Source organism: Lathyrus oleraceus, chromosome 5 (assembly GCF_024323335.1).
Source record: "Lathyrus oleraceus cultivar Zhongwan6 chromosome 5, CAAS_Psat_ZW6_1.0, whole genome shotgun sequence".
Taxonomy (NCBI): Eukaryota; Viridiplantae; Streptophyta; class Magnoliopsida; order Fabales; family Fabaceae; genus Lathyrus; species Lathyrus oleraceus.
In genome coordinates this window covers 31,649,077-31,721,165 of record NC_066583.1, presented here as the reverse complement: position 1 = coordinate 31,721,165, position 72,089 = coordinate 31,649,077, and the positions used below count along the sequence as shown (strand labels likewise).

At 37.7% G+C, this 72,089-nt stretch overlaps 1 protein-coding gene and 1 non-coding gene across 2 annotated transcripts; both read left to right on the top strand.

Moving 5' to 3' along the window:
- Positions 1-47,667: 47,667 nt before the first annotated feature.
- Positions 47,668-47,774, top strand: LOC127088429 (small nucleolar RNA R71). The gene has a single exon (XR_007790265.1). It is a non-coding gene; the product is annotated as a small nucleolar RNA R71 (small nucleolar RNA).
- An 11,104-nt stretch (positions 47,775-58,878) lies between these two features.
- Positions 58,879-62,143, top strand: LOC127084986 (GDSL esterase/lipase EXL3). The gene is made up of 5 exons (XM_051025533.1): positions 58,879-59,218; positions 60,928-61,058; positions 61,131-61,364; positions 61,442-61,697; positions 61,783-62,143. Exons 1-5 carry the CDS (start codon positions 58,927-58,929, stop codon positions 61,974-61,976), a joined length of 1,107 nt encoding a protein of 368 aa, XP_050881490.1. The 5' UTR covers positions 58,879-58,926; the 3' UTR covers positions 61,977-62,143.
- Positions 62,144-72,089: the final 9,946 nt, after the last annotated feature.

Genomic DNA, 72,089 nt, shown 5'->3' with positions numbered 1-72,089 from the left:
TCAAACATCCAAAAATCATCTGAGGAGGACCTAAAAGGTATATCTCGACTCAGGAACTCTGACTCCACAGGGGACAAAAGTCATAATACGGAGCAGAAGGGAAGGAACACCAGGGATACCGGTTACTGGGTATATAATAGGTGACCAACCAAGCGTGAATTGGGGAATATTTCCCAGACACTCATTATCCAAAAGAGGGCTAAAAAAAAGAAAACTCGATTACAGGATGGGCATTCGACTCCGCAAAAGGGGATACAAATCTTACTCGACTGGGGAAGAACAAAAGACTTCGACCAAAGAGCGCATGAGATATATTATCTATTACCGTCAGAACGTAGATAACATACTCGCATGGAAGATTATCCATAATCGGTTACTGGGTTAATAAAGGATAAATCGTCCGAAAGAAAAAAGGGCATCGGGATACCAAATACTAGGTATAAAATGATGACCAATCAAAGGGAGAAACAATCATTGCTAACAAAAGGCAAATGAAAGATGACTCGCTGGGGATACATTGACAAAGGCAATGATCTGGGAGATATATCACCGGTTACTGGGAGATATACTCACAAGTGAAGGAATATCGATACCGAATATTAGATAAATATAACCGTCAAGGAGGGGATTACATCTACCGGATACTAGGTAGAAAACCACAGAAGAGAGTAACCGTCATCGGTTAGGATAAGAAAAATCAAGGGTTAACTCTGCAAGGGGATAAAAATAGGATTTACAACTACCGGTATGAGGGTAGAAAACCACAGACTCCGCCGGGGAAAAAGATGAATAACCACTGGTTACTGAGCAATCATTCATTTAAACCACGGGGAAGCGCAAGGAAAAACGCAAAAAGCCAACCTAGGAACAAACTAGAGGGGCACGATGAAACAAGACTCATCCCTATGAGGATATAACTCAGGGGGGAACTCCATCCCAGTATATGTGTTGGGAGGAAACAGAAACAACCATCATCCACGAGGACATAACTCAGTGGGGAATATGGAAGGAAGGATAAACACTTTCTGCTTATGGGGCTGACTCTACATGGGGAGATCAGATACACATATCTGCTTGGGGAAATATATTACCAACTAGCAGAAGATAATAAACAAAGAATGCAATCATGAATATCTTTAATGTTTAAATCATATGCATATATGTGTAGTTTATGTATGATGAATGCTGACACAACAGACATATCTAACACAAACAGGTCCACTGATCGATGAACAAACATCCGGTATTACATCTCGAGAGAGAAAGGCAGGCCCAATGGAGAACATCCAATTTGATGGGGGCAAGAGATACCAAGAAAAACAGATATCTGCAGGGGAACGAGCATCAGTCGTTCCGGCTGGGGACAGGATCAACACATAGATAAAATATGCGTTGGAAGCAGCTCCACTGGGGAAATTATCAGGGGGGATGATGGAACTCTGTGAGGAACAACCACCAATCAGAAGCTTTCAAGGTCACCAACATATGTTGTACTACCAAAGAGATCACATCTGCAGAGGAGGAAGGATCACTACTCTGCTGAAGGAAAGATAAACTTCTTCATCAACCACTCTGCTTAGGAGGAACCCACAAAGGCTTTGAAGAAAAGGAAACAAGCATGCTGGGAATATGAACAAATGTCTCACCCTGTTGGGAATCATACCATCTTTGGGAGAGCACTGAAGACATACCAATTATCTTTTTGCCATTGTGAATGTTCTCTTTGTTTAAAAAAAAGTTATGAAAAATTTATTTGTTTAAAACAACAATATTTCTCAATTAAAACATGAAAAACATTTGTTGAATAGAAACAAATAAGAGTGCAAATAATTGGATAAAGGCTCAAATTTATTTGATGGAATGATAGTCTGCAAATGGCGAGACTCCATAGATCTTTACAAATTTGAAATTGGTGATATATGTTGGAAAATGGCTACATTGAACATAATGACCATTTCTCCACCAACTCTGAATCTGATGTATTTGAAGCTTCAGTTGACGATGACTGAGCGAGAATCGCTGACAGATGACAATTTGTAGAACATTGTCTTGTCAGGATGCAGTTACTTGCCAAATCCCTAATTTTTGCCTAGATTGCCCCAGGGTGAGGTACTTAATCTAGCGGGATACCTATTCATTTTTTTTTATGTCTCTAACTTTTGCCTGGATCGCCCTTTCGGGTTTTCAATCCACCGAGACGCCCATTTTTGCCTAAGCCGCCCTTTCGGGTTTTCAACTTAGCGAGCTATTCTGTTTTTATTTTTAGGCGAAGTATTTCTTGACTGCATCTGAATTCATGGGACGAGTGAAATCCTCCCCATCCATAGTTGTAAGTATCAAAGCACTGCCTGAAAAGGCTCTCTTAACAACATATGGACCTTCATAGTTTGAAGTCCACTTGCCCCTGGAATCGGGCGCGAAAGACAAGACTTTCTTGAGCACAAGGTCACCTTCTCGGAACACACGAGGCTTGACCTTCTTATCAAAGGCTTTCTTCATCCTTTGCTGATATAACTGACCATGGCACATGGCAGTCAATCTCTTTTCTTCAATCAAATTCAGTTGGTCATAACGACTCTAAACCCATTCAGCATTAGTCAACTTGGCTTCCATCAAGACTCTCATTGATGGGATCTCCACCTCTACTGGGAGCACAACCTCCATGCCGTAAACAAGAGAGAAAGGGGTTGCCCCTGTTGAAGTGCGGACAGATGTACGATACCCATGCAAAGCAAATGGCAGCATCAAATGTCAATCTTTGTACGTAACAACCATCTTCTGGATAATCTTCTTGATATTCTTATTAGCAGCTTCAACAGCCCCATTCATCTTGGGTCTATAAGGAGAAGAATTATGATGTGCTATCTTGAACTCGCTGCACAGCTCTTTCATCATCTTGTTGTTCAAGTTAGATCCATTATCAGTGATGATCTTGTCTGGCACACCATAACGGCATATGAGTTGATTCTTGATAAACTTCAGAACCACCTGCCAGGTTACGTTTGCATATGAGGCCGCTTCAACCCACTTGGTGAAGTAATCAATTGCTACGAGAATAAATATGTGACCATTAGATGCTTTCGGCTCTATCATGCCAATCATGTCAATTCCCCACATGGAGAAAGGCCATGGAGATGAAATCACATTCAGAAGTGTCGGGGGAATATGAATCTTATCCGTATAAATCTGACACTTATGGTATTTCTTCACATATTTGCAGCAGTTAGACTCCATTGTCAGCCAATAGTAGCCTGCTCTCAACATCTTTCTAGCCATGGCATGTGCATTGGAATGAGTACCAAATGAAACCTCATGGACCTCAGTCATTAACAGGTCTGCTTCGTGTCTATCCACGCATCTGAGCAGAACCATGTCAAAATTCCTCTTATAAAGCACATCGCCATAGAGGTAGAAACTGCTTGACAATCTCCTCAAAGTCTTTTTATCTTTCACAGATGCCCCAAGAGGGTAAATCTGGTTCTGAAGAAAGCACTTGATATCATAATACGATGGCTTATCATCTTGCACCTCCTCTACTGCAAATACATGAGCCGGTCTGTCCAGGCGCATCACGGTGATATTGGGAACTTCATTCCAAAGTCTTACCACAATCATTGAAGCAAGTGTAGCAAGAGCATCTGCCATCCGATTCTCATCTCGAGGAATATGATGGAAGTCAACCTCAGTAAAGAATGTTGAAATCCTCCTCGCATAATCTCTATTTGGATGAGGTCAGGCTGATTCATCTCCCATTCACCCTTAATCTGATTAACAACAAGGGCCGAATCACCATAAACATCAAGATGTTTGATCCTAAGATCAATACACTCTTCTAATCCTATAATACAGGCTTGATACTCAGCCATATTATTCGTGCATTTGAAAGTTAGCCTTGCTGTAAAAGGAAAATGTGTGCCCTGAGGAGTAATAATTACTGCCCCAATACCATTTCCATATTGATTACAGCACCATCTGTCGCAACTGGATGCGAGAAAACAACCGGCGAGGAAAAGAAACAGAAGAGTCGCCACCGTTCGTTATTTATCCCAAAAGGTGGGAAAGGAAATGATCGAAGAAAACCTGAAGAAAAGGAAAGGAAAAGACAAGGTCTCGCAACCAAATCTAGGGTTCGGGAGTCGATTATACGAAGGGAAGGTATTAGCACCCCTACGCATCCGTAGTTCTCTACGGGATCCACTCTTGTTGTTCTAGTATAAAGGGTGTAGGTTTATCTAATGTACTATTTACTAAAAGAAAGTCAAAAGAAAATGACTCGCAAGGATATCGCATCCACTGCCTACGTATCTCATCTGAGTATGAGAATCAGAGTCTTCGTAGCTCGTCTACCTATGGGTTAAAGACAAGTGTGCTCGGTAAGACGTCGCGTCTTATGCCTACGTGTCTCATCTGGAATGAGAATCAGAGCAAAAACGTAGTTCAGCTAACTACGGGAACAAGGGTCTCGATTGCAACTAGGGCAAGAGAAAGGGAAGGTCTCAATCACAACGAGGGCGAGAGAAAAGAATCGCAGCAAGGGCGAAAGCAAACAAGGATTAGTTGTTAGTTATCAGTCAAAACTCGGCAAGACATCGCATCTCGTGCCTACGTATCTCATTTGAACATGAGAATCAGAGTTGTCATAGTTCGACTAACTAGGGGTTAAGGATTGCCATCTAAACATGCTCTTACAAAAGAGGACACCAGCTGTGTCAAAGGAAAGTGGGCAATGTGTTCAATGTCCTAGCAGTAGGTGTCGTAGCTCGCTGAATCGAGTCTTAGGCAGTTACCTCTTTGCAATAGAACGGATTGACATGCCACAAGATCAGAGACGCACGGAAGGTCTAAAAATGGGGAAGCTCTGCCTTAGAGTTATCATGCAATGTGGACCTATGTGTTAGGATTTACAGAGGGGAGCATCTACCTAATGTTAGCATGCAAACAATAAGGGAGTTCTACCTATGTTATCATACAAAGGGTTCTACCTAATGGGTGCTACCTAAACGGAACAAGAGTCGACGGATGGAGCAAGGAGAGGAGCCACGGATAAGGGTAGATGGCGATGCCTGAGGCAATCGACTTACAGGTAGATGGCGATGCCTGAAGCAATCGACTTGCAAGAGAAATGGCGATACATGAAGCAATCGACTTACAAAAGGATGGATGAATACGTGCTGGTTCTGTTAAGTTTTGAAAATGATTACTCGACGTTGGATCGAGCTTTTGATCTTGTTTTGAAATGATTATCGGATGTTCGTTTTAATTCTTGTATTAATAGATGAATAAAGATTGAAAGAATAAACATTATACACTTCATGGGAGAGGGGTACATTTGTTATGAATGGGGATGGTTCATAGAAATCAAACAATAAGAATATATGCCTCATACATCATACAAGTAGGCAACAGTTAATTAAACAATGAGAATAGTAAACAAGTGTATAATCCAATCAAAGAATCAAAAAATGAAATAATGGAGCATTTAACAATGCATAGGAGTATGAACATGTTAAACAATCAAGCAACAGTATGCATGGATGAAAGAAACAAGTGTAACAGATAACAGATGAATCAGACGGATGAAAAGATGCACACAAAGGGTCCACTGAATAATTAAATCAGGAAATGAGGTAAGGACCAAAAAAATCAAGATGAAAGGCCTCTAATACATGGCATATGAGATGAACAAGGGAGGATCAAAAGATCTCTTCAATTTCCCGAAGCAATCCCTAAGTCAAACATCAATCATAGAAAAGTCAATTTAAAATTCAAGTCAACTTAAAAAATATCAAATAAATAGCAAATTAATCAAGAAAATTATGAAAAATTAAACTAAATGAGGTGGGGTCAGGACATCATCATCCTCTAAAAATATTTTAAAAATAATGTAAATTAGTATGTGAATTAATTGAAATAAAATAGAGGTCAAACCAAAAGTCAACCAATAAGACTAGGTTAAAAATAAATCCAAAATAAATTTAAAGTGGGAAATAAAATTCCAAGAAAAGGTCAAGTTAACCATGTGACATTGGTCAACCTTCATCCCAAAAATCAAAAGCTAAAAATAATTTTAAGACATAAAAATAAAATCAAGAAAAAAATGTGTGTTACAATGGACCATTTGGAATAAATAATTAAAATAAAATATTAGTATTAAATAAATACAAAAATAAAAATAAAATAAAATTAAATAAGACATTAAGACATATGGAAAAGATTTTAGGATAATTTTATGGACAAATAAAATATTTTAAAATAATTAAAATCAAAACAGAAAAATAGTTGTGAATTAAAAAGAAAATAAAAATGGACATGTGTTAGTGTTGATGGGCCATGAAGTGTGGGGTGCTGAAAGCGAAAAGTGTAAGGCCCATGGTCCACAACCAAATAAGTCAGCGTGTGACAAAATGAAATAACAATTTAAATTAAAAAATCATGTAACATGGCATCAATTGGACAACTTCATTTAAGTGACTAGAAGACAAAAAAGGAATGGACAACCAAGATTAAAACAAAAGCATTGGATCCAAGGGCTATTAAAGTGACATGTCATTGTCTTCTTCATGAAGACAAACCCTAATGCCATGCAACCACGAAAATGCAGCTCATGCAGTGAGTTTTTCCAAACTTCCACTCAAGATTCCAACCACCATAGGGCACCAAATGACACAAAATAAAAACCAAAATTCGAGTACAAAATGTGTAGATTATCATGGTATCCTTGTTTGAGTAAAATGATGGCTTGATCAAGGAGAAAATTTGACGACAAGATGTCAATATGGACACGGGCTAGGGAAAAAAATTCAACATAAACCAATAACAAGAACACAAGCATGATTGGCATGGTAATGATGAAGAAACAAACATGAACATATGATTAGCATGGCAAACAGTGATGAGCATAGATGATGAGCATGGTAATGATGATGATGATGATGAACATGGATATATCCATACATGGCCATGGAAGATGGAGTAAGAGTTTACCTAGAGGAAGTTAGGTCCACTGCCTCTTTGATTGAAGAAGATGATGGAAGAATATGATGCCTCCTTTGTGTTTCAAGAACCCTAACTCAAGAGCTTGATGAGAAGAATGGGATCTGACCTTGCCTTGCTTGCCACGAAATTCCAATGCCTCTTAGGTTTAGGGTTTGCCTCTTTTAAATATGTAGGTCAAATAATCTAATGGGCTTTGAAACAAATGATGTCCATGAAAATAAAAGTGTGGAGTGAGGTGTAGAAAGAGGGCATGTGAAATGTTGTTATTATGGGCCAAACTTAAGTGAATGGATATCCAATGCATGGCCAAAAGAGGTAGCAAAAACGTGGGCTGGTTTGTGCAGCATGGTTTGTTGGTTTGGCTTGGCAAGAAAGCAGTCCAAGGTGATGACTTTATGGCCATGTAACTTAATGAGCAAGCTACCAAATGATGAAATAATGCAAACAGTAGAAAGATCTCATGGAGCATAGCATCTTTCATGTTGAGCACAAGTTGAGATGATGAATGAAAGGAGGTGAAAAATGGCACTCAAGATCAGGTTTCACCATGCAAAACTGATTGGGCCAGTTTGGCCTAAAATCTGCCTAGAAAATCAAGTCATGGTGCCCATTTTAGGTGAATGCATCTCTCAAACCACGGATCCAAATGAGATGATTCCAAAAGAAGGTGAAAGAGGACATGGAAAGGTATAATTGTTGTGAAGAAAACATTTTCAAATGATGCCTTGAAATGCAAGAAAACTGGCCAAGAAGTCTTGACAAACTTTGAAGATTTTGAGACTTAGAAATTTTTCTAAGTGTCCTAAAAATATGTCCCACTTTGACTAAGTATAAATTTCTCAATTTTAATCCAAATGGAGCAAACTTTATATGTCTAGAAAGATTGGAACAGGAGGAACAACTTTTATGTTGGAGAAAGTTTCGAATGGAGCTTTTATCTTGATGAAAAATGGGCTTAAAGTGAGTGCAACAATCATGAAAACTTGCCCTAAATGGAAAGTCAAACATTTCCAAATTAAGTAACTTTTCCAATTCCTGATTAAATGATGAATCCATGATCCAACCTTGATCAAATTTCACATGTAGGATCCCCTAGGCATGGATTTTGAGATTCCACTCTCAAAATGTCAGCAGTTGACTTTTCTGGCCCCATAGTTGACTTTTCCTAAACTGTCTGATTCCCGATTCCAATGATCAATTGAAGCACTTCTGGCTCAAATGAAAAGCTGATTTTTTGTATATAGACCCTCGTGGACATATTGAGGGCCATGGAAAAGAGTTTCACCCAAGGAATCAGAAATAAACTGATTTTATACTAAACCCTAGTTTAAGGCAAAATTGATCAGGAACTGATTGCACTGATTGCCAATGGATCTTTCTGAGATAATTGTGAATCTTCCTAGGCCAAGATGCCTCTCCAATCATGACATGGATAAGCTCATCTACTTCCAACCAAACATTTCCTGTTGCAGGTAGCCATGAAACCCTAATTTCCTGATTAAATCCAGATGAAAACCCTTATAGCTCTGAATCCTTCACTGATGAACTAAGGATCATAATAAGATACCTGGAACCCCCTGAGACACTTGAGACTTGTATTCTTAGAGAATGGAGTCCAATCCTCAATCTTGCTTTGTGTGGGCTCCTACTGTTAAGGAGTGACCAATTAAAACCTGATTGCCATGTCACTAATGCAGTATGCAATGAGTATGACCTAATATGATGCTAATGAAGTGTGAAACATAATCCCATGCTTCCAGGAAAAAATGTAGGGTAAATTTTGGGGTATTACAGCTGCCCCTATTCAATCAACTGGAAACCCGAAAGGAAGATAGCAACGGCTTTCGCACTTTCGAGGTATCAAGGGATTGAATACAATAAAAGCCCGAAAATTTACACTGAAGTGAAAAAATGAAGTAACAATGCCTGTCAGAATCGGCAGAGAGGTGGTCTTGATCTGAGTATCAACAAAGAATCCGTCTGGTACGGTGAGAGTCGGTCTGAACACCGAAAAAGAATGGTAGCCTGAATACCAAAGTAAATGGTAACACAGAAAAAACCATGGCCTGAATGCCGCTTGTCAATCTGAATACTGGAAATGACTTCGATCTGAGTGTCGGAAGATATGAGATTATCGAACATCGGTCTGAACACCGGAAAACTGGCCTGAGCGCCACTTCGGTCTGAATACCGGAAAACTGGCCTGAATGCCACAAGTTGCGTCGACCTGAACGTCGGAAACTTCTTCGATCTGAATATCAGAAAATTGGCCTGAATGCCACCTCGGTCTGAATACTGGAAACTGGCCTGAATGCCACAAGTTGCGTCGACCTGAACGTCGGAAACTTCTTTGATCTAAACATCGGAAAACTGGCCCGAATGCCACTTCGGTCTGAATACCGGAAATTGGCCTGAATTCCACAAGTTGCATCGACCTGAACGTCGGAAACTTCTTCGATCTGAACGTCGGAAACTTCTTCGATCTGAACATCGAAAAACTGGTCTAAATGCCAGTTCGGTCTGAATACCAGAAATTGGCCTGAATGCCACTTCGGTCTGAATATCGGAAAACTGGCCTGAATGCCACAAGTTGCGTCTACCTGAACGTCAGAAAACTTCTTCGATCTGAACATCGGAAAACTGGCTTGAATGCCACTTCGGTCTGAATACCGGAAAACTTTCATGCCTGTCAGTATCGGCTGAAATAGGGAAAATGATAATTGAGGCGGCACGTGGGCCAACGACCCCTGCTGGGAATGATAAGGATAAGTCATGAACAAACTTCAGTCTAAGTAGTAGAAACAAACTTCTGGCTTATCACTTGGGATACCGAGAATGTTTTATGCTTTACATGCGTATGTTTGAATTTTTCAATGGCGTAATGCTCCATGAAAATGAAAATGCAACGCGATTTGGGAGGATGCAATGTGATATGATTCTACATGCAGGGATGCGAAATGCTAGGTTAGAGAGAATGCCAAGCCGAGGCAAGGAATTCTGCTGGGGAAATGATCACAATCTTCTGGACCCTGGCAATGTTGTTGGAGATACACAACACAATGAGCTCTGTGGGGAAATAACCAAACACGCGGTGTTCTAGAAATAACAAAATATCGAGACTCTGACTACGGAGAGAATGGCACTGAAAGTTTGTTGCTGAGGAAAGCGACAGTGGTTTTGGAAACCATAATCCGCGAGAGAGACGACTTAGCAGGGGAAGTAAACACCGATACGGTATCGAGATTCTGCTTCAAGGAAAGCGACCACGGGTCTAGCGTCGAGATCAGCGACCTGGCATCAAACTCTGAGGAGTAACCGCTTCTGCTGGGAAGATGCAGTCTGGCACTGTCAACTCCGTTGGGGATATACAGTCTGAAACAAACGCTTGGGGAAGTATAGTAGTGAGAACCTGCTGGGGATTGAAGAATCCAATGCTTGGACCAACTTTACAGGGATAAGATACCAAATACCAATTGTTGAAGAAAAACATATGCGATCATCTGCTGGGTACCTTAAGGAAATGCCCCGAGTGTACCTGTTCTGAATAGATGATCCAAAGCACTTAAAACTTACAGCAATTTTAAATGTTTATTAAGCATGTACCTGTAAAACTCTTATGTTTCATGATGCAATGTTTATCAAAAATTCGGACGTCATTTTTGCAAACAAAACAGTAAAATGAAAATGAACCCAGAAATATACTGAATAACATGATTTTATTGATTGAATGGCCTCTGAATAGGCATTTACATCAAGAAGCAATCCCTGGAAAGAGGTAATTGCACAAAAGATAAAAATAGAAATTAATCTAATGGCAATGTGGAATGGATTTCAATCGGGTTCCAATTCTGCTATGACTCGCTCGTCTTCAAGATCCTCCAAATGATCAGCTTTCTGAAAAAGGTGATTGGACTGTTTCCTATCCTTCGAAAGTTTCCAGTTATCGACACAAGATGAGATTCATAACTACTCAGAACACAGTCATTCGCTTAATCCCTAACTTTTGCCTGGATCGCCCTTTCGGGTTTTCAATCCACCGGGATACCCATTTTTGCCTAAGTTGCTTTTTCAGGTTTTCAACTTACCGGGTGTACAATCTTTTCATTTTTAAACCCTAACTTTTGCCCGAACCTTTTTTCATTTTTTTATTGGTTCGCCGGGATGCCCATTTTTGCCTGGACTATTCGTTTTATTGTCCAGCGGGTCTATTTTATGCGAAGTATTTTTTAACTGCGTCTGAGTTCACAGGGGAAGTGAAGTCTTCACCATCCATAGTTGCAAGCATTAAGGCTCCACCATCAAAAATCTTGGTGACAATATATGGTCCATCATAGTTAGGAGTCCACTTGCCCCTGTGATCTGTCTGAGGAGGAAGGATCCTTTTCAACACCAAATCTCCAACTTGGAAGCATCGGGGACATACTTTATGATCAAAGGCTCTCTTCATCCGACTTTGATACAACTGCCCATGAGAAATGGCTGCCATTCGCTTCTCTTTGATAAGACTCAACTCATTGAACCTTGTCTAAATCCATTCAGCTTCGTCTAACTCGACATCCAGCAGGACTCTTAGAGAAGGAATCTCCACTTCAACAGGTTGGACTGCTTCCATACCATACACAAGGGAGTAAGGGGTTGCCCCGGTCGATGTACATACTGAAGTACGGTACCCATGTAAGGTGAAGGGTAGCATCTCATGCCAATCTCTGTACGTAACGATCATCTTCTGTACAATCTTCTTTATGTTCTTATTTGCTGCCTCAACAGCACCGTTCATCTTAGGACGATAAGGGGAAGAATTGTGATGCTGAATGTTGAAGTTCTTGCATAACTCCTTCATCATTTTGTTATTGAGATTATAACCATTATCAGTAATGATTCTTTCGGGAATCCCATAATGACAAATGATTTCTTTCTTAATGAATCGGGCAACCACATGTCTGGTGACCTTCGCAAATGACGCTGCTTCGACCCACTTGGTGAAATAGTCGATGGCAACAAGGATGAAGCGATGCCCATTGGAAGCAGTCGGCTCAATCTTTCCAATCATATCAATGCCCCACATAGCAAACGGCCATGACGAAGACATCACATTCAGAGGATTTGGCGGCACATGCACCTTATCAGCATAAATCTGGCATTTATGACACTTCCGAGCATATTTAAAACAATCAGATTCCATGGTCATCCAGTAATAACCCGCTCTCAACAATTTCTTAGCCATTGCATGTCCGCCGACATGAGTACCGAAGGAGCCTTCATGAACTTCCTGCATTAACATGTCCGCTTCGTGTCTATCCACGCATCTGAGCAAAACCATTTCGAAGTTCCTCTTATACAGCACATCGTCTTTGTTCAAGAAGAAACTGCCTGCCAATCTTCTCAAAGTCTTTCTATCATTGTTGGATGCCCCTGCATGGTACTCTTGATTCTTCAGAAAGCACTTGATGTCGTGATACCAGGGCTTGTCATCAACTACTAGTTCAGCAGCAAACACATACGCGGCCCTATCAAGGCGCATAACATCGATCCTGGGAACATGGTTCCACCGAATCACCTTGATCATGGAGGATAGAGTAGCAAGAGCATCCGCCATCTGTTTCTCATCACGAGGTATATGATACAGCTTTACTATTGTGAAGAAAGTCAACAGTCTTCTCGTGTAATCTCTGTAGGGGACCAGATTAGGCTGGAGAGTATTCCAATCACCATTCACTTGATTGATCACTAGAGCTGAATCTCCGAAGATGTCCAGAGTCTTGATTCTCAAATCAATGGCTTTCTCAATACCCAAGATACAAGCTTCATACTCAGCTTCATTATTGGTGCACTCGAAAGTCAGACAAGCGGTGAAAGGCATGTGGGCACCTTCCGGAGTAGTAATGACAGCACCAATTCCAGTTCCTTTGGCATTGACGGCCCCATCAAACATTAAATTCCACTTTTCATCTGGATCAGGTCCCTCCTCAACAACTGGCTCTTCACAGTCTTTCATCTTGAGGAACATGATGTCTTCATCTGAAAAATCAAACTTCATTAGCTCATAATCATCAATCGGCTGTTGAGCAAGATAGTCTGACAGAATACTCCCTTTGATGGCTTTTTAGGATGTATATTGGATGTCATATTCTGTTAGTACCATTTGCCAACGAGCAACCCTTCCGGTGAGAGCTGGCTTCTCAAATATATACTTGACTGAATCCATTTTGGAGATCAGTAAGGTTGTGTGAGTCAGCATGTATTGTCTCAATCGCTTAGCAGCCCATGCAAGTGCACAACATGTCTTTTCAAGCATTGAGTATCTTGACTCGCAATCTGTGAATTTTTTACTCAGGTAGTAGATGACATGCTCTTTCCTACCTGTCTCATCGTGTTGACCGAGAACACAACCCATGGAATTATCAAGTACTGCCAAATACATAATCAACGGTCTCCCTGGGACTGGAGGCATAAGGATTGGAGGATTCTGCAAATACTCTTTTATTTTTTCGAAATCCCTTTGGCAATCATCATTTCACCTGATAGCTTGATCTTTTCTTAATAATTTGAATATTGGCTCACACGTGGCTGTTAGGTGAGAGATGAACCTTGTAATGTAGTTCAACCTCCTTAAGAAACCACAAACTTGTTTTTCTGTTCTTGGCTCAGGCATTTCTTGTATCGCTTTCACTTTGGCCGGATCCACCTCAATTCCTTTTTCACTAACAATAAAACCCAGTAGTTTTCCAGATCTCACCCCGAAAGTACACTTGTTCGGATTAAGCCTCATCTTGAATTTCCTCAAACGCTTAAACAACTTCTGCAAATTCACCAAATGTTCTTCTTCCGTCTGAGATTTGGCAATCATATCATCAACATAAACCTCGATTTCATGATGAATCATATCATGGAAAAGAGTTACCGTAGCTCATTAATATGTTGCCCCAACATTTTTCAGACCAAACGACATCACCTTGTTAGCATCTACCTAATGTTAGCATGCAAAGAATAAGGGAATTCTACCTATGTTATCATACAAAGGGTTCTACCTAATGGGTGCTACCTAAACGGAACAAGAGTCGACGGGTGGAGCAAGGAGAGGAGTCACGGATAAGGGTAGATGGCGATGCCTGAGGCAATCGACTTACAGGTAGATGGCGATGCCTGAAGCAATAGACTTACAAGAGAAATGGTGATGCATGAAGCAATCGACTTACAAAAGGATGGATGAATACGTGCTGGTTCTTTTAAGTTTTGAAAATGATTACTCGACGTTGGATCGAGCTTTTGATCTTGTTTTGAAATGATTATCGGATGTTCGTTTTAATTCTTCTATTAACAGATGAATAAAGAATGAAAGAATAAACATTATAAACTTCATGGGAGAGGGGTACATTTGTTATGAATAGGGATGGTTCATAGAAATCAAACAATAAGAATATATGCCTCATACATCATACAAGTAGGCAACAGTTAATTAAACAATGAGAATAGTAAACAAGTGTATAATCCAATCAAAGAATCAAAGAATGAAATAATGGAGCATTGAACAATTCATGGGAGTATGAACACGTTAAACAATCAAGCAATAGTATGCATGGATGAAAGAAACAAGTGTAACAGATAATAGATGAATTAGACGGATGAAAAGATGCACACAAAGGGTCCACTGAATAATTAAATCAGGAAATGAGGTAAGGACCAAATAAAATCAAGATGAAAGGCCTCTAATACATGGTATATGATATGAACAAGGGAGGATCAAAAGATCTCTTCAATTGCCCTAAACAATCCCTAAGTCAAACATCAATCATAGAAAAGTCAACTGAAAATTCAAGTCAACTTAAAAAATATCAAATAAATAGCAAATTAATCAAGAAAATTATGAAAAATTAAACTAAATGAGGTGGGGTTAGGACATCATCATTCCCAAAAAATATTTTAAAAATAATGTAACTTAATATGTGAATTAATTGAAATAAAATAGAGGTCAAACCAAAAGTCAACCAATAAGACTAGGTTAAAAATAAATCCAAAATAAATTGAAAATGGGAAATAAAATTCCAATAAAAGGTCAGGTTGACCATGGGACATTGGTCAACCTTCATCCCAAAAATCAAAAGCTAAAAATAATTTTAAGACATAAAAATAAAATCAAGAAAAAAATGTGTGTTACAATGGACCATTTGGAACAAATAATTAAAATAAAATATTAGTATTAAATAAATACAAAAATAAAAATTAAATAAAATTAAATAAGACATTAAGAAATATGGAAAATATTTTAGGATAATTTTATGGACAAAGAAAATATTTTAAAATAATTAAAATCAAAATAGAAAAATAGTTGTGAATTAAAAAGAAAATAAAAATGGACATGTGTTAGTGTTGATGGGCCATGAAGTGTGGGGTGCTGAAAGCGAAAAGTGCAAGGCCCATGGTCCACAACCAAATAAGTCAGCGTGTGACAAAATGAAATAACAATTTAATTTAAAAAATCATGTAACATGGCATCAATTGGACAACTTCACTTAAGTGACTAGAAGACAAAAAATGAATGGACAAACAAGATTAAAACAAAAGCATTGGATCCAAGGGCTATTAAAGTGACACATCATCGTCTTCTTCATGAAGACAAACCCTAATGCCATGCAACCACGAAAATGCAGCCCATGCAGTGAGTTTTTCCAAACTTCCACTCAAGATTACAACCACCATAGGGCACCAAATGACACAAAATAAAAACCAAAATTCGAGTACAAAATGTGTAGATTATCATGGTGTCCTTGTTTGGGTTAAATGATGGCTTGATCATGGAGAAAAGTTGACCACAAGATGTCAATATGGACACGGGCTAGGGCAAAAAAATTCAACATAAACCAATAACAAGAACACAAGCATGATTGGCATGGTAATGATGATGAAACAAACATGAACATATGATTAGCATGGCAAACAGTGATGAGCATAGATGATGAGCATGGTAATAATGATGATGATGAACATGGATATATCCATACATGGCCATGGAAGATAGAGTAAGAGTTTACCTAGTGGAAGTTAGGTCCACTGCCTCTTTGATTGAAGAAGATGATGGAAGAATATGATGCCTCCTTTGTGTTTCAAGAACCCTAACTCAAGAGCTTGATGAGAAGAATGGGATCTGACCTTGCCTTGCTTGCCACGAAATTCCAATGCCTCTTAGGTTTAGGGTTTGCCTCTTTTAAATATGTAGGTCAAATAATCTAATGGGCTTTGAAACAAATGATGTCCATGAAAATAAAAGTGTTGAGTGAGGTGTAGAAAGAGGGCATGTGAAATATTGTTATTTTGGGTCAAACTTAAGTGAATGGATATCCAATGCATGGCCAAAAGAGGTAGCAAAAACGTGGGCTGGTTTGTGCAGCATGGTTTGTTGGTTTGGTTTGGCAAGAAAACAGTCCAAGGTGATGACTTTATGGCCATGTAACTTAATGAGCAAGCTACCAAATGATGAAATAATGCAAACAGTAGAAAGATCTCATGGAGCATAGCATCTTTCATGTTGATCACAAGTTGATATTATGAATGGAAGGAGGTGAAAAATGGCACTCAAGATTAGGTTTCACCATGCAAAACTGATTGGGCCAGTTTGGCCTAAAATCTGCCTAGAAAATCAAGTCATGATGCCCACTTTAGGTGAATGCATCTCTCAAACCATAGATCCAAATGAGATGATTCCAAAAGGAGGTGAAATAGGACATGGCAAGGTATAATTGTTGTGAAGAAAACATTTTCAAATGATGCCTTGAAATGCAAGAAAACTGGCCAAGAAGTCTTGACAAACTTTGAAGATTTTGAGACTTAGAAATTTTTCGAAGTGTCCTAAAAATATGTCCCACTTTGACTAAGTATAATTTTCTCAATTTTAATCCAAATGGAGAAAAATTTATATCTATATAAAGCTTGGAACAAGAGGAACAACTTTCATGTTGGAGAAAGTTTCAAATGGAGATTTTATCTTGATGGAAAATGGGCTTAAAGTGAGTGCAACAATCATGAAAACTTGCCCTAAATGGAAAGTCAAACATTTCCAAATTAAGTAACTTTTCTAATTCCTGATTAAATGATGAATCCATGATCCAACCTTGATCAAATTTCACATGTAGGATCCCCTGGGCGTGGATTTTGATATTCCACTCTCAAAATGTCAGGAGTTGACTTTTCTGGCCCCACAGTTGACTTTTCCCAAACTGTCTGATTCCCGATTCCAATGATCAATTGAAGCACTTCTGGCTCAAATAAAAAGCTGATTTTTTGTATATAGACCCTCGTGGATATATGGAGGGCCATGGAAAAGAGTTTCACCCAAGGAATCAGAAATAAACTAATTTTATACCAAACCCTAGTTTAGGGCAAATTTGATTAGGAACTGATTGCACTGATTGCCAATGGATCTTTCTGAGATAATTGTGAATCTTCCTAGGCCAAGATGCCTCTCCAATAATGACATGGATAAGCTCCTCTACTTCCAACCAAACATTTCCTGTTGCAGGTAGCCATGAAACCCTAATTTCCTGATTAAATCCAGATGAAAACCCTGATAGCTCTGAATCCTTCACTGATGAACCGAGGATCATAATAAGATACCTGGAACCCCCTGAGACCCTTGAGACTTGTATTCTTAGAGAATGGAGTCCAATCCTCAATCTTGCTTTGTGTGGGCTCCTACTGTTACGGAGTGATCAATTAAAACCTGATTCCCATGTCACTAATGCAGTATGCAATGAGTATGACCTAGTATGATGCTAATGAAGTGTGAAACATAATCCCATGCCTCCAGGAAAAAATGTAGGGTAAATTTTGGAGTATTACACGATCAAACACCATGCTCCATCGGGAACCAGGCTTTGGCCCTTCATCGAGCGTAGGCTCATCACAATCTTTCATTTTCAAATACAGAATCTCCTCATCTGGGAAGTCATACTGAATAGACTGATAATCTTCAATTGGTTGATGTGCCAAGTGGTCAGCCAAGATACTACCTTTAATCGCCTTCTGAGCTCGATACTCAATATCATACTCAGATAATAACATCTGCCAACGGGAAATCCTCCCAGTTAAAGCAGGCTTCTCGAAGATATACTTGATTGGATCCATTTTGGATATCAACTAAGTTGTATGATTCAACATATATTGGCGTAAGCGCTTAGCAGCCCAAGCCAAATCACAACATGTTTTCTCAAGCATTGAGTACCGAGACTCACAATCAGTGAACTTCTTACTTAGGTAATAGATAACATACTCTTTCTTTCCTGATTCGTATTGCTGACCAAGGACACAACCCATTGAGTCTTCAAGAACCGTCAGATACATAATCAATGGTCTCCCTTCCACAGGCGGAGACAGAATCGGTGGCTCAGACAAATACTCTTTAATACTGTCAAAGGCCTTTTGGCAATCCTCGGTCGAATCATGAGACCGATCTTTCCAGAGGAGCTTGAATATCGGTGCACATGTGGCAGTCATGTGGGATTTAAATCTAGAAATATATTTCAAGCGACCAAGAAAACCTCGGACTTGCTTCTCAGTTTTGGGTGCAGGCATCTCTTGTATTGCTTTGACCTTTGCAGGATCAACCTCAATACCTCTTTCGCTGACAATGAAACCCAACAACTTACCGGAACGGACTCGAAATGTACACTTGTTAGGATTCAGACAAAGCTTATATTTCCTCAAACGCTGAAATAACTTCAACAAGTGCTCTACATGTTCAACTTCCGTTCTTGACTTTGCAATCATATCATCAACGTATACCTCGATCTCCTTGTGCATCATATCGTGGAACAAGGTAGTTATAGCTCGTTGATACGTGGCTCCGGCGTTCTTCAAACCGAAGGGCATCACTCGATAACAGAATGTTCCCCAAGGTGTGATGAATGTTGTCTTCTCCATATCCTCGGCTGCCATTTTAATTTGATTATATCCGGAAAATCCGTCCATAAACGAGAAGACCTTGAATTTAGCTGTATTATCTACCAACATATCAATATGTGGTAGAGGGAAATCATCTTTCGGACTAGCCTTATTCAAGTCTCTATAGTCCACACACATTCGGACTTTTCCATCTTTCTTAGGCACAGGCACAATATTGGCCACCCATTGAGGATATGTAGAAGTCACCAAAAACCCCGCATCAATTTGCTTCTGAACTTCCTCTTTGATCTTCACTGCCATATCAGGATGAGTTCTTCTGAGCTTCTACTTCACGGGCACGCACTCAGGCTTCAAAGGCAGGAAATGTTGCACGATATCAGTATCTAGACCAGGCATGTCTTCATATGACCAGGAAAAGACGTCGACATATTCTCGTAGCAACTCAATCAACCCCTTCTTAACAGATTCTTCCAGGAGTGCCCCAATCTTCACTTCTCGCACACAGTCTTCAGACCCCAAGTTGACTTTTTCCAGATTCTCAAGATGCGGCTGAATGATCTTCTCTTCATGCTCAAGTAGACGGGTAATCTCATCAGGAATCTCTTCAACATCGTCTTCTTCCGCCTCAAATACAGGAAACTCAAAGTTGGGAGATGATGTTGGATCATTATGTTCAATGGGTTTGATCAATCTGCATAAAGATTTTGGATACAAAGAGATTTTAGAATTCAAAAAAGGCAAATCATTATGCAGATGAAAAGATTGATTTTATTCTTATTTTTAAGGTTTTATGTGATCACCAATTTCATGCAAAAGCGAAAAGGGAAAATAATTGGGAAAACAAACATTTAACATGAATTTATTGAATGAAAATATCATTGTATTTATGCGCCAACAATGTCATCACTCCTCCTTTTGGCATGGGAAGAGGGTTTTTAAACACAATGAACATTACTTTGACTTATGGATAACTGTTGGAATATCAACAGCGACCCAATTATTGCAGATCCCTCTAGGGATGATGAAGTTGCCATAATCCTCTACATCCTCTTCCAAAATGGCAGCAGCCTCTTCATCTTGACCGGTGTGGATGAATCCGCCACTCTTGAACAACCCTTGCTTGTTGAAGACACCAAAAGAATACCCTATGCCAGCCCGGGATTTGTTGTCCTCCAGCTTAATCATTTTCCCCAATCTAGCAGTTGCACCACGTTCAATGGCCAACTTAGCATCTTTATAGGACGCAAATGAAGAAGTTCCCTTCTTAATAGGCTCAGCAATAGATAAAGCTTGGAACAGAGTTCCAACTTCATCCTCAACATCTATATAAGAGAAGGAAGACAAATGGCTAACCAGGATAGCCTTTTCTCCCCCTACCACCACCAGCTTCTTGTTTTTCACAAACTTCAGTTTCTGGTGTAGGGTGGATGTCACGGCGCCTGCCTCGTGAATCCATGGTCTGCCCAAAAGACAACTATACGATGGGTGAATGTCCATAACCTGGAAGGTAATCTGGAAATCACTTGGTTCGATCTTGACTGGGAGATCAACCTCTCCAATCACAGTTTTACGAGACCCATCGAAAGCTTTCACCACCACTCCACTCTGCCTCATGGGAGGCCCCTGATATGATAATTTTGCAAGAGTGGACTTTGGCAACACATTCAATGATGACCCAGTATCCACCAGCACATTGGACATGGCATCATCTTTGCAGCTCATAGATATGTGTAATGCCAAGTTGTGGTCTCTTCCCTCCTCGGGGAGATCAGCATCACAAAAACTCAAATTGTTACAAGCGGTGATGTTTGCAACGATACTATCGAATTGCTCTATTGTGACGTCATGATCCACATATGCCACGTCCAACACCTTCTGTAGAGCTTCTCGGTGTGGTTCTGAATTCATCAGTAAGGATAGTACAAAGATTTTGGATGGCGTCTGTAGAAGCTAATTTACTACATTGTACTCACTTCTCTTGATGAGCCTCAACATCTCATCACAGTCTTCCTTCGCATTGCCACTCGGGCCAACAGAGGCAACAGTTTTTAACGTAGAGGCAGGTTTGGCACCAAGTGCCGGATTCGGAGCATTCACAGCATTCCCAATCGGGCGTTCAGCATAATCAGCATTATCATTCCTTCGAACATCAGCTTGAGGTTTCGGCGGAGCCGAGAAAACACGACCGCTGCGGGTCAGGCCGCTGACGTCGGCAATATTAACAATAGATGAAGAGGGCAGGGGCACCTCTTTTCCATCCTCTAATGCTACAACATTGTAGCGATAGGGAACCGCTTTCTCAGAAGAATATGGTACAGGGCCAGCTGGTTTGATGATCAAAGCAGGAGAAGCCTTTTGCTTGCTACCATCGTACTTGATAATAACAGGCTCAGGGATCCGAAATACTGGAGAAATTACATTGACTTCATCAGCATCCTCGTCAACATTTCTGTTTTGAAGTATCTCAATGACTCCTTCATCCAGTATTTCTTGAACATCTTTGCGCACTTGGCGACATCCTCTTTGATTGACAGAGCAAACTCGGCATCTATCGTGGTTGTGCTCATAATGACTATAATCACACAGTAGTCTATGCATCTTGACCAGAGATTGTCGAATATGGCTGACATATTTGACTTTGTACTTACCAGGGCAACCCTGGACCATGTTGACAGATTTCCCATGCTCGGACAATGGGTTCTTTTTTACATTAGGACCTACGTCCTCGAAACACAGAATACCACATCTCACAAGGTCTTGAACCTTAGTCTTCAATGGGTAGCAGCTTTCTACATCATGTCGGGGAGCACCAAAATGATAAACACAATGTAATTCGAGCTTATACCACCACTGGGGGTTGGTATGTATAGCCGGTGGGTCTCGTGGAGTAATCAACTTCCTCTCTATCAAAGAGGGATATAATTCGGCATATGTCATTGGAATAGGATTGAAGGTGACCCTCTTCCTCTCGTAACTTGTACTGGCTTGATTACTATTTCGAGGCTGGTAGGCCTGCTGTTGCGGACGGTGCTGTTGTTGTTGATATTGCGGATGTTATTGTTGCTGATTATTGTTGTGATGATGATACTGTTGATTATCTCTGAAAACAGGTGCTACGTGAGCCACCTGATGCTGGTTACCGGCAGGACGCGCGGTCTTCCTCCTCACTGAGGGTCTTCTAGGTTTAACATGGGAGGTCACAACATGTTCCTCGCCATCTTTCTTCTTCCCAAACGTCCCATACCATTTGGCAGAAGAGCCTTCTTCTCTAGTCAGGCGCCCTTCCCTGACTCCCTCTTCCAGTCGCATCCCCATGTTCACCATCTCGGTGAAGTCAGAAGGAGCGCTGACAATCATCCGCTCGTAATAAAAAGAACTCAAGGTCTTCAGAAAGATCTTGGTCATTTCCTTCTCTTCCAGCGGGGGCTCAATCTGTGCTGCTAGCTCTCGCCACCTCTGGGCGTACTCTTTGAAAGTTTCCTTGTCCTTCTAGGACATGGCTCTCAATTGATCCCTATCGGGAGCCATATCCACGTTTTATTTATATTGCTTGACGAAGGCCTCGCCAAGGTCATTGAAGGATCGAATGTTCGCACTGTCCAAGCCCATATACCAACGTAGGGCAACACCGGACAAACTGTCCTGGAAGTAGTGAATGAGAAGCTGGTCGTTGTCGGTCTGAGTTGACATTTTCCTAGCATACATGACCAGGTGGCTGAGAGGGCAAGTATTTCCCTTGTACTTTTCAAAGTCTGGAACCTTGAACTTTACAGGGATCTTCACATTAGGGACCAAGCAGAGTTCGGCAGCAGACTTGCCGAAAAGGTCTTTTCCTCTAAGAGTCTTCAATTCCTTGCGGAGCTCAAGAAATTGATCATTCATAGCATCCATCTTTTCATAGACATTTGGGCCCTCAGACGGCTCAGAATGATAGATGGTGTCGTCTACTCTGGGCATAGTATGCACGACAGGAGGAGGAACGGCTAGGACCGGGCTAGATGCCGGCAGAGAAGCAAAGGTGGGTGTAGGACCCTCAGGCATGAAGTTAGGAGGCATCCCCCACGGAAATCCGGCTGGCGTGGTTGTTGGTGCAAAATGTGCGCTGGCCGTAGGCACAGTTGAAGAGACAATCTCAGAGATGACTGTCCTCTGGGGAGGAGTTGAAGGTGTCGGAGACGACTGGCTCTGGGCAGCCAAGAATTACTCCATCAGGGCAGTCAATCTGGCTACTTCCTCCTTAAGCTCACGGTTCTCTTATTCCAAATGATCCATTAGTCTTGATGCGTTGGCTCGAGTGTAGTACCGGTGAGTCAGCTTGCCTTCAAAATAAATGAAGAACACAGAGTTAGACCATAGAACAAGAAGCTTGGAGTAAAACCTGCTTATGCACATGATGCATCCAATGCTTGTGCATATGATTTATTTTTTATTTATCAGTGGACCTTAAGAGTCCTATTTGCAAATTTTGGAACTATTAAACATTTGTAACATATGGAAATATCATATCAATAATATTTGGAAGTATTTTACACCAAAGAAGTACAGTCTTGGTAACCAAATACAATACAAGAGAGAAGGAAAATGAACATCCTATGGAACCCTAGAAGTAATCATCTAAAGCTCAGGAGACTGGAAGATAAGATGCACGAAGCCTCTTCACCTCCCTCTCGTAGGTTGCCTCCATATCTGCCTTCTCCTTGGCGAGTCGATCGTACTTCCTTTTCCAAAACTTGGAAGACTGAGGAAGTAGAGAAGTCCATGCATCATCAGGATCATCAATAACCTGGTGCTCGAGGAACTCTATCAAAGCATCCTTCTCCTTGATCTGCTAAAGCAACTCCTCTCGTTCACGGATCCAAGCACGTGAACAGTCTTTGTCTCTCAACTCCTCTACTCCTTGGTCAGGGAGGTTTGAAGATCCAACCACAACCAAAGGTGTAGGTCTCGGATACTCATAAGGCATGAGGTACTCGGAAGCTCTCCTCCTAACCCAAGAAGTATAAGGCTCCAAAGCGATACAATTCTTCGGACCTAGCTCCTTCCTTCCTTTCCTATGGATCTTGCGCCAAGCGCGGACCATCCTGCCCTTCAAGCCTTGGGGATCTTTACCCTCCTGAAAGAACACACCCTCTAACAGAATGTTACTGGGTTTATCCTTTAGGGGGAACCCAAGCTGACGACGTGCCAAAACAGGGTTGTAGTTAATCCCACCACATGTACCAAGAAGAGGCACATTGGAGAATTCATCACAAAAGTCGATAATATGCACACCATCATATACACGGTTGTACCAAAAGATATCATCATTGGTGAGAGATATGAGTCTCGTGGACCACCATAGACATCCTTTGTTCTCCTTGAAGGCGACTGTCTGAGGCAAGTGCGAAATAAACCACTTGTATAACAGAGGAAAACAACACACAATGGTACCTCCACCCTTTGCATTCCTCATATGCAAAGAAAAGTAAGTGTCACCCAACAAAGTCGGAACGGGATTAAGAGTAGAGAAAATCCTAATAGCGTTCACATCCACAAACTTGTCGATGTTGGGGAACAACACTAGCCCATAGATGAGAAGTACAAATATGGCCTCAAAGGCGTCCTCACTCATGGTCTTCCCATACATAGTAGCTTGAGCAATGAGGAACTCAGAAGGGAGACCTTGAATTCCACCTTTGGTAGTCATATGAGCACCAACCAGAGATTCATCTATATGCAACATATCAACTATCTCTTGAGAAGTAGGAATACTCTTTAAGCCACTGAACGACAACTGGTCTAGAATAGGTGTACCCACAAGGTACAAGGGATCATAGAACTGCACCAGTACACTCATCAATCCTTCGTCCACTTGAGTAGTCAGAACAGATAGAAGCTTCCCAAAATGAGCCTTGAAACCCAAGGGATCTAATACATAGGATGTCAAATTCCTTAGCTCTTTCAAGTCGGGTTGTCTGAAACTGTACTTTTTCGTATTCCTTCTTTGTCTTTCCATGTCTGAAAATTTGCAAATAGACCTCTTTAAGTTCCTTGAAAATTTTCTCGTTATTGAGGATATGGATGCAAATGGGTGCATGAATGCATGAATGCAACAATCACACTCAAGGATCAAGCAAAGCACACCAAACAAAGGTCATGGGATGGATCATGTCATCCTTAATATCAATCATCCATTTTGGTGGATTATGGTTTACACCTTATCAACATCCAAGTTCCATTGATATTAAGGATACAAGAACGGATCAACCATGAATCAAGGGTTTGTTGCAAGTCACGAGCATGGAGTCTCGGTTAAGAACCACCCAAAGGGAGTGTACTAGGGTTTAAACCTTCCAAACATGTTCTACAAGAGGTTCCCATAGTCATCATCCCATCTTTCGGATATTATCGGATAAACGACTACTCGTATTCCAAAAATATTCTCAAGAGAGACTCTTATGAGTCTAGTATCGCGTAACAATCGTATCAAATCTTACACTTGAACGACTTTTGCACTACATCCTAAGAATAGGACAAGATGGGCTTGGTTAACTAAGGTCCTTGGCTTCTAAGGTCTATATTGGAAAGAGTAATGTCTTACCACAACTACTTGTGTGACATTATTGATCCCAACATGACCTTCACCAAGTGAATGGGCTTGCAAGTCAACTTGCTAAGGAATAACTCCACACAAGTCAACAAGACTATGCCATTCTCCTATCCTAAGTGCACTCGAGTCCGGGTATAGAACTCATCTCACAAAGATCACCAAGCATACAAGGAATTAATATTCAAGCAATTCAATCATTACATACAATACAGTAATCCCAAATTGCACAAAAATGTGTCACAAAATAATATACACAACAATACAACAAAAATGAAAAGTAGGCAAAATCCACTAGGAAAATGTTTCCCCAGCAGAGTCGCCACTTTTCTGTAGCGGGGTATTCGTTACCATTAGAGATATTGACTAAATCCAAGGTAAACCATACAAGTTGAGTTGCCACCGCACTTCTATTTATCCAAAGGAATGGTTAGAAAGCGAACAAAAACCTAAAAGTTTTATCGAATCAAAAACTAGTAAAAATTTCAGAGATCTGGGTAAGGGGGTTGGTTATGCAATGGGAAGGTTTTAAGCATCCAAAACATCTTAGGTACTCCTAGGGAGCCCTTTTCACATTTGTTGTAAGGTTGGTATTTTGTGGAAATTTGTTTGTGCAAACATGATTGAAGAGATGAGAAGAGAATATACAAGTTATTTACATTTTATGTTTGGATGGATGAACCCATTTCCTACGTACCATCTTAAAAAATATTAGGATCAAAACCTCGTAGTTCGGGGTAAAAATCTCAAAATGAGTTGGTGAATTGATTGGTCCAAAAGCCTTAAGGTCTTTTGTTATCCAAGGGAGAAAACTCAACCTAAAACCACAAATCCACCATGCGAGGATAGCTTCCACATGCTAGTGAGGGGTTAACCCTATAATAAGCATGGAAGACTCATTGTCCATCACTAAGGATATAGGTGAGTATTACATCTACCTCAAGGATAACTCAAACCTAATAGCTAAAGGTTATGAAAAGTTTTGATTAAGAAAGTGGCCATTGAAACCACAAAAAGCAATTGAGTAGGTTATATTTACCAATGAAAAGTATATACAAAATATGGTCAAAGTTGACTTAGAAGTTCAATTCAAAATAAGTGTCATGAAAAGAAAGTTTGAAAATAAAAAGCATAAGGCTTAGGTTTCTAATGTTTGAAAAGAAGTGTTAAATGTTTGTACAAAATTTTTGGCTTGGGTTAGAGTGGAGGGAAGAAGAAGAATGGCTAAGGTCCTAATCATACAAGAGATAAGGGATAAGAAGTAAGACCATAAATGGAGTTCCTCTCTTGAGATCATATTGATGATCCAAGTAGCTCCCATCCTTTGGAATATGCAAGCAAAATAATAATAAGCTCAAGAAATCAACAATCATTCAAGCTCTTGGAAAATTTCTCAATGGCTCTTAGATCTCTCTCTCTTAGAAGCTCATGGCAATGGTTCCTCACTTAGGCTCAATGTTGGAATCCCTAGCACAAGAACACACACATTAAGAAGTTCTATCAAACAAATCAAGAATGAACAAGAAGGAGTTTAGAAATTGGTCCTTTCAAAGTCCTCTTCAACATTTATAGCATTCTAAAGATCCAATGCCTAGTTGCTCTTTGACTTTTATAGCATTCTAAAGGCTCAATGCCTAGTTTCTCTTTGACTCCAAATTTTCATAGGGAAAGTCCTAAAGTCTAAGTCCATTGTCCATTTTTTGCATTTGGTCCACAACAATCAAACAAAACACAAGCACAAAGATATATACACAATTATGTGCTCAAGTGAGCAAAAGGAAAATTGCATTAACATAAACATGTGCTCAAGTGAGCAAAAGGGGGAAAAGCAAATGAATAATATGTACAAGAATAGTAAATTGCATAAAAGTAAAGTGCAAGAAGTAAAGGTTAATGGTTAATGGTTAATGTTAGTAGTTAATGTGCCATAAGGCAAACTTAGCACTATGTTAAGCAATCGTAATTGGACTTATGTAGAAGTCACAACTATCTGAGGTCGGTCAATAATAATGTAGGCAACAACACAAGTTAGAGGTCTTGATTAGTGAATCAAACTCCAACAACTTGCCATGCCAAAAAGAAGATGAGAAATGATCCTGTATTGATTTAGGTCCTTTGCATGATTTAGGAAGCAATTTATCCTTAATGCAAAGTCATTCACTTGATCCATGATCAAGATGAATTAGATTTGAATCAAGGAAGATTAAACTTCCCTAACCAATGCTAACCACTAATCTTTAACTCATTGATCAAAAAAGAAAAAGAAGAAGGAGAAGAATAAGATGAAGAATTAAAGTGCTTTAAATTAAATGGAATGAGATAATCAACAATCTATGACCAAGGATAGAGAAGATCAAGGTTAAGCAATAGAAAATAGAAGCAAAATGAGAATTAGAAGTCAAGAAACAAATAAAATATTTTTGGCATTTTTAATATTTAAAATAAAACTTGAATTAAAATAATAAAGAAAGGTCAAACTTCAAATTCACTTCAAATCAACTTTGAAAAGTCCAAGTGAATTATCCCAAGTTCAACAAGGTCAAACAAAGTTTGACAAAAAATTTCAGCATTTTTAGAAGTCAGAAACTATTTTAAATCAATTAAAATTGCATAAAAATAAACTAATTGAATTAAAATCTCAAATAAATCTCAAATCAATTAACTAATTGATGAGAATATTTTTCATAGATTTATCATCATTCAAAGAGGTTGGAAAAATATTTTTGTATTTTTTGAATATAAAAAACTATTTAAAATGAATTAAAAATGACCAGAAAAGAGAAAATTACTAAAAAAAGAGCAAATTATAAAATAAAAAATATTAAAAATCATTTTTAGAAACTAGAAATTAAAAGAGAAATAATGCAATTGGTTCCATAATTTTAGGACCAATAATGAGAGAGATATGAATTTTAGAAAATGGAATGGAATTAAAAAATAAAATGGAAATAAAAATCAGAAATTAAAAATAAGGAAAACGTGAGGCGTTGGATCAGGCTCATTAATTGAGCTGGCACATCAAACGTTCCTTAAGCGCGCATCCACCAAAGTCCAGGGTCAATGAGAAACAGGTGGTATTAAAAAAAGTCATAAAAAGTGATGGATCAGATTGAATCTAGAAATAGCAACTGACGGTCCTGATCTGATCTGGAGACCAGACGGTGGCCTACGCCACCGTCTTCTCCGGCCAACCTCCGGCCAAACCAAAATTTGCAGAAATTAAAACATCAACCAAAATGCACGATTCAGGTACCGTTCGAAAGGTGGAGTGATGTACATCACTCCTATGCCACTCAATTCCACTCTAGATCTCTAGATTGAGAGAGATCAGAGATGGAAGTTTTGTGGTGTTCAAGTGAACTTGCTTTATTTCAACAATTCAAAGCTCAGAATGATTGCCTCTATGAAGAGAACTTCAGACAACATAACAATAACAAGAAATAAGCAATGTACAATGAGATTCGAAGAAATCAAAATCTGAAGTAAACCTCTGAAATGGATAGTTTGAGAGCACGATTTCTTGATGCTTAAGCTTGCAGTGTGATCTATGGATGAAGGAGAAGAAGGCTAAGAAACTTTAGATCTGAAATTTCAATCGAGGAAATCAAAATTCAGATCTGAAATTTGAGAGAAAAGAGAGATTGTTCCTTTGGTGTGGGTGTGGGATTTCAGTTGCACAGCATGTAGGGCGCCTTAAGGTTAAAGAATTGAAGAGCATTGGCCTTGTATTTATAGATGGAGGGAGCTGCAAGCATCATCAAAATCGTGTGCATGGGAGAAGAGGGCCTCCATGCATGGGCCTGTACATGCACATGGAGGGCCCAATTCTGATTGGAATTGAAAGCTATACATCACCAAATATGAATTGAACATGCAGATTGTGTGTTAATGGATCATGCATGGCAATTGGAATGATTTTCATAAAATGCACTATTTCATTTAAGCCTTCTAAAATTACATGTCCAAAATCCAAATGCAACCTTATGAGTAATGGTTGGAAATCTTGTTGCATAAGGAACAAATGTCATGTTGATCAAAATTTCATTTGGGCCTTGGAAATTAATGAAATTTGAGCTTGAAGTGTAGGGTGCAAAACATGCATATGTGAAATTTCCAAAATTGGCCAATGTTCAAGCCCTTCTGTTTCAATGATGCAAGCTCCAAATGAAAAAACCTTCAACATGCAAGTTGTAGATCTTTTCAAGGCAGCCAATTTGGACCTAAAGTTGGACTTTTTCACATTTCAATGCATTTGGTCCAAAGTGACCTATAATGTTTTGCATTATCACATGTATTCCTTTTGAGATTTTGCAACTTTTATCAAAATAACATTTGAAGTAGACACAATAATATTTCCAATGCATTAAGTCTCACCTCAAAATCATGAAAAATGAAGGAGTTATGTTCTTGGGAAGTTTGACCCAAAAATAGGGTTTCATTCAAAATGACCTATAATGTCTTGGAATGGATGATGACCTTACAAGCCTCAAATCAATTTTTGATGAACATGAAAGTTGTTCATATGGTTCTCAAGAACATTTTTTCTCTTGGGGTCATCTCCATCTGACCAACACATAAAAATTTAGGCCTCAGTGCATTTCAAAATAGTTAGATGAATTGACTGATCAACTTCTCAAGTCCACAACTTATATCTTGATGAATTTATGATTGAGGACACTCAAATAAGCTCAAATATGCATGAAATGATGAATTAAATAACTTCCCTTGATTGTATTTTACCATGGGTTGAGGTTGCTTCATGAGTAAGGCATTGTTGATTATCAGATGAATTTAGGGTTTCCTTGGGAAACACACCTCAAACCCTTTGATTTGCTTGATCAAAATGATGAATTGAGATACTTGGGAGGCATATTTGATGGAAGAGAGATTTGGGAACCATTCCCATGTTTGCTTTCATCTCCTCTTGACCATATCATTGCACATAGGATCTCCTAGAAGCTTTAGACCCTGTGACTGCTCAAGCTACAAATAAGAGATGTTAGTGACATATTTTTGTGCTTTTGGTTAGTGAGTAAAAATGAGAAAAGCAATAATATACAATTCAAGCATGCTTGGTGATCTCAAATCAAATCTCACAAGAGATCCCACCCAAAAGGCAAAGGGAACCAAGATGCTTATGATCCTTAAGGCAATGCAAATGCAATGTAATGATACCATGAGGGATCTTAGGGTCAAAATTGGGGTCTTACATAGTCAAGGGTGTTTCTACCCCTCTGTCTAGAAGGGACCCCTCACCTGAGGTGGAACCCCAACCTAAGAAAGATGATGACTCATCTAGATCAGAGAAAGAATGGGTTGTTGAAGGATTATGCTCTCTAGGTAAAACCCTGCCTAGTAAGAAACCAGTAGATGGTTCTCATGAGCCTGCTGAGAATGTTGTTAATCTGGAGGAAGAGAGTTCAGAGGAAGAGGATGACACCTTGGTTAATCATGTAAAACCAAGTGCTGTTAGGAAATTGAAGACCAGAAAAGGGAAGACTGTGGCTAAAATGATGACATCCAGGACTAGGAAGAAGACTGCTGGTGTAGGACCCTCCAAATCATGGAGCAAAGTGGAGGTTAGGAAGAGGAAAGTCAGAGAGAGTTCTGACTCTGAAGAGGATGTCGAAGACGATGTCCCAAACATCTCCCCTGCTAAAAGGCAGGCTGTTAAAAAGTCCTCAGGCAAAGCTGCAACTGTGCACTTAGATAACATCTCTTTTCATTTAGAAGATGGTGCTGCCAAATGGAAGTTTGTCATTCAGAGGAGGGTAGCTGTTGAAAGAGAGCTGGGAAAAGAGGTTGTTGAGGTGAAGGAAGTCATGGAATTAATTAAGGTTGTTGGACTGATGAAGACAGTTGTTGGTTTACCCCAATGTTATGAGGGGTTAGTTAAAGAATTTGTTGTGAATATCCCTGAGGATATTTCTAAAAAGAGCAGCAGGGAATTCTGCAAGGTGTTTGTAAGAGGTAGATGTGTGAGATTCTCCCCAACCATAATCAACAAGTTCCTAGGGAGAGGAACTGATGGAGGAGTGAATATAGAGACTACAGACAATGAGGTCTGTAGGACTATTACAACTGGCCAAGTTAAGGAATGGCCTAGTAGGAATCACCTATCAGCTGGCAAGCTAACTGTCAAATATGCCATCTTGCACAAGATTGGTTCAGCCAACTGGGTGCCTACTAATCATATCTCAACCATCTACATTGGTCTTGGAATAATCATTCATGCTATTGGAACCAGGATAGACTTTGACTTTTGGAAAGTTTATATTTGATCAAACTGTCAGACATGATTCCACAAATGCAGTGAAGCTGCCCATTGCCTTCCCATATATCATTTGTGGTATTATCTTGAGCCAGCAACCACGCATTCTTAATACAAGTGACATTCCAAGCAGAAGAAATCCCCCACTATCCATTCACTACAAGTTGTTTGAGGGAAGTCATGTCAATGATGTTGTCATGACATCTGCCAAAAAGGAGCCTGCATCTCAAGGTAGCTTGATTGATCAATTAAAGGAAACTTGTAAGGAGCTAGAAAATGGTATTAGGGTTTCCAAGGCAAGAAAAGAGGCTTTAGAGGTTCTTATTGGTAGCTTAGAGAAGGAAGAGAGGGAGAAGGCTGGTGAGAACAAGGATTCAGATGCCAATACCTCAAGTGAGAGGTCCAATGCTCAATCTAGTGGCAACTCTGATTTTGAAAGTGAAGATGATGCCTCTTCCTCATATTAAGTGAAGTTTCCCCTGGTATGAAGACTGTATGTAGTGTGGGCTGTGATGAAGACTGGGTTGGGTTGGCTGTTCTGGGTGTTGATATGAAGACTGGTTCCCCTGCTATTTTTGGATGCTGAAGAATTTTTTTTTTGTTGAAAAGTGTGTAATTTGTGGCAGTCCTTACTGATGCCTTTATGTAATATTTTGGGCTCTTAATGTGTTCCATGGATTTTTCATTATCTCAGCTATCACAGTTGTGTATGATGATGGTTTGTATCTCCTAACAATTATGTTTTAACATTTCTAATGTCATAACATCTACTGTGACATTCTCTGCTAGGCTAATTGACATTTATTTTGTCTAATTGGTCACCTTTGGTCAATTTTGACTAAAAAGGGGGAGAAGTGATGATGTGGAAGCAGTCAAATTTGTGGAGATGTATGTGCTGGTGTAGCTGAATAGATGAACAAGGATTATTGAAGGAGTTGTGTTTGTTGTAAGACAGAATGCTGCTCTATTTGTAGATGTCAAAGGGGATGTCTGATGTGGTGCACAGGTGATAAGATGTGGTGCACATGTGATGTTGAAGCAGATGTTAGAATGATATTCTGACTGTTATAGGTGTTGTGGTTACAGGTGTTGTTATTATTAAAGGATTTGTTTGTGATGCACAGATTTAGGGGGAGAAGAAGTACCCTTGTGCACTTGTTTATTTTACTAGTTGCCTCTATAACTAGTAATTCTGTTTGCGTAGCACAGATTTAGGGGGAGAAGAAGTACCCTTGTGCTTGTGTGTATTACTAGTAGTTATAGCTAGTAATTGTGTTTGCTTCTGCTGCTGCTTAAACTGTTGTTTAACTGCTGATAGTTTTTCTTGTGAACAAAAAGGACAAATATATGTTTTAGCCAAAATTTGCCAAAGGGGGAGTTTGTTGGTTCTAAGTGTTGGCAGTAGTTTTGGTAAAACAAAGAGTGTTCACAAGATGCTGCATGTGATGTCTTAACATAAGATATTTGTGTACCTGCTGGAGTTTAAATGGAAAACATAATTATGCAGGATTGTTTCAGAATGTCATATACCATGTCATGGCATCTGATATTGTGTACCTGCTGGAGTTTAAGAAACATAATTATGCAGGATTGTTTCAGGATGTCATACACAAGGTCATGGCATCTGATATGTTTGTACCTGCTGAAAATTATAAGAGGAATTATGGAATTATGCAGGATTGTTCCAGGATGTCAGACCCGGTGTCATCATATCCTGTACACAGAACATTCAGTATGAATGTCTGGTGTTTTGTGATTGCGCATTTAATGGCAATCTATGTATGATTGAAGATCTAATTTTCAGGCGCATTCAATCATTGATTACAACCTGATTTACTTATTTTCCAAGGAGATCTAACCAGCTGTCATGAGAAGATTTAATTGGAAAATAGTTTTAGGGTTTTCAAGATGTCCAAGCCCAACTGAAAGCTTCTATAAAAAGGGACTTCTAAAACTTGATTTAACACACAACCAATACTGAGCGAAATACTGAGAGAGAGCTAGGGTTTGTGTCTTGTTTAGTCGTGAGACTTGTAAGCCATTCAAGTCATCCATAGATGATTAAATTGGTCTGATTTGTGGTTGTAATTTGTCACTCAAAGCTTGTAAGCAAGAGTGTGTGTCTACTTGATCAAAGTTGTTAAGCAAGATCAAGTGTGTGTCTACTTGATCAAAGTTGTTAAGCAAGATCAAGTGTGTGTCTACTTGATTGAAACTGTGAAGTAAAATCAAGTGTGTGTTATTGAAAAGTGTTTTCTTTTAACAAGGGATTGTTGTTTAAAATCACAGGTGTGATTGTAGGGAAGTGAGTGGGTTCTCATATCTAAGAGTGCTTAGGTAGAAATTGCACGGGTAGAGATTAGGTGAGAAAGACTGTAACTTGTTGAAGTGTACAGAGAGTCTTTGAACTGATTCTATTTTAGTGAATTTCCTTCCTGGCTTGGTAGCCCCCAGATGTAGGTGAGTTGGACCGAACTGGGTTAACAATTTCTTGTGTGTCTTGCATTACTATTCTCTATCTTTATCCTGTTTGCATTACTCAAATATTAGTGTCGTGACATTACCTTCGACATCTCATATCTGATACCAGAATTTCATAACCTTCACCTCTTCAGTCAGAATGTCCTTAAATAGGGGCAGTTGTAAGACCCCAATTTTGACCCTAAGATCCCTCATGCATTTTCATCATAAGCATAGGCATTGGGATCATATCTTGGCATCCTCCTTACCCCTTTCTTCATTGGGTTAGTTTTGGGAGAGATCACCAAGCATCTTTGTGATTATATCATACTTGTATATTATCATTTCACTAACAAAAATACCAAAAATATGTCTTTGTATCTATCTAACTCTTTTGTAGGTAGGGCATGATCTTATTAATTCATTGATCACATCTAGGGTTTGAGACCCTCATGAACAAAGAGCACAACCAAGAATTTATGCAAGAATGGTTATAAGTATCATATATGAGTTCCATTGATTCCTACATGTTATATTGATCAAGTTTTCTTCAAGAGTTTGAGGGTGATTTGCCTTGGAAACCCTAGTTTGACTAGGTATCTTGAGTAACTTCTCCAACAAGCTATCTCACCAATTGATCAAATTTCTCAAGGGTAACTTCAAAATTCATAATATTATGCATATATGATCTACCATGAGCCAAGAAAGTCAAGAGAATTTGAAATTAGCAAGTTGGTTGATGGTGGTTGGCCAGATGATTTCATCTGATCAAAACTGGGTCTCCCTAGACCCTATCTCTTTCAATTTTCACCATATGAAAATGATTCCAAGAGAAAACATACTCTAAATGACATTATAAACAACTTTCATGTTGATACCTAGAGCTAGTTTAGCTTGAAAAATCATTTTCTATGTTGAAACATTATAGGTCATTTTGTCTAAACCCTAATTTGAAAGTCAACTTCCCAAGGCCATAACTTGCTCAATTTTTATGAGATGAAATATTTCCAAGTGGAACAATCAAATTCAATGTGTATAATTCAACTTTTATGTTTGGAGTGGGAGCTAATTAAACTTCTTTGAACATGTGATATGAGGCTACATTATAGGTCACTTTTGACCTATACCATTGATCAAGTGATTTTTCCAAACTTCAAAAATGTATAACTCTGTCATTTCAAATCCAAATGACATGAAATTGGTGACCATTTTGAAGGTCTTTTAGAGAGATACAACTTTGATGAAGACACATTTCTCATTTGAAGCTCCCATAAAAAGTTAAGAAAGGTGGAATATTGAAACATATGGCTTGACACTTAGAAAAGTTTTGATATGTCAAATTTTTCCAAACTTCCACCTCAAATATCTCCAAGTTCCAAGCTGCAAATGATAAAGTGTTCAACATCAAACTTGTTCCTCTTGATCTCACCTTTCCCAAGAGCTCAAACTCATTCATTTTGGACTTGAAATGCATAGGCTGCACATGGCTTAAATAGGCTGATATCATTTGGGATGGATCAATCTTCAAGTAATAATGCACATGTACCTTGCAATCCAATCCATCTTCAAAGCATATGATCATTCATTTGGACTTCCAAACCACCATTCCATGGGCCTATGCGCGCCCATGCAGTATGGCATCATCATTTTACCAAATTTGGAAAGTGGAAAGAGTGTGCAAATATCATTTGATTTCCCTATAAATTGAGGCCCTTATGCTCAGAATTAACACACACCTTGCGCCATCTTTGAATCCCCATTGAAAACCCTTCATTCTAAGAGGATAACCCTGATAAATTCATTTGAATTTGAGCTTGAATCTCCACTATTTTGGAATTCAATCCTCCAGGAATCCATTGCTTCTAAACCTTTCCATTCCTCTCCTGCAAGCAAGTGAAGTGAAGCCAAGCACGATTCAGATCAAGATCTAGCAAGCTCAGACCTCTATTGAAGGTAATTTGCAGAAAATTTAAACTCTTTGATTCTCCTTGATTCTTGCTCAATTCCACTGATTCTTGTGTTGTCTGAAGTCCTACCAATGTAGGCAAGGAGTTTGAGTTGCTTTGAGGCCAAATCGAAGCAACTCAGATCATGAACCTCATTTTTAAATTCCACATATCTCTCAATATAGTTGGAATTGGAAGAATTGGAGGTGATATTCGTGCCCAGTGATGTTTTCTCTTTAAAATCATGTCCCTATTTGGAATTTTGGTGATGGTTCATGTTGACCAGTCCGGTGAAGCTCACTGGAGAAGACAACCAGAGCTCTGGTTCCGATGATGAGGTGTCTTGAGTCTGAGCCATGGGATCCAACTTCCACGTTTTAATCTTAGCCGTCCCTTGTGAATACCATGTTTGCAGCGCTGTTGACTAGGGAACACATGGAACGCGCATTTTGGATCATCAGATCTGCCATCTCAATTAATGAGGGAGATCTGATGGTCCACGTATTTTTGGATTTTCTGATTTTCATTTTAATTCCATTTTCTTCAATAATTCATATTAAATTTAATATTGATCCAAAAAATATGGGACTTTCACCAAAAAATTTGAAATATTTTTCTATTTCATATTCTGAATTAAAATTATTTTTTGGATCATTATTAATATTTTTCATGAATTAATTGATTTTTCATTTGTTTTTAATTGTTTAAAAATATTTTTAAGTGTCCAAAAATTATGAAATTTTTTCTCCAAGGTCCTTTGACCTTGTTTGACCTATGATAAATCTCATGGCTATTTATTTGGTGTTTTGATGAGATTTTAGGATTTAGATAAAACATATTTGAATTTAATGCATTATTTTAATATTTTTAATTGAATAAATGCCATTTTAATTGTGTTGACCATTTGTATTGACTTAATTGAGTTTCTTATTTGTTGTTGGGCCTTGGTCAAGGTTGATTTGACTTTGTCAAGTTAATATTATTGGATTTAGGGGATTGATGGAATGTACATTCCATCTCCCAAAATGAATGAATAATATTAATTTGGTAAAAGTCCTCCTTTGACCAATTTGTGATCTCATTCATCCCTTTCCCTCTTCATCTAAATCCCCTTCTTCATCCATTCATTTTCAATTGGCCAATGACATCTCAAAATCCTAATGCTAGTTAATTGAAAGATTTACATGAGTATGGATGAGATTAGGCCACACCTTTTGCATATTTTTGTGTGTGGTATGTTTAATGAGCATAGTTCTTAATACTATGTCTCCAACATGCATTAATGATGCGGTGCTTTTCGCAAGTATACGAACGCGTTAGAGTAATATAAAAGATTGTCGAATCCACAAAGACCAAGTGTCAATCTATCGTTATCTATTGTTATGGTGTTTATCAAAGGCAATCAAAATAGGTGTTTTTAGAGTGTGCAAAGAAAAGTAAGGTATTGAATAAAGTTTAATTAATAAAGACAGGGTCGAATATAATTCACATAATCAATTAATAATCCAAGTACTTGCTAATAGAACTACTTATGGGCAATGTTTCCTACTTTGAAAAGAACTAATTTAACGGGAACTGTCGCTTTCGTGTATTCAGAACTGAGTTGTACTCCCTAATCAAACCCTCTTATTGTCACTTATAAAAAGGCGCGCATTGCGTTAGAGTGGTAAACCTATTTTTAAGAAATATAGTGTCTTGACTAAGTTGAAAAGTATTATAACCTGGATTTCTTAACCAAAAGAGGTTCTTACGAACCAGACTCTAAACTTATGCACGCGAGTGCGGAAAGTAAATAAAAGTAGTGCGAGTGCGGGAAATAAATAATTTAAAGCGAGTGCGAGGAAATAAATAATTTAAAGCGAGTGCGAGGAAATAAATAAAAGTAAAGCGAGTGCGAGGAAATAAATATTTAAAGCGAGTGCGAGGAAATAAATAATTTAAAGCGAGTGCGAGGAAATAAATAAGATAAAGACAATTAATAAAAACCTGCTCCAATCGGCAGGTTGAGTAAATTGCAAAGCGGAAATGAAAATGGCGGTAGGATTAACTTCCTCCCAAAGTGCTCCAATCTTGATTACAGACTCGATTACACAATTGTGGTAACACTCCAATGCGAAGCGATTACCACTTTAAAATACTGAATATATGCCTAAGTGAAACAAAGTTTGCTGCTAAGTTTGCCTCTGCTCTAAGTTTGGATGGTTGAAAAAGTAATTTCGAGTTTCTATTTATAAGCAAGTAAAAAGATGGAAATGACAAGGATGCCCTTCAACTTGAAAATGGGAGGGAAAACTTTTCCTCTTGTGGCGCCCGCCACAAGGCCATGGTGCCCGCCACAAGGCCAATCTGAGGCGCCTTAGTGGAAGTAGTGGGGAACGTGGCAGTTGAGGGAGGTTGAGCTTGGACACGTCATGGCAGAGTCTATGGCGCCAGCCATGGTGGAAGCCACAAGTACAAAATGCTGAATTTTAGGGTTTTTAGCTCTTTTTCGCTCCTTTTCTCGATCGGGGCTCCAATCAAAGTAAAAACCTGAAAAACAAAGAAAAACATAGTAATAACACAACAAAATGACAACAAAACTACTAAAATGCATGTGAAATCGGAGTCGAAAATACGGTGAATTTCAGTGTTATCAAACTCTCCCACACTTAAACCTTTGCTTGTCCTCAAGCAAAACATTAAAAAGCTCATAAAAGAAAAACTGGTGTAAACGAGTGCTTCAGGTAAAAAATTCTAAGTTCAAGTCGGGATGCAGTGGTAGGTACTAATTGAGTGAACTAAGGGTATCATTATGACACTAATCCGCAAATACGGACATAAACTTTATTCCTATATTAACCAACCCATATTATCCCACAAAACCTAGGTCTGCCTCTTCATCTCTTTTTGTGTCCTTTTCATTCAGGCACAATCACATTAAGCTCGTTATCCGTACATGCTTCATAGTAGAGTGGCCTGTTAGTGATTATGATCTGAGCATGGGGTTTCTGGCACATAAATATGTGTAAACCATTTTATTGGACCCAATTGTAGTTGTGGGGGATCGGATCGTAATCCGTCCTACCGAGTTCAGTGCCAGATACCTCTGAACCAACTAACAGTGGGTAACTTTTTCTTTTTCTTTTTGTAGCAAATTTTTACAATTCTTTGGTTTAAATGACTTTGTGAGGGTCACTTGTACCGGAGTTGCCTTTTTGCTTTCTTTTATTTTTTTGTTTTGCTGGATCATTCACTTATTTGCATCGGTCCCCTACGTATGCGTAGGCCGGAGCTGACTGCTGAGATAAACTACTGAGGACTTATACGGAAATGATGATTAAGGCCATGGTATATGGGGTTTCGGGAGTGGTTCCTATATTTACGAAGTCTATGGTGTTAAAATAATACTGATGTTTCGCAAAGTTCTCCGAAGTCACCGCATCCTTACTCAAAACATGTCTTTAAAACCTGAAAACTTTCGGAATAACACTGTTTTCTTTTGCAAAAAAAATTCGGTGGGGCTAAAGGTATGGGGAGATTAGATTTTACTAAAGATATACTATATTTGGTGACTCGTCAGACTCATGCATTATACTAAAAAGCAAAATAAACAACTAAAAGGAAATAAAAATAAACAAGCTATCTAAAAATAGCAAAGAAAAGTGATAAAGGAAAAACGAGAAAGGTAATAAAGAAAAGACGATAGAGTCTCCTCCCACACTTAAATCAAACATTGTCCCCAATGTTTCAAAATAAGATAAGGGAAGAGTTACCTGACAACCTATTGCGGACCACTGGTGCCTTCGCCATCCTGAGGTGGACGACGGGATCGGGTACGACGACGATCTCTCTGATCCATCCTCGCCTGCAGGGCATCCTGAGCGGTCCTCACCTCTCGAAGGTTACCCAAAATGGATCCTTGAGTGTTTTCTATGAGTGCAACATGTTGATGGTGGTGGTGTTGCTGGCGGGCTTGTGTATCTGTGATCGTTTGCAGAGACTGTAGAATAGTGTCGTAGGACCTGTCTGTCCTCCGCTGCGATTCTTGCTCATGTTGTTTGCCAGTTGTTGTTGGATGGTAGAGAGTAGGTCGTCACGCCTTTGCTCTCTAGCCATGTGGTCATGCCACATCTCCTCCGTAATATAAAAGCCAGGAGTGGTACCTGCAGAAGAAGAAGATGGTGCGGTGTGTGGTGGTGAAGGATGATGGGGGGGCACATGGGGTACATGAGATCTCTCTCTCCGATCATATTCATCATCAGTGTCATGTCCCGCCTCATCAGGAATGTTAGGAGGAAGAGGACCTAAAACAGGTGGAGCATCTAAAGTGTAGGTCCAATTCCTTTCATCTCGTATATCTGTACGTCTAGTGCAAGGTAGAACAACAAATGGAATGGCTACACCATGAACCATAAGAATATAGCCTCCTTCTCTCCTCAAACGGAACAATTTCATGTCTCTCAGAAATTTTAGGTTAATTGTGCGAGGAGGTAAGGGGTCTAGGGTAGCCATCTCATTGTCCAGGTTAAGCGCCCGAGCAATAGATGTAATTAATCCGCCAAAAGAAATCGGTCTCGCTTTATTTAAAGTTAAAGTCATATGAGAAAGCATGAACGGGACCGAATCCAAAGGGGCCTCACAAATAACACCATCCCCATGAGGGATTCCTAACAAGCCTGCTAGTTCGTCGGTACTGAATTCATATTCAATAGCAAACATTCTAAATCTGACAGTACCAACTGTGCTAGCAGTGTTAGGATTGACAATATAGATTAAAGAACTCAAGAATTCGATTGTCAATCACTCATAGGTAGGTTCTTTGTTGGAAAAGAAATTATGCAAACCTAAGTTATCTAATAAATGAAATATGCTATGATAGATACCTAAAGTCTAGAGACAGTTTTCGTCAACATACCTTGTCGGGAGGATCTCTCGATTTTGCAACCGTTCGATGATTTTTCTTTGTCTATCCCCCGGTTTCCCTCCTCGAAGAATGAATCCATTAAACTCCATTTGTGTAGCTCTTGAAAAGTGACGAAGAAGATGAAGTGGAATGTGAAAAGGTTGGATTCTTACGAAATCCGACGGATGAAAATGAAAATGGGAATCAGAAAAATGATTTGTACGGTGTGGTGATTAGAAAGGTGTGAGCTTTTTGTGGGTTCAAGGACCTTTTTGCAAGGTGGAAAAATGGGTTTGGAAGGTTGTAAGGTGTGAAAATGGTGAAGAAAGGGGTTCTACCCCGACCTTTTACAAATGCTGTGGCGGGTGCCACAGGGTCTATGGCGGGCGCCACAAGGCAAAATCTGGCTGGGCCGGATTTTGGTCATTTGGCTTGGGCTTCTCTTGTCTTTTGGCTTTGAGGGGTCCGGATAGTATTTGTCTTGTGATATTCCTAGTATCATTGACTTGCATAATTTTTATAGAAGTAAAAATAAAAATAAAAATAAAAATAAAACAAAATTTAAATATTAGACTAATAAATAAATAAACAACTAAAATAAAAAATGCAAATAAAACAAACATAAGACATATATGGATAAAAGTAGAAATATCAATGTATAGACATAGTTTATATAATATTCCAAATGCGATAATATAAAATGAGTTATGTAAATACGAAAAATATAAAAAAGAGATAAAATAAGATTAAATGGTGAGATCATATAGTAGGGATGTCGTCTTCCTGAGTGGATCCACGGAGCATGGCTACCACCTGCCTGAGCTCTGCGATCTCCTGATATAAACAGTCGGCTTCGGTAGCGTGGGTGAGATCAGACACTCCCATCTGTAAAGTGAGGTCAGCCACCTCCTGTCTAAGCTTTGCGATCTCTCTACGACACTCAGGAATCTGGGTGCAGATGTCGGGGGTCTGTAATGAAAGATTATTAGAGAAAACAGTGATCCTGGGAGAAGGCGGTGTAGGCGTGTACTCAGAAATGGATGGTGATCTCGGCTCCTCGACGGTCTCTCCCTGGCCCTCTAGAGCATAACTCCAATTCGCTGGATCATGCACACTGGTCATCATAGGATCTGGCAGTGTGAAATAATGGATAGCCTCGCTGTCGACCAGCAATCGGAACTGACATGGGTGGAAAGAGGCTCTCCTCATCAACCCTCTGGTCAAACAGAAGTCGATGTCCATGGTAGTGTACCCACAGTAGATCCGGAGATGTGACAGCTTGCGAGACAGACCTAAAGCGACAACAATCTGCGTGATGATCCCGCCCACATGGATGACTCCTTCGGTAGATCTGGAGACACCGCTGAGACTATATAACAAAAAGTTCCCACATGCTACTGGGCGAGACTGGGATGCACAAAATAGTAGGAAGATCTCCTGTAGGTGTTACTCAAGTCATCGGCAAACTCGTCCCAGTGAAGCTGGTGGCTAAGGAATCAGATACTTGACTCGATACCCAGTGCCTCCATACAGTGCTGATCAGGATAATGTATGGGTGCCATAGGGCGCTGATACAGAGCGATGTAGCTCTCTCTCTGAGCATTATCTCTATAGGCCACGTTCATATCATCGAAATCCTGCATCCTGTAAAAGTTAAGAAAGTGATCCTGAAAATGCAAAACCATTCAAATTTTTAGTCTCGATGCAAAATAAAATAAAATAAAAATAAAATTAAATAAATGCGAAAAAGTAAAATGAAAGAAAAACCATGGGTTGCCTCCCACGCAACGCTTGTTTAACGTCATTAGCTTGACGATTAGAGTTTATACACCTGTAGTAGTAGGGATTGGTGGATCAATCAGGGTGTGGCTTGAGTAGTATGCTGGAATGTCTCCTCCTTCGTAGAGCTTTAGTCTTTGTCCATTTACAATGAATGGACTACAAGTTTCGTTCTTGATTTCTACGGCTCCGGATCTCAGAATCTTGGATACTTCGAAAGGACCAGTCCATCTTGAATGTAGCTTTCCAGGGAAGAGTCGTAATCTAGAGTTGAAAAGGAGAACATGATCGCCTACATTGAAGTTTTTTCTTTACTATTCTTTTGTCGTGATAGGCTTTTGTTCTTTCTTTGTATATTTTTGCATTCTCGTAGGCAAATTTCCTAAGTTCTTCTAGTTTATGAATGTCTAGAGTACGTTTTTCTCCAGCGGCTAGGTAGTCTAAATTCAAAGTTTTAATGGCCCAATAGGCCTTATGCTCTAATCCAAACAGTAAGTGACAGGATTTTCCATAAACTAGTTGGTAAGGAGTAGTTCCTATAGGGGTTTTGAAAGCGGTTTTATATGCCCATAATACTTCTTAAAGCTTCTGAGACCAGTCTCTCCTAGAAATAGAAACAATTTTCTCTAGGATTTGTTTTATCTCCCTATTAGATACTTCTACTTGGCCACTAGTCTGTGGGTGGTATGGTGTTGCTACTCTATGCCTAACTCCATATTTTCTTAAAAGTTTGTCAAATATTCTCGATATAAAGTGTGATCCTCCATCGCTTATGACTAAACATGGTGTTCCAAATCTAGGGAATATGTAGTTTTTAAATAGTTTGGTTACTATCCTAGTGTCGTTTGTGGGTGCAGCTATAGCTTCAATCCACTTAGACACATAGTCTACAGCTACTAAGATGTACCTATTTCCTAAGGATGGTGGGAAAGGTCCCATGAAATCTATACCCCATACGTCAAAGAGTTCTACTTCCTGAATGTTTCTTAGAGGCATTTCATCACGCCTTGAAATGTTTCCAGTACGTTGGCATCTATCATATTTGACAATGCAAGCATAGACATCACGCCACATGGTAGGCCAGAATAGGCCAGCTTGAAGAATCTTGGCGTATGTCTTAGAGGTGCTCGCATGTCCACCATAAGGTGCAGAATGACAATGCTTGATAATATTATTTACCTCTTCTTCTGGAACGCAATGGCGAAAAATTCCATCTTTACCCCTTTTGAAAAGGAGCGGTTCGTCCCAATAGAAGTTTCTCACATCGTGGAAGAATTTCTTCTTGCGGTGGTAGTCAAGATCAGGGGGTACTATATCAGCAGCTAGGTAATTAACGAAGTCTGCATACCAGGGTATGCTACTTATTGCTAAGGAATTTTGGGGATGCTCATGAGGGCTTAGGTTATCATCTTCAATGGTTTCTACTCTAGCTATCAGTCTATCATAGGCGAAATCATCATTTATGGGTACTAGTTCAGGTTTTAGATGTTCTAGCCTAGAAAGGTGATCGGCTACTACATTTTCAGTGCCTTTTTTATCTCTTATATCTAAATCAAACTCTTGTAGTAATAGAATCCATCGGAGTAACTTAGGCTTGGCATCTTTTTTACTTAATAGGTAACGAATGGCAGCATGATCAGTATAAACTATAATTTTTGCTCCTACTAGATAAGATCTAAATTTGTCTATAGCGAATACTACAGTGAGTAATTCTTTTTCAGTTGTTGCATAGTTAAGTTGGGCAGCATCTAGGGTTCTACTGGCATAATAAATGCCATGTAATTTTTTATCTTTCCTTTGTCCTAGAACGGCTCCAACTGCATAATCACTAGCATCGCACATTATCTCAAAAGGTTCTGACCAATCTGGTGGTTTCATAATAGGTGCTGAGATTAACGCTTGCTTTAAAAGATTAAATGCGTCATTACATTTTTCATCAAAAATGAATTCAGCATCTTTCATTAAAAGTCCAGTTAAAGGTTTGGTTATTTTGGAGAAGTCTTTAATAAAACGCCGGTAGAATCCAGCGTGTCCAAGGAAGCTTCAGACTTCTCTGATGGTTTTTGGTGGTTTTAGGTTTTCTATAACTTCTATTTTAGCTCTATCTACCTCTATACCTTTTTCAGAAACTATATGTCCTAAAACTATTCCTTCGGTCACCATGAAATGACACTTTTCCCAGTTTAGCACGAGGTTCACCTCCACGCATCTCTCTAGGATTTTCTCAAGGTTAGCAAGACAATTGTGGAAATCAAATCCGCAAACCGAGAAATCATACATAAACACTTCCATGATACCATCTAGGTAATCTGCAAAGATTGACATCATGCATCGTTGGAAAGTAGCTGGGGCATTACAGAGGCCGAATGGCATTCGTCTGTAGGCAAAAGTTCCATAAGGGCATGTAAAGGTAGTTTTTTCTTGATCTTCGGGGTGGATAGGTATTTGGAAGAATCCCGAGTATCCATCTAGATAGCAGAAGTAAGACTGTCTGGCTAGACCCTCCAACATTTGGTCTATAAATGGTAAAGGGAAATGATCCTTCCTGGTTGCTTTATTTAATTTTCTATAATCTATACACATCTGTCATCCTCCTTCTAAATGTTTTGCTACATGTTCGCCTTTATCGTTTTGCACGACTGTGATGCCTCCCTTTTTAGGTACTACATGCAAAGGGCTTACCAACTTACTATCCGAGATCTGATAGATTATACCTGCCTCAAGTAACTTAAGAACTTCCTTTTTAACAACATCACTCATTATAGGGTTTATTCTTCTCTGATGTTCCCTAGAGGGTTTTGAATCTTCTTCGAGCGAAATCCGATGCATGCATACAGATGGGCTTATACCTTTCAGGTCAGAGATATTATATCCTAAGGCTGAGGGATATCTTCGTAGCACGTCTAAAAGTTGGTTCGTTTCCTCTTGGCTCAAGGTAGCACTGACTATAACTGGACGGTTCATCTTTTCATCGAGGAACTCATATCTCAGGTTCTTAGGCAGTTCCTTAAGTTCTAAGGTTGGTTTCTTAGGGCATGGCATAGGATCTGGGGTAAGGGATAAACATTCGTAAAGGTTATCATCGATGTAGGGTTTCTTAAAGTCATCATCTTCCCTTATGAGAGTTTATGGTAACTTAATTGTTTTTATAATTTCTTCTTGTTCTAATTCTCTAACACATTCATCAATGACATCTAAGGCATAACACGCGTCTCCCATCACAGGTTCCATAAGAAATTTCGAAAGTATAAATTCTATTTTCTCGTCACCTACCTCAAATGTCAACTTTCCTTTCTTGACATCTATTATGGCTCCTGCAGTCGATAAGAATGGTCTACCTAGAAGGATTGGTATATCATTGTCCTCTTTGATGTCCATGACAACAAAATTAGTAGGGATAAATAACTGACCTATCCTAACAGGGACATCTTCTAAAATGCCTATCGGATATTTAACAGATCTATTGGCTAACTGAAGTGACATCTTAGTAGGTTGTAATTCTCCTAAGTTTAACCTCTCACAAACTGCTAAAGGCATTAAGCTCACACTAGCTCCTAGGTCTAGAAAAGCTTTTTCGATGACATGATTACCCAAAAGGCAAGGAATGGAGAAATTTCCAGGATCTTTATCTTTCTTTGCTAATTTGTCCTCGGAAATAGCATTACATTCCAAAGGCTTCATATCGTCAAGTCTACGTTTGTTGGTAAGGATGTCTTTGAGAAACATTGCATAAGAAGGTATTTGGGTGATGGCTTATGTGAAAGGGATTTCTACATGAAGTTTTTCTATAACTTTAATAAATTTTTGATACTGTTTATTTATCTGGGTTTGTTTGAGTCTTTGCGGATATGGTATAGGTGGTTTATATGGCAGGGGTGGTACGTAAGTTTTATCTTTAGGTTCCTCTCCTTTTTCTCGACCTTCCTGGTTTTCAGGTTCCTCTGGTTCCTTTACTTCGTATGTGGGTTTGGTACATTCCTTAGAAGTTTCAGGTTCACTCAATCTAGGGTTTGGTGGCTCATCATAAGCGTTCCCACTTCGTAGGGTAATGGCATTGGCTTGTCCTCTCGAATTTTGTTGAGGTTGTCCAGGGAACTGTCCTCCAGGTGTAGTCTAAGGGGCTTGGTTTAAAGCTACCTGAGAGATCTGGGTTTCAAGCATCTTAGTATGAGTAACTATTTGGTCAACCTTGGTTCCTAACTGAGTAATCAATTTGTTAACATGAATGTTCTGGTTCATGAATTCCTTATTTTGTTGGGTTTGAGCAGTGATAAAATTTTCCATAATTTTCTCAAGGCTCGGCTTTGGTGGTACAGGTTACATAGGTTGATTTGATCTAGGGGCTTGATAACTAGGTCTCGGAGGTGCAATATTTTGGATAGGGTTATTGTTTTTATAGGAGAAGTTCGGGTGATTCCTCCATCCAGGGTTATAGGTATTCGAGTATGGGTTCCCTTGGGTGTAGTTCACTTGCTCATAGTGGGTTTCGTTTAATAGACTGCATTCTGCAGATTGGTGTCCTTTGGTTCCACATATCTCACAATTCGACGAAACTGCGGCTATAGTATTCGGGTTTATGCACATATGCTCGACATTAAGGGTTAATGCGTCCATTTTCGCTTGCATCATGTCTATAGAGCTTAGTTCATGCACTCCTCCTTGGGCTTCCTTCTTCTCAACTGTCGCTCATTTGACTCCCCATGATTGATGGTTTTCAGCCATATCTTCAATGAGGGCACTGGCTTTAGGATAAGGTTTGTTCATCAGAGCACCGCCTGCGGCAGCGTCGATGGTCATCTTCGTGTTAAAGTGAATTCCATTATAGAAGGTTTGAATGATTAACCAATTTTCTAAACCATGATGTGGGCATGCTCGTGACAACTCTTTATATCTCTCCCAAGCTTCGAACAACGATTCTCCTTGGTTTTGGGTAAATTTAGTTATATGATTTCGAAGAACGGCGGTCTTACTGGGGGGGAATCTATCTAGCAAGAAAAACTCTTCTAAGGTTATCCCAAGTCATAATGGATATGGGTGGAAGGGAATCTAACCATGATAGGGCTTTATCTCTGAGGGAAAATGGGAATAATCTTAAACGTATTGCCTCAGGAGAAGCTCCATTGGTTTTAAAAGTGTCTGCTAATTGAAGAAATATTTTTAAATGTTGGTTTGGGTTCTCAGTAGCGAGACCTACAAATTGTCTCTGTTGCACTAGTTGCAACAGGGATGGTTTAAGTTCGAAATTATTAGTTGGGATGGTTGGGTTTACTATACTAGAACTAGGTTCTTCATTTTATGGTTGAGCGAAATCTTTAAGAGGTCTTTGGTTTTGATCTTCGGCCATAGCTCTCTTAATTCTATGAAAGAATAAACGTGCGCGAGCGTAACGTTTAGGTTCCGCCAGAGGATATACTAAGCTTAAACTTCCGGTGCTGCGAGTTCTTCGCATTGACCGACGGGAAATAGCCTAAGTCTAAACGATATAACAACAGGGAAATGAAATTTGATGAAATTGGTCCCAGGCAACGGTGCCAAAAACTTGATGCGGTGCTTTTCGCAAGTATACGAACGTGTCAGAGTAATATAAAAGATTGTTGAATCCACAGAGACCAAGTGTCAATCTATCGTTATCTATTGTATGGTGTTTATCAAAGGCAATCAAAATAGGTGTTTTTAGAGTGTGCAAAGAAAAGTAAGGTATTGAATAAAGTTTAATTAATAAAGACAGGGTCGAATGTAATTCACATAATCAATTAATAATCCAAGTACTTGCTAATAGAACTACTTATGGGCAATATTTCCTACTTTGAAAAGAACTAATTTAACGGGAACTGTCGCTTTCGCGTATTCAGAACCGACTTATACTCCCTAATCAAACCCTCTTATTGTCACTTATAAAAAGGCGCGCATTGCGTTAGAGTAGTAAACCTATTTTTAAGAAATATAGTGTCTTGACTAAGTTGAAAAGTATTATAACCTGAATTTCTTAACCAAAAGAGGTTCTTACGAACCAGACTCTAAACTTATAAACGCGTCCGAAAATAGTTTTAAAATCTCTTTTCTTCTTAAGTTAAAATCTCCTAATGAACTAAACAAAGCGCTTTTGTTGTTTTTGAAATAGTTAAAAACAATTAAGTTTAGATAGATGTTGGACGGCTTTCGATCTTACCCAACGAAATTGAAGTGTGGGAAAACTTAAGTTGAAAGTTAAAATAGCCCTTAAGTGCTTCTACGAACAATTGTACGGATTATCGGTTCAATTACGATCCTTACATTCTAACCTTATAAGTTTAGTTAGACATGGTAAAGTAAAAGTGCATTAATTTAAATAAAAGTAGTACGAGTGCGGAAAGTAAATAAAAGTAGTGCGAGTGCGGGAAGTAAATAATTTAATGCGAGTGCGAGAAAATAAATAATTCGAAGTGAGTGCGAGGAAATAAATAAAAGTAAAGCGAGTGCGAGGAAATAAATAATTTAAAGCAAGTGCGAGGAAATAAATAATTTAAAGCGAGTGCGAGGAAATAAATAAGATAAAGACAAGTAATAAAAACCTGCTCCAATCGGAGGGTTGAGTAAATTGTAAAGCGGAAATAAAAATGGCGGCAGGATTAACTTCCTTCTAAAGTGCTCCAAACTCGATTACAGACTCGATCACCGACTCGATTACACAATTGTGGTAACACTCCAATGCGAAGCGATTACCACTTTAAAATACTGAATATATGCCTAAGTGAAACAATGTTTGCTTCTAAGTTTGCCTCTGCTCTAAGTTTGGATGGTTGAAAAAGTGATTTCGAGTTTTATTTATAAGCAAGTAAAAAGATGGAAATGACAAGGATGTCCTTCAACTTGAAAATGGGAGGGAAAACTTTTCCTCTTGTGGCGCCCGCCACAAGGCCATGGTGCCCGCCACAAGGCCAATCTGAGGCGCCTTAGTGGAAGTAGTGCGGAACGTGGCAGTTGAGGGAGGTTGAGCTTGGACACGTCATGGCAGAGTCTATGGCGCCAGCCATGGTGGAAGCCACAAGTACAAAATGCTGAATTTTAGGGTTTTTAGCTCTTTTTCGCTCCTTTTCTCGATCGGGGCTCCGATTAAAGTAAAAACCTGAAAACAAAGAAAAACATAGTAATAATAGAACAAAATGACAACAAAACTACTAAAATGCATGCGAAATCGGAGTCGAAAATACAGTGAATTTCAGTGTTATCAATTAACACCAAAAGTCTATTGCCCGACCTCAAATAGTTATGAATTCTATATAAGTCCAATTACGATTGCTTAACATAGCGCTAAATTTGTGACATAAAAGGCATAAGCATTCTAGTTAGTGAGATTATAAGTCTCCCCTCTTCCATGGTATTGTGTGGAAACTTGGCCTTCTTTCCTTCCTTTGGAAGATGTTTTGGTTCAAGGATCCATGCTTGTGGTAAGTGGGTTGAGTGTTCTCCAAAGAATGTCTTGAAATCAAAAGCAAAACAAAACTAACTACTAACTTACTAACCATTAACTTTTACTTTCAAGCCTTTACTTTAATGCAATTTATTTTTACCACTTTATATCATTTGCCATTGTACATATCATTCTAATTGTTTATGATAATGTAATTTTCACTTTGTCCACTTGGACCATATTGTGATATTATTTTGTTTGCTTGTTTGTTTTGTCTTTGACTATTTATGTACATAATAATAACAAAAACCCTAAGAGACATTTGAGTGGACTGTTGGTTTGATCTTGCCCAATTGGACTTAGAACTTAGGCAACATTCCTTTGCTAATGGACTTGGCCAATGCCAATTTGTTGAAGAACCAAGTGCTTGCAAATTTGAATTCATCTGATACATCATTCTAGATCTCTCTAGACTCATCTACAACATTGATCATTGTTAAGCTGTTATGTTGAACCTGTGATTTGTGGAATTCATCTACTACATGGACTATGTTGAAGAAGATCATTGAAGTGGCTAAGCTTGAATGAGGCCATCTTTATTTGATGCCTTTGCTCTTCAAGATTGATATAATTGTGCATTTGTGTGTTGCTTGATTCTAAAAAGTCCAAGGGAATTCTGGGTTTCTATTGACATACTTGTCTATTGGATTGCTCCCATTTGGTCCGATTTTTTCAACTTTAAACTTTTAAATTTTGTGCATAGGATAACCTCTTTATCTTCTCCCCATTTCTTTAATTTCAAAATCTCTTCCTCCATTTTTAAAACCTTCTTTGTGTGAACTACTTTTGTTCTAAACTTTGACCACTTTTGCAAAAAAGATAGAAACTTTGGCCTTATGCCTTTGCATTTTCAAACTTATTTTCTTAAATCAAACTTGTAAATAAACTTAACTATACTTGAGTTAAACTTTCAAAAAGCCAAAAAGAAATAACTCATTCAAAATATTTTTAGGCCTTTATGCCCTTCAAACTTAAATTTTGTTAAAACCAACATACTCACTTTGAAATTTGTAGCACGAACTACGAGGTTTTGATCACTCATTTTTATATTGGTGCCTAGGCACAAGACCGAAGATCTTGTCAAACACAAAAATATAATTAATCAATTCTTTTCTCATCCCCCCATTCTATTTGTTTGTAAACATCACTTTACAAAATACATATGCATACAAAAAGGGCTCCCTAGGAGTACCTAGGACACTTTGGATGTTAACACCTTCCCTCTGTGTAACCAACCCCCTTACCTGTGATCTCTGATTTTTATTAGTTTTTTTATTTGAAAACTTCTTACTTTCGGGTTTTGTTCGTACTTTTTCCCTTTTCCATTGGAAACAATAAAAGCGCGGTGACGACTCTTGTTAATTGATCTCTAGCTTGTCAATAGCTTGATGATCATGAATTTCCCGCTACACTAAGCTACTTCCAATAATAGTACATTGTAATTGTTCAAATATCACTAACAATTATTAACAATTCAATAAACTAACTAACTAGTTTTCACTATTTTACTTTCCTTGTAGCAGCTCCATTTCAATTCACATTCACAAGCGTTCACCCTAACACCAATTCAAACTTAGCAAAGCTAATCCACTAGCTGGCAATTTCATTTCACTAACGTTTTTCTAACTATTTTTACTAATCATAACTAACATTCCATTCAAACTCAATCACAATTAAATTACTAATCCTACCTGTCAAATTCAAATTGTAACTAACTATAACTAACCCTTTGCTAATTTTCCCTAACAGTTAGTTAAAACATCAACTAACCTAACTCTAAACTCTAGATTAACTAATTCTAACAGTCCACTTAACTAACTCTTTCAGTAACAGTCATAAATTAACTCATTCTACTATCACACTCAACAAACGATTTAAGATAGTTAACTTTTTAACTAATTTCTTCATTAATTCACTTGACACTAACAGTGCCCTAACCTCTAAAACATTTGTCCTAACCATTGCCCGAAGCAGTTACATTCACTTCACATTTTACAACTTAGGGTTCTTGGATATTTGACTTTATTTTGAGAAATTTAGTGAGATTTTGGTGAAACGAGTGTGAGAATATGATAGCGGAGGTTGAGAGGATCATATTAGTGGTGATTTGAGGTGCATTTGGAATGCTCCACCGCCTCCGGCGCAACATAATGATTTCCAGTGGGAAGAGAAATTGAGAGAGGAGAGTGAATTAAGGTAGAGGAGCTTGCAATGAATTGAGTCTCCCCTTAGCTTTACTCATTTGCGCGTTGAGGGCTCACCTAGCATATAGGCCCATGGATCTTGCTCATCACACATCCAATTTCCTAATACACACCCTTTCTGGAGTAACATCAACAACAATGTATCTTGGGCTTTCCTTGCTGATCCTGATACCATCTTATTGGCCACACCCTCATGGCCTTGTTACACCCCCTTCTGAATGCTTGCTGAACAACAAACAATAACCTGCAACCTTGGGATTTCCATGTTAAGCTCAGTGCGCCCAATTGTTATTCCACATCCCTGGTCCACTACACCTGCCTGCAGAATGACATCTAATTATTGATTTTTGTTTTCTTCTTCTTTGATTATTTTGTCACACATTCAATTCATAAAAAAATATATAAAGAAATACCTAGTAGACAAATTGCAAGGAACCATCTTCTATAATAACCGTGTTATCAACAAATTGCAACAACTCGAAATGAGTGTCATCGTTGAATCAGAACCCATGAAAATCTTCTTGACTGATGGCATTATAAAAATGAAGACAATGGGTCTCCTTGATGTAAACCTCTATCAACAACGAACTCAACAGTTGGGCTCCTATTCACAATGATCGACATGGTGTTGTTGCAAATCAGAGCTTCCATCTAGGTAGTCCAAACGTTACCAAAATCCATCTTCTTCATGATAAATATTAAAAACTTCCAAGACACCTTATATAAGCTTATTCTAAGTCAATCTTTACAATCATACACTTCTTCTTAAAATGCTTGGAATAATCCACAATCTCATTCAAAATCAAAATTACGTCGAATATCTGCCTTGGCCCATAAAAGCTCTTTGAGATTTAGAAATCAAACCATTTATAACCTACTTCAATCTATTAGCCAACAATTTTGCGAGAATCCTATACAAGTTGTGAATCAAACAAATCGGTATGAACTCATCCCAATATTGTGGATTGTCTCTCTTCAGAATTAACGCCAAAAATGATGTTTCCACTGTTTTTGGCATCTTTGCATTTCAAAAAAAAAAAATCTTTGATAAACTGCATCAAATATTTTTTAATGATCTCCCTGCAAGCTTTGAAGAACCCCAAGTTAAATATGTCGGGACCATAACTCTTGTATTTTGAACTACATTATCTAAGATAAAACTCAAATTTAACCAACTTTAAAGTTTAATTTTATATTTAAAAAATATACAATTTTTTTGTTATCGACCTAATAGCACTATTATTTTAATTAAATATGTTAAGAGAAGGAATGTAACAATAGTTTAAATCTTGACTACTACATAAGTTATCCCGGACAATTAAACCACTAAATTGTAACACCAAAGACATAAAAAAAGCATACATTGAATCTAGAGATTAATGTAAATCTTTAAATATTATAATTTTCTATATTTTGTAATGAGACATTTGTTTTGATATAATCCAAGTTGTGTAGCCCAAACCCAAAGTTAATTAGGATTTAGGGTTTATTACTTAGTATACAAGTTAGTTGTATATAAATAGAAAAATTTTGTAATTTAATTTGTACAATCATAATTCAATAATATCAATCCTTATTTTCATTCTCTCTCTTTCTTTCTTTCCTCACTAAAAGTTCCTCACACACTAACAAATCAGTATCTAGAGCTCCAGTTAGATTCCTGATCGTGTTTGCAAGAATCACACATCAGTGATCGTATTTATGGGATCGTGGGTTGTTAATTAATCGCTGCAATGATGAATGGTACTAATGGCATTCCGAATTATCTTGTAATTCTTTACGGAAAAAATTGTAACCGATGGAGCAAGAAGATGAAGTCCTTCCCCGAAGTTCATGAAATCCTAGAAGTGGTTACTAATGAGGACCCTGAGCTTGCTGAGATTGCAACCGATGCTCAGCGAATCGCGAATAAGGAGGCGAAGAATAAAGACTGCAAGGCCGCGTATTGCATTCAAACGGCAGTAGATTTGGAAAATTTTGACAAAATATCTCATGCTGAATCGGCGAAGGAGACATGGGATATTCTTGTTAAGTACTATGAAGGAGATAAGAAAGTCAAGTTGGAAAATTTCAAACTTTGCGTGCAGTATGAATTGCTGCAGATGGGAGAAGATGAAAAGATTGTAGGCTATGTGTTAAGGGTGTATAATCTCGTCCATCTCATGAAGGGTTATGGTGAAACCCTAACTGATAAGATGATAGTTGGGAAGGTAATGCGTACGTTGACCTCTCACTTTGATTACATTATCGTAGCTATTTAAGAATTCAACAATCTTGAAACCCTGAAATTGGAAGATTTGATTTGTTCGTTGGAGGCGTATGAGATTAGGATTGTCGAAAGGAAATGGGTTCAAGATTCGATACAAGCACTGCAGGCCCAGGTTTGGAAGAAGCGTGATGGTTCTGACAAGTTCAAAGGAAAATGAGACAAGACTCAGACCAAGAAGTCTTGGTCGAACCCTTAAAAGCATAAGGTCGATGATAGGGCTTCTAAATCCTAGAAAAGAGGAGAAGGAAACTCCTATCAGAAAAACTAAGAGAAAAAAGGTGTGTAGTGCTATAAGTTTGAAAAGTGGGGTCACTTGGGCAAGAATTGTTGGACAATAAAGATAGGGGAGAGTCAAAAGGCAAGGAGGAAAGATTGAACCTTGAATTCCAAGATTCAGATGATTTTAAAGATATGGTGGTTATGGGTATGGTTGTAGATGACCATGTTGACTCCAATATCTAGTTCCTCAACTCGGGGTGCTCGAATCACATGATTGGTCAAAAAGTATGGTTGACATACTTCGACAATTCAAAGAAGAGCAAGGTCAAAATTGCTGATAATATCTCGTTGCAAGCAGAAGGTACTGACGACATAGTTATTCAAAGGGGAAATTAAGGAAAATCTATGATCAAAGATGTATTCTATGTACCTGGAATAAAGTGAAATTTGCTAAGTACTGGACAACTGGTCGAAATAGGTTTCTCAGTGATTATGAAAGATAGAGACTTGGAACTTTTTGACACTTAAAATGATTTGGTCTTGAAATCTCCTTTGTCGAAAAATAGAACATTCAACACAATGATCAGTTCAACTAGAGTACGATGTCTAAAAACTATTGTCGACCACAAGCATAGTTGGCTATGGCATTTGAGGTTTGGACATTTGAACTTTCGATCACTCAATCAACTGATTAATCAAGATATGGTAATTGGTATACCAAGTCTTGAGATGTTCGACAAACTCTATGAAGGTTGCTTAGTCGAAAAGAAATCCAAAAGATATTTCATTTCGACTATGCCAATGAGATCCCCTTGCATACTAGAAGTAGTACATTCAAATGTATGTGGCCCGTTCGAGGATCATACCATTGATGGAAACAAGTATTTTGTCTCATTTGTCAATGAGTGTACTCAAGCTTTGGATATATATGATCAAGCGAAATGAAAAAGTATTTGCAATCTTTAAGAGATTCAAAATACTTATCGAAAACCAGAGTGAAAAGAAGATCAAGGTTCTGCAAACATATGGAGGTGGCGAATATACATCAAAGATGTTTGAAGAATTATATGTTGAACATGGTATTGATCATGAGGAAACTTCTCCTTAAACGCCTCAACATAATGGAATAGAAGAAAGAAGAAATAGGACCATATTGGACATGGAAAGATGCATTCTGAAGTAGAAGAATTTGCCCAAATCCTTATGGGGGCAAAACTGTTTCCACTGCTATTTATATTCTGAACAAGTGCCCTATAAGAAGCTGAAGAACAAGGTTCCTGAAGAAGTGTGGAGTGGAAAGTGACCATCAGTGAGTCATCTGAAGGTGTTTGGCTCTATTTGTGACAAGCGTGTTTCTGATGCGAGATGAAAGAATCTTGATGACAAGAGTGAACCTATGATTCTGGTAGGATGTCCTAAAACTGGAGCACACAGGCTATTCAATCCAATCGATGAGAAGATCATGATGGGTTGATATATTGTTGTTGATGAAAATTCTGCATGGGATTGGAATTCTGGTGAGCAAATTAACAAGCCATTAATGAGCTATGGAATCGACAAAGAAACCAATGAATTCGAAGTCAAAGCAAATGCAGATATTCTAGTCGAAGAAGCTTTTGACATTCCCGACACAGTCGAAGTTGAAGAGGGTATGACTAGCACAATCCAGAGGCCTAAAAGAACTAGAGTTTGTTCAACAAGGCTTCAAGACTACGAAGTAACTAGTGATGATGAAGTTACACCAGATGGAGTATTAGTTCATTTTTCTTTACTTACAGGTGTTGAACCAATCAAATATAACGATGCTTTAAAGAATATAAAGTGGAAGTCAGCTATGGTCGAAGATTTACAAGCAATTGAAAGAAATTACACATGGGAGTTAGTCGAATGGTCGACACATACAAAAGCTATCAAAGTGATGTGGGTGTTCAAGCTGAAGCACAATGTTGGTGGGTTGATAGCAAGACATAAGAGGAGATTGGTAGCTCGAGAATTTCTTCAGAAAGAAATACTTGAATACCCTTAATTGTATGCACATGTCGCAAGATTGGAGACTGTCAGATTGGTTATAGCCTTGGCATGCAAGTAAGATTGGTCGATATTTCACTTAGATGTGAAATCAACAATTTTGAATTATCCCTAAGACGAAGAAGTCTATGTCATACAACCTCATAGGTTTGTGATACAGGAGGAAGCAAGAAAAGTGTATAAGTTTCACAAAGCGCTCTATAGCCTTAAGTAGGGATCTAGGACATGGGACAAGAAGATCGACTCATACTTAATCGAATTGGGATTTGTCAAATACAGGTCTGAGTATGGTGTCTATGCACAGGTTGTGGCATAAGATATAACAATTATCTACTTATATGTTGATTACTTGCTGGTAACTGGAAATAGCTTGAAGAACTTGTCGAAGTTCAAAGAGATGATGATGAGGGAATGTGAAATGTCGGATCTGGGAAACTTGTCTTATTTCCTAGGCATGGAATTTTAAATGTCAAATCAAGGTATGATGCTACATTATATAAAGTATGTCAAAGAGATACTCAAGAGATTCATAATGGATGATTTGACTCCTGCATCTTCGCCTGTCGAACCAAATTTGAAGTTGGAGAAGCATGAGATAAAGACAAAGTCGATGCAACTTTGTTCAAATAAATTGTCGAATCTATGAGATATTTGTGCAACAACCGAGATGATATAGGTTTCTCAGTCGAATTAGTGAGAAAATATATGGGTGAACCAAGGGTGTCACACATGAAGGCTGCAAGAAGAATCATGAGATACTTAAAAGGATCGGTAAACTATGGAATTGTATTTCGACGTGACTTTGAAAGTAAAGAAGCTATGGTTACTTGCTATTCAAATGTTGGTTGGTGTGGAGATAATGAAGATCGAAGAAGCACAACTAGTTATTTCTTTCAAGAATTTGATGCCCAAATCTCATGGTGCTCGAGAAAGTAACTTGTGGTGACATTGTCATTGTGTGAGGCTGAATATATAACATGATCATATGTTGCGTGTCAAGCAATTTGGATTAGATCTGTGCTGGAAGAGATTGAGGTCGAATTGAAGAAACCTCTAGTGTTGCAGATCGGCATCAAGTCATCCATAAATCTTGCGAAAAATCCAGTTTTGCATGAAAGGAGTAAGCACATCGAAGCTAGATTTCACTTCTTAAAGGAAAAGGTAAATCAACGTGAACTTGAAGTAAGACATTGCTCAAGTGAAACACAGTTGACCGGCATTTTCACCAAAGAATTGAAGATCGGCATATTCCTTAATTTGAGAAAGAGATTAAGAATAGTTCAGATCGATTATGATTAGCGTATATTCGACAACTTGAATTATATGAGGGTATACTGTGATATAATCCAAATTGTGTAGTCCAAACCCAAAATTAACTAGAATTTAGGGTTTGTTACTTAATATATAAGTTAATTATATATAATATATATATATATATATATATATATATATAATATATATATATATATATATATATATATATATATATATATATATATATATATATATTTTATAATTCAATTTTATACCATCATAATTCAATAATATCAATCTTTATTTTCATTTTTTCTCTTTCTCAACTTACTAAAAATGCCTCGCGAACTAACCTATATCTCTACTTACTAAAAATGCCTCGCGAACTAACCTATATCCTTTGCATTCTTAAATTAGTTTTTATAGAATGTTTTTTAACCATGCATGTAATAGCTAGTGATAAGGAAGTGCGAGCCCCCATCTGTATAAATTAATAAACTAATCTAACAATACAACTGTTATACCATATGTTGTTAGATAATTACTTTTTTATGTACACGTCATATAAATATTAAAAAACCGTTGGATTCAATAATTCGCATGCAATAAATGACTAGAGTTTTGTGGATATATAAATTTACGCAGAATACGTGCAAAATATATTAACAAGTTATCTCTTTCTCTAAAATGGTTGTGTATATGATGAAGGTTCCAAGTACTTACTCATCAACTAGATTAATACTATTACGTTTTATTTTTTTGTTAGTTTTATCCTATAGAACAAACTCATTGGTGAAACTACCACCAAATGTTACAGTTCCTGCATTCATAGCTTTTGGAGATTCCATCATGGATACTGGAAATAATAACAATATCAAAACTATTGTTAAGTGCAATTTCTCTCCTTATGGTCAAGATTTTGAAGGAGGGATTCCAACTGGTCGATTTTGTAATGGCAAGAATCCTTCAGATTTGATAGGTATATAATATATAAACTCTTTTGTTCTTTAGGAAAATTTTAGGTTGTGTATATTCTTCTAATAATCTTTTTTTTTCTTTTGAATTATATATTTGATTAGTATATGTTAACTGATTTTAATAGGATGTTAGTAACTTTTCTATATTACCTTATCAACTTTGCAGTATCTTTAACTTTCTAAAGGCTTTGTTATTTAATCTCTAATACTAATTAGTTTCATATGTGTAAAATTTCTTTACATTAAAAATCTAAAACTAATTAGTTTTATATTACTTAAAGTTAGTTATAATTAATTAACTTACTAGATGTCATGTAAAACATAAGTAAAATTTATTAAAATATATGTTGATATTTGGTTAATTACTCTCCATTAGATATTGATTAAATTCAATAAAAAGATATATTATTAACATTATTTTTTTATAAGCAAAGCCAAAAAATAGTTTCATATATTAATAACACTTTTATTAAATAGTTTCATATATTTTGTTACACAACTTTAATTTATGATGGAAACTAAAATTTTAATTTATTATTTTGTTTATAATAGGAATAAGAGAAAGTAGTTGCATGTTAATTTTTAAATGTATATTAATTTTATGATAAGTTAAAATCTTATCTACTGTCAAAGTAAATAGATTAATATTGTTAATTTCAGTTATTTTTAAGTGTTATTTAATAATAAGCAACAAAAGTTAAATACATTTAAATTTTAAAAATTTAATAATTATAAAAAATTAATATTAAAGTTTGACATAATTCATTTTTACAAAATCGATTAATAAAATGAGAGGTATTAGTATATAACTCTTTTCAATCTATATGTCTAATTTAAATGAGATGTAAACTATTTCTAATATATCTCCTTACATCATACACTTTTAGGAATTTATTGATCCGTGAATATTAATAATAAGTTATCTATGATCTTATCAATAAGCTTTGAAATTATATTAAAATTTAGTCTAATTTATTTTTACAAAAACTGATTTAAAATATGTCATTTTATACAAACTATTTTTATTATGTTTAACTAATATAGAACTTAGGATTATTTAATAATTAATAATATAAATAATTTTTACACTTAATGTTATATATATATATTATATATATATATATATATATATATATATATATATATATATTATATATATATATATATATATATATATATATATATATATATATATATATATAACTGCTTAATATATATAAATAAACAATATATCAATTACTTTAAGTCTTGAAGTCGTGATAATATATTTATATTTAAGGATAGAAATGTAGTTGTTATGTGATTTAATAAATAAAAAATGTATCTGTAAACACATATTTCAAGGTTTTTAGTAACCATATATGTCATCTCATAGGGCCCTTCCCACCATGAATGCCTCACCGCCATATGACAATGACAAAAGAAGAAGACACTACAAATTAGATGAAACCTTATCATGTGATCAAAGAAACCCAACTACTTTTGCTTCTAATAAAACAAATCACAACTACTTAAGCTTAACAGTCAAAGTTTGATCTAATCATTATATATATATATATATATATATATATATATATATATATATATATATATATATATATTATTTTAACAGTTATCAAACACTACTTAGTTTTGGTAAATATTATCAAATGTTTCTGAAAATACAAATTAAATCATATGTGACATTTAATTATTTTTGTTTTGTTCTTAGTTGAATATTTCGGTATTAAGGAGCTTTTACCAGCTTATTTGGATCCAAATCTGAAACCAAGTGACCTTCCAACTGGTGTATGCTTTGCTTCTGGTGCTTCTGGTTATGATCCTTTAACATCTAAAATTGTGGTAATAATAATATAATATTCATAATATAAACTTTTTATTATATAATTGTACTAATGATTATTTATATATCAGTCGGTGATTTCAATGTCTGATCAACTAGAAATGTTCAAAGAATACATAGTGAAACTCAAAGATGTGGTTGGAGAAAAAAGAAAAAACTTCATCATAGCCAACACTCTTTTCCTTGTTGTAGCTGGAAGTGATGACCTTGCCAACACTTATTTTACTATTCGCACCCCACAACTTCACTATGATGTTCCTGCTTATACTGATCTTATGGTCAACGAAGCCTCAAAGTTCGTTAAGGTACTTGTTTTATTCTTAATAAATTAAACAATACTAACAACAACAAAATTAATATACATTTTCATATATAATTGAAGGAAATATATCAACTTGGAGCTAGGAGAATTGGAGTGTTCAGTGCAGCACCTATTGGATACTTACCATCACAGAGAACACTAAGTGGGGGTTTATCTAGAAATATCAATGAAGAATACAATGAAGCAGCCAAGTTATTTAACTCCAAACTCTCAAACCAAATGGATTATCTTCACTCTAGTTTGCCTAATAGTAGGGTTATTTATATTGATATTTACACCCCCTTACTTGATATCATTCTAAAGCCTCAAAAATATGGTAATAATTTTTTTTTAGAAAATTAATTAATTTAGTTAAATTAATTAATTAATTAACTGATGAATTTTGAATTGATGAGATGCAGGGTATAGAGTTGCAGATAAAGGTTGTTGTGGAACAGGAAAACTAGAAGTTTCAGTGTTATGTAACCCTTTGATTCCCACATGTGATAATAATAAAGAATATGTCTTTTGGGATAGTTATCATCCTACAGAAAGTGTATACAGAACGCTTGTGGGTGAGGTTCTTCCAAAATATAGGGATCGCTTGACAAGATGATGACATCTCATGTTTTCTCATGGCATGTTATAACTATCTATTTATCTTTTTTTTATAATTATTATTATTGTTTTGTTTCACAATGATGACTTTAACATGTTTAAAGTGTACAACTGTTCCCATTTTTTTGTGGAGATAATAAAAAGAATTATGTTTAAAGTGTGCAACTGTTTCTAGTTCTTTTTAGATATATAATAAAAAGCATTATGTTATAAGATTAAATTTAATATTTGAATTTAGAAAATATAAATGTTACTTCATGTTAAATCAACATGTAGAAGATTAAACATAAACCAAACTAAGTAAATTGATATTTCTTGATGCAGATCGGCAAATAATATCTATTTCTCAAACTATAGAACAATTATAATTATCTTTATTTTTGTCTATTAATTATGATTACAGTGTTACATGCAATATATAATACTATTACTCAATTTACAAGATATCTCTTAACCTTAGTCACCTATCTATAGTAAATAATTGATCTAAGACTTATAAAAAATAGCTAGTCTAAAACCCATTTGGAATTTCCACATGTTGAATTCCTCATTTTCTAATGAGTCATACTCAACATCACTTTGGCGAATATGAAACCCCTGTGAAGACTTTCTGTATGACGATCACATCCCGACAACTAGGGAGATACAACTCCTGCTTAACATTGAGAAATGTGTAACAAGTTCCAATAGTTCTTTAATTTGTCACTGATGATTGGCTTAATCATGATATCAACTATATTCTCTGAAATATGAACATTTTCAAGTAATATATGTACATATACAAATAACTCTTCGATCTTGTGAAATCCTACACCAATATGCTTAGTCCTAACATGATACACCTGATTGTTTGCAAACAAAAATAACATTATGACTATCACAATGCAACCGAATTACACCTTGCTCAAAACTCAATTATCTCATCAATCGTGCAAGCCATATAACTTATACTGCAACTTCACCTGCTTCCATGTACTGTCCTTTAGTTGTCGACATGACCAATATGGATTGAACCGATGATTTCCAACAAATAGGTCCCACCACTAAAGTAAAGACTTACTTTGTTATAGACTTTATATCTTCCATATCACCAACATAATTTAAATCAACATATCATACAATCAAAGAATAACCTTGTTCACTGCTAAACATGATACCATGATCCATTGCACCCTTCAAGTACATGAAAATCCACTTGACTACTTCCCAATGACGATTTCTCGGTTTGCACATAAACTTACAAACTTGACTTATAGCTTGTGTCAAATCAGGTTTAGTACAAACCATAACATACCTTAAACAATCAACATCATTGGCATAAGGTACCTTTGACATATACTCAACTTCTACATCTGTCTTTGGACACTGATCCAATGAAAGCTTAAAGTGATTCACCAATGGTGTACTCACGGCATTCGAGTTACTCATGTCAAACATATCTAGCACATTTTCAACATAGCTTTTCTGATTGAGCCATAATTTTCTATCACTTTCATCCATGTGAATTTTCATACCAAGAATCTTCTTAGAAACACATAATTCATTCATGTCAAACTCCTTTCCCAACTTATCACCATATTGTTAGGGACCAATTGGTACTACTTTTTATATCATTTTATTGGTCCCTTTTACCAAGTTTTGATGTAATTACACACTTTTATTCTCACTATTTTGTATAAATGCAATTAGGTTTCATTTATTTTGTTTTGAATAGTTATTTCACATATTTGTTAGTTTTGTAGAATTTTTGGATGAGAAAGCTTTGGATTGCAGCATCATAATATGGAAGATTTTGGATGAAGCTTGCAAAGTAAGGAAACTGAGGCAGCTTCAGTTCGCCCCGTGAACTGAATGAGACAGCATCAGTTCGCCCCGCGAACCCTGCGAATCCAGCAAACTGATTTTTGGGTCAAAAGTGTTGTTTTGAAGGCCAGCTAGTTTTGCCATTTTGGTGTCTTCCTTGGGATAGCTTTTCTGCTTTAGATGGAAATGGTCAATTAAGGAAATGTCAACTCTTTTAGGAGAGAAAAACACATTATTCACATTCATAGACTATTATCATTCACACATTGATATTGAGAGCTTTTTGTAAGAGAGAAAAACAGAGTTTTTCTTCTTTAACTTTCTGCTTTGAACAATGATGATGAGGAGCTAAACTCCCTTTTGTCAAGATTGGAGGTAGTAGCTATTCTCATATGTTTATGTATTCTAGTTGATTTATATATATGATAAAGATTGTTGATGTATTGAATACTGTTTTTGCCCTAAGTTGAAAACCAGATTTGAGTAGTTGTCGAGAGAGATTATTTGAGTCTTGACATAAAACAGAGTTTCAAGTAGTGAATAAGTTGTAGAGATAGATTTATTCATTACTCTTCTTTGGTATTAAGCATTAAAGATTGCTATATTGATAGTTAGGTGGAGAGATCGTCTAAGGATCAATATAGTGATTATCACAATATCATTTAGACATAAATGACTTTGAGAGGATACTTGAACATCATCAATAATCTTGAGTCTATTTATTTATCATAAGGAATCATAAGCATTTGAAATAGTGAACTCCAATCTTGCCAAGCTTTTACATTAGATTAAAACCATTTTACTGTTTTTAGTGACATTTACTCACAAGATAAATTTTCAACCAAAACAACCTTGTTACTTTCTAAACTTACAACATTTGGATTATAGAACGGCGGTAATATCAACCAATCTCTGTGGATACGATATAAAAATATTTGCCGAAGATATACTTTTCAACAAATTGGCGCCGTTGTCGGGGATTGGTGTCGATATTACAAGCATTGCAATAATTCATTGTTTTAAGTTTTGTTACTTTTATTGTTATCCCTCTTTTGTTTCACTTGGTTTGTTAGTTTTGTAGATTCTAGTGCATGCGAGGAAAAGCAACCGAGGAGCAACTTCAATTCGATCCTGAAATTGAAAGAACACTTCGGAAGCTCAATAGCAAAACACGAAGAAGAAGGAAACTAGCCGAAGAGAGGAACCGGAGAGAAGAAGCATCTACTTCCGCACTTGTTCCAATCGAAGAAGTGGTTGTAGAGGCTTGTGACGGAAACATGGCGGATGACAATCGTACCGAAATGTCCGCTAATAGTCCAGGAAGAAATGCTCAATTTGCCCGTGGAGGAAGAAATACGGAGATGAAGACCGGAATCCTCCAACTTCTCTATGCAAATCCATTCACCGAAATGGATCATGAAGATCCGTATACCCATCTCATTAAATTTTATGAGATTGCGGGTTCTACGGGAATAGACGAAGCGGGTGAAGAGGCACTATTCAAAAGGATGTTCCCACACTCCTTAGTGGGAAAGGCAAAAGAGTGGTACCTTGATCAAACACCGAGAGTGATGACGGATTGGAATTTACTAGAAGAAAAGTTCTTAGAAAGATACTTCCCTCAATCCCGATTCATGGAAGCCAAAACGGCTATTGCGGTATTCACTCAAGGAGGCAACGAGTCTCTAAATGAAGCTTGGGAAAGATTCAAGTCAATGTTGAGAAAATGCAAGGGACATGGTTTTGATGAGCTCACTCAAGTCCATATTTTTCTAAATGGGCTCCAATCAACTCACAGAACACTTTTGGATGCTACCGCGGGTGGCTCTCTTATGTCAAAGAATGCGGAAGAAGCTAAAGTCATTATTGATCGGATGGCACTCAATGATCACCAAAGTCAACATGACCGTAGCCCTTCACAATGTAAACCGGGAGTTCTTGAGTTAAATACCAATGACGCCATTCTTGCTCAAAACAAGCTACTCTCTCAACAAGCGGAGTTGCTTACTCAACAAATGGCCAAGCTTCCACAACAAATGAAGGAAATTCAAGGGTCTCAAGTTCGACATCAAGTAGCATGTTGCGAATTATGTCAAGGAGATCACCCTACTGGTTTTTGTCCTCCACTAGAAGAAGTAAGCTATGTGAACAATCAAAATCAAGGCTATCAAAGGAACAATCAAGGTTATCAACCATCAAGGTTCAACAATCAAAATTTTCAGCAGCAAAGTCCTTACCAACATCCAAATTCTCAAGGACAGCAGTCGCAAGGAGGAAGTTCCAAGCTAGAGGATACTCTTCAACAATTCATGCAAGCTTCCATGGCAAATCAAAAGAGTAACGAAGCAGCAATTAAAAATCTGGAAACTCAAGTAGGCCAACTTGCAAAGCAACAGTCGGAACAAAACGCAGGATCTTCTTTCTCCGCTAACACTCAACCCAACCCAAAGGAGCATTGTAAAACAATTTTTACTAGAAGCGGTAGAGAGTTGGCAAGTAAAAAAGGTGAGGAAATTACAGTTGAGAATGATATGGATGTTGTGCTGGAAAATGAGGATGTGGCTTGTGGGAAGGAGAAAGTGGCAGAAACTGCTAAGTTCGCGCCGCGAAAATAGCAGAATCAGCAATTGATGGAAGAACAGCAGTGTGAAGCGGAAATGAGGAAGCAAATTAAACCAAGAGAAAAGAAAACAAGAGACAAAGTAGTGAATGTCATTCCAGTTCAACATCTACCCTATCCACACGCACCATCAAAGAAGGATAATGCTAGACATTATGCACGGTTCATGGACATCTTCAAGCAACTCCAAATCAACATTCCATTTGCTGATGCATTAGAACAAATGCCACGGTATGCTAAGATAAAGGACATTCTTACAAAGAAGAGGAGACACGTGGAAGACGAAACCATCTTGCTTGATGCACGTTGTAGTGCCATCATTCAAAAGACCCTCCCAAGAAAGGAATCTGATCCGGGCCGAGTCGTTTTACCGGTAACCATTGGAAGCACATACATTGGTAATGGTTTGATTGACTTGGGGTCTAGCATCAATTTAATCCCCCTCTCCATTGTTAAAAGATTGGGAAATGTTGAGATCAAATCGACAAGGATGACTTTACAACTAGCTGACAAGTCTACCACTTCACCATACGGAATCGCTAAAGACATGTTAGTGAAAGTGGACAAATTCTTGTTTCCGGTAGATTTTGTGATAGTAGACATGGATGAGGATCGTGATGTTCCTATAATTCTTGGAAGACCATTCATGAAAACGGCCCGAATGATGATTGATATTGATGATGGACTAATGAAAGTGAGGGTGCAAGATGAAGAGGTAGCCTTCAATCTTTTTGAAGCCAAAAAGCATTTCAATGGTAAGTGTGACTCCTTCCGAATCGATGCCACCAAAGAGGGACTAGTTGATATCGCAGACCAGGTTCATCTTTCTAATCCATCAGAGAAATCTCTTATCGGAGTCTACAAAGTTTTGACCAAAAACGAAGGCTTGGATATGACAAAGGAAGTGGAAGAGCCAAAACTAGAGCCAAATTTGAAGTATTCGTTCCTTGGTGATGACTGCACTAAACCGGTGGTCGTTAGTAATACATTGTCCATAAAAGAGGAGAATCGATTGATGCGAGTGCTAAAAAAGAAGGAAGTTGTCAACTTAGTAGAGGTCGGGATGATTTGTTCTATTTCCGATGGTGAATGGGTGAGTGTTGTGCGAGTAGTTCCGAAAATGGGTGGTGTCGGATTTTATCAAAGGTTCATCAAGAACCTCTTAAAGACAACAAAACCCTTGAGGAAGTTGCTCAACAAAGCCGGATCGTGAAGACCGTTGAACCGTCGAGCTCTAAACGACGTTAAACAATGCGCTTGTTGGGAGGCAACCCAACATTGTAAGTCTACATTTTAATTTTTTTTCTGCTGTGTGAGTTTCTGCTATGTTAAATTTTGAAAAAATTGGGTTCTGTTTTTTACCGTTCGCCCCGCGAACTGAATTCACAGCTTCAGTTCGCGCCGCGAACAAGGTTTGCCCCGCGAACAGTGAATGACAGAACCAATTTTTTTGAAATTTCCTTCAGTTCGCCCCGCGAACTGAAAAAAAAAAAACTTTTGTTTTATGTCATTTTCGTTTCATTCCTATTTTCACGAACTTAGGAGATTCTTTCAACAACCTCGCTACTCCACGTCCAAACCTCCAAATTTCAAAACTTCCCCTCTCCATTCCCTTCCTAAGAGGATTTTGTTGATTATGCTAAGTGGCCTGAGGGCAAGCCAATTTTTTTGGGGGGTGCAGGAGGTGGTGTAACCCATGCCGATGAGTTGAAGGAAGATTGAGGAGTTTGTTGAACTTTAGAGTTTGTCTTGATAATTGCATGAATACTTTTTGAAATTTAAGTGTGTTACAATCAAATTGATTTACCAACATTGTTGTTTAATTGTTCTTACTCTTAAGTCAAGCTTAAAGCAACCGAGAAATGATCGCAAAGAAAGAAGCATAGGACACTTCGAATGGTGATGATAAGAATTAGTGTCGGCATTTCAAGGTACACTTTATCGCTTTCTAGACTTAACATGAGTAGTTTGATGATGTGTGCAAATTCCATGTCATAAATTTATTGAAGTATATGTCATTTTTGAATCAAAATAGGACTTAACCAATTGTGAGGAGGCTTTCCATTGTACACTAAAAAGCGGGAAACCGAGCATTATTTTAACTCATTCTTATCATGCTAAATCATGCATCAATCTATTTTTGTGTGAAAATTTTGAAAATGATAGAGGCATTGTTTGTGAGAAAAACCACTTGACCAAAAAGTTTGAATCAACTAACCTTGTGAGGAATAATCCTTAGTTAACCCCCTTTGAGCTAATTTTAGGATTCATTTGATTGATCATTGTAAAATCAATTGAAAATTGTGGAATAAATTAATCCTAATTTCTTTCGTATCAGTTGAAACCTCAAACCGAGTTGTTTGCAAAATTTTGCCTTTTGCTTATTTCTAAGTAGGGAGCATTATTGAATAAATTTGGTTTTGGAATCTAAAGTTGGGGAGAGTAAAGTGAAAAGTTGATTAGAAACTTGGAAAAGTGAGTTTTTATGAAAGGGTGAAAATATGAAAAGAAACAAGAAAAAGAAATCACCCTTGAAACCATAGAGCAAAGAAAAAAAAAAGAATAAAAAAAAAAAGCAAAGAAAATGCTCATGGTTGTGTGGATTTGAAAAGAAAAAGAAAACGAAAAAGATAGGGATCAAAGAAAGGGAAATTGTGTAGAGTTAAATGTTTGAGAATGCTCCCTTAGGATAAGCAATTTGGTTGAATTCTCTTAATCATATCCTTTCTTGTAACCTAAGCCACATTACAACCTTGAAAGACCTCTTGATTCTCATTTTTCACATGATTTGGTACTTGTTGTGATAACCGCATGATTTGAGTTATTGTTGATTTAATTGCTTGGATGAGTGAAAGTAACCCTTCATGTTATTCATCATTAGTATGATGTGTGTGTAAGTTTGATTCAATTTTGACATATATGGCTTTGAATTCCTTGGAATGATTTTTGCACTTTACCATTTCCCTTATTCATGTTTTGTCTAGAATTGAGATAGGTGTATTGAGAAAATGCCAAACGCTTTTGAACCATTTGAATGTCCTTGGTAAATCCTTGTTTCAATCTTTTGTGTCATTGCTTTGGTTGTAAGGGTGGAAACTTTTGTTTAGGGACAAACAAAATGCTAAGTTGGGGAGAGTTGTTAGGGACCAATTGGTTCTACTTTTTATATCATTTTATTGGTCCCTTTTACCAAGTTTTGATGTAATTACACACTTTTATTCTCATTATTTTGTATAAATGCAATTAGGTTTCATTTATTTTGTTTTGAATAGTTATTTCACATATTTGTTAGTTTTGTAGAATTTTTGGATGAGAAAGCTTTGGATTGCAGCATCATAATATGGAAGATTTTGGATGAAGCACTACGCCAAAAACTGGAATAGACAGCGCCCCTTAGAGGGCGCTTTATTACAAAAGCGCACTCTAAAGTGAAGAGAAAAAATAAGGAGCATACTATTGGAATAGACAGCGCACTTTAGAGGGCGCTTTTGTAACAAAGCGCACTCTAAAGTGAAGTGAAAAAATAATGAGGAAATGGAGGGACACCAATAGAGGACGCTTTATTGAAAGCGCCCTCTAAGGGTAACCTTAGAGGGCGCTTTTTAAAAAGCGCTCTCTATGTACATGTACATTTCCAGTTTATAAGGCGCTTTTGGAAAGCCTTAGAGAGCGCTTTTAGAAGCGCCCTCTTAGGCCCCCTTTAGAGGGCGCTTTTGTAACAAAGCGCCCTCTAAAGTGAAGCCAAAAAAAAATGAGGAAATGGAGGGACAACAATAGAGGGTGCTTTAGTGAAAGCGCCCTCTAAGGTTACCCTTAGAGGGCGCTTTTAAAAAAGCGCTCTCTAAGTCCATGTACATTTCCAGTTTAGAAGGCGCTTTTGGAAAGCCTTAGAGAGCGCTTTCAGAAGCGCCCTCTTAGGCCCCCTTTAGAGGGCGCTTTTTTTACAAAAGCGCCCTCTAAGGTCCCCTTTAGTAAACATTAAAATTATAACATATACTGCATGTCTCTTTATTTTCCCTCTCTATAAGCTATTTCGTTTACGTAACTGGGTTTTCTCTCTACTGCGATTACTCTCTACTCCGATTACTCTCGTCCTCCGTTCGTTCTCCCTCCCTCACCGTCATCGTCGTCGTCGCCTTTTTCTGCTGCTGCGTTCACGTTCACGTCCACCGTCACTGTTCACTTTCTTCTCCATCGTTACCGTCACCTTGAAGGTATTTCTCTTCTCCATCGTTACCGTTCACTTTCTTCATGTGTTTGATTAGGGCATTTTCTAAACTTAGTTTTACATTTTGTGCATTATGTTGATTAATGTTGTTTAGGGCAAACTGAGTTTTTTATTTCTGATTGAAAACTGATATCATTTGAAGTGTGTTTGAGCTTGTGCTTGGAAGTTTGATGATTATGGATGCAAGTTTGTTCATGTTCCAAACACCATAAGTTTGCATTGGTCTTTTGCATGCAGTAGGTGTGTGTGAGTTTGTATTCAATAATGATAAAAAAAAGAGAGTTTAGATTGTTGTAACATGAGAGAAATGGAAGGTATATGAATGTGTTCACGTATTGAATCATTGTCTTACTTGGGTCTTATTGAATCATTTCTATATTACAGATAAAATGGCTAACCAAGACGATACCCATGACGCGAATGGATCACGTAACAATGTTGAAAAAGAAATCAAACGAGGATTGACTGTTATGAAGTCAATCATTCGTGCAAGAGACAAGGGTGTAAAATTTGAAGTACATTGGAGTGCTGAAGACCAACTAATTAAGCCTAACGGTTCAATGTTGGCAAGTTACATTGGTTTCCTTGTTCGACAACATATTCCGATTACATGTGATAATTGGAGAAGTCCGGACTTGAAGGTTGGCAAAGAAAAAATATGGTCGGAGATACAGGTACTTACCATATATTGTTATATGTTTTTTTTGTTGACTATTTGTTGACCATATGTTGTTATAATATTACTTTATAATAACACACTCCATGTGTATGTTTTTTAGAGATCCTTTCACATCGATGAAAGCCGGCAAAAATATTGTATTCAATTGGCCGGAAAAAGACTCCGAGGATTTCGATCCTTTTTGTCCAACAAATTTCTCAAGGATGAGGAAGGAAAATTTGTTGAAGCAGAACGGCCAATGAAGTATGCCGAGATTATTTCAGCCGATGAATGGGATAACTTTGTCGCCAAACGAAGAAACGAAAAATTCCATGTAATGTCTATTAATTAAGGTATTATACAATTGTTAAGTTACTTGGTTCTAATATGCCTTAAACTTTTTTATCCAGGAAGTAAGCGACAAAAATCGGAAAAGGGCATCAAAACCCGCGTATCCGTACAAAAAAGGGCTTATGGGATATGCACGGTTACAACAAAGAATTGTGAGTATATTCAAATGCTATGAGCTTATACATTGTCACAATATGTTATAATTGATGATCTTATAATCTAATTCAATGTGTAGCTAACCGAGGAGAAAAGTGACGCAACATCTCTTCCGGAGCACGTATTATGGAAGGCTGCTCGGGTTGGGAAGGATGGGGCTGTCGTTGAAGCGGTCCAAAATGTTTATGACGAATGTGTAAGTATATGTAACATTATTTCTTTAATTATATCGAAAATTTTGTTAGACATATAATTAATTTTTAATCTCCTCTAATAATATTTCAGGAGACTTTAT

Excerpts from the sequence above, each read along its gene's own strand:
- LOC127084986 (XM_051025533.1), top strand. The coding sequence starts at position 58,927 with ATGGTTGTGTATATGATGAAGGTTCCAAGTACTTACTCATCAACTAGA. Across the intron at positions 59,219-60,927 it reads GAATCCTTCAGATTTGATAG|TTGAATATTTCGGTATTAAG; the intron begins GTATATAATATA and ends TTTTGTTCTTAG. Across the intron at positions 61,059-61,130 it reads CTTTAACATCTAAAATTGTG|TCGGTGATTTCAATGTCTGA; the intron begins GTAATAATAATA and ends TTTATATATCAG.